Source organism: Apium graveolens, chromosome 10, assembly GCF_009905375.1.
Source record: "Apium graveolens cultivar Ventura chromosome 10, ASM990537v1, whole genome shotgun sequence".
Lineage (NCBI taxonomy): Eukaryota > Viridiplantae > Streptophyta > Magnoliopsida > Apiales > Apiaceae > Apium > Apium graveolens.
In genome coordinates this window covers 155,862,476-155,934,564 of record NC_133656.1, presented here as the reverse complement: position 1 = coordinate 155,934,564, position 72,089 = coordinate 155,862,476, and the positions used below count along the sequence as shown (strand labels likewise).

General features: G+C 35.0%; 2 protein-coding genes across 3 annotated transcripts; one reads left to right on the top strand and one right to left on the bottom strand.

The window, feature by feature from the left end:
• The first annotated feature begins 36,004 nt into the window (after positions 1-36,004).
• Positions 36,005-37,742, top strand: LOC141692702 (F-box protein SKIP8). 2 transcript variants are annotated; one of them, XM_074497620.1, is made up of 2 exons: positions 36,005-36,187; positions 36,971-37,742. In XM_074497620.1, exons 1-2 carry the CDS (start codon positions 36,153-36,155, stop codon positions 37,605-37,607), a joined length of 672 nt encoding a protein of 223 aa, XP_074353721.1. In that variant the 5' UTR covers positions 36,005-36,152; the 3' UTR covers positions 37,608-37,742. The 2 variants fall into 2 exon arrangements, with proteins under 2 accessions (XP_074353721.1, XP_074353720.1); XM_074497619.1 differs by having other exon boundaries at positions 36,031-36,187; positions 36,616-37,742.
• Positions 37,743-38,839: 1,097 nt separating this feature from the next.
• On the bottom strand, positions 38,840-43,256 carry LOC141692410 (uncharacterized). Its single transcript, XM_074497238.1, has 2 exons — positions 42,982-43,256; positions 38,840-40,887 (listed from the first exon to the last, which is right to left on the bottom strand). Exon 2 carries the CDS (start codon positions 40,879-40,881, stop codon positions 39,271-39,273), a length of 1,611 nt encoding a protein of 536 aa, XP_074353339.1. The 5' UTR covers positions 40,882-40,887; positions 42,982-43,256; the 3' UTR covers positions 38,840-39,270.
• Between the last annotated feature and the right edge of the window lie 28,833 nt (positions 43,257-72,089).

Below are 72,089 nucleotides of genomic sequence, written 5' to 3'. Positions count from 1 at the left end.
GTTCCCACTAACCTTCTTGTAAACACATGGTTCATCTTCATTTTGAATAAAACCAAACTCTTTGACCGTTTCATCAAAATGAATATTCATTCTCCTTGAGGCTTGCTTTAATCTATAAATAGATAGAAGCAACTTACAAACTACCTTAGCAAACTTTGGATCAATAAAACCCTCAGGTTGTATCATATATACATCTTGTTCAAGGCTCCCATTTAAGAAAGTAGTTTTGACATCCATTTGCCAAATCTCATAGTCAAAGTAAGCAACTATTGCTAACAAAATCCTGATAGACTTGACCATAGTAACCGATGAAAAAGTCTCATCATAGTCTATACCATGAATTTGTTTGAAACCTTTTTGCCACTAGTCGCATCTTATAAGTCTGTACTTTACCATCCATGTCAGTTTTCTTCTTGAAAACCCATTTGCACCCTATAGGTTTTACCCCTTTGAGTGGATCAACTAAAGTCAGTACTTTAATTTGATACATGGATTCCATCTCGGATTTCATGGCCTCTAGCCATCTCTTGGAGTCTGAACTGTTCATAGCATCTTGGTAGGTGAGAGGCTTATCATTATCCGTAAGCATCATATCACCATCTTGAGTCAAAAGAAATTCATAATTTCTCCCGGGCTCATGGTGAATCCTACTAGATCTACGAATAACATGTGTTTCTTGGACAGGATTAATTTTAACATTTTTGATGTACATCCTGATCTTATTCCAACTCTGGTTCAATATTATCATATGGTTCTCGATCTTCATCGAGATGTATTATCCTCCCATTGATTTTCTTAGAAAGTAGTTCTCCTCTAAGAAATACAGCGGCCCGAGCAACAAACACTTTGTTCCCGGAAGGATTATAAAAACTATACCCTAGTCTCACTTGGGTATCCCACAAAATAGCATCTATCTAATTTTGGTCCAAGCTTGTCAGAGGCTAAACGTTTTACAAACGCTTCACTTCCCCAAATTTTCATAAATGAAATGCTTTGACATTTATCACTCTATATCTCATATGGAGTATTTTGAACCGCTTTAGTCAGAACTTGGTTAAGTGTATATGCAGTCGTTTCTAGAGCATAACCCTAGAAACTGAATGAAAGATCCGCTTGACTCATCATCGATCGCACTATGTCCAACAAGGTACGATTTCTCCTCTAAGAATCTCTATTCTATTGAGGTGTTCCAGAAAGAGTAAGTTATGAAACACTATCACACTCATTCAAGAAACTCTTGAAGTTGAGGTTTAAGTATTCTCCTCCACGATCTGATCGTAAAACTTTTATACTTTTCCCTTGTTTTCTTTTCTACTTCGGCCTTATATTCTTTAAACATTTCAAAAGAATCAGATTTGTTCTTCATAAGAACCACATATCCATATCTACTGAAATCATCAGTAAATGTTATGAAGTAGTATAAGCCCCCTGCCATCATACGCATTCGACCATATACATCATTATGTATATGTCATAATCGTTTAGTGGCCCTTTCACCTGATCAGGTAAAAGAAGCTTTAGTAATTTTGCCAATGAGACAAAGTTCACATCTTCCGTATGATTCAAAATCAAACTTATCCAAGTATTCATCTATATGTAACTCAGAAATGCGTTTCTCATTAATATGGCTTAACGACAATGCTACAGGTAATGTCTGATTTGAGTCAACTTAGAACATATAAATTGTTAACTAATTGTGCAACATTATAAGTCTTATCATTGAAATAGAATAAACAACTATTGTTTATTTAATTAAAATGAAAACCTTTCTTGTCCTTACAAGAAATTGATTTAATGTATCCGCTAAAGGCAGGCACGTAATAACAATTTATCAAGTTCTCAATCTCGCCTTATGGGCAACATTAGGTATAGATTTCCTTCAACTAGAGCAACAACTTTTGCTCCAATTCTAACCCTATACCTGAAGCTTGACCATTGCTAGTCTTCTTCTTTAGATCTTCCAAATAAGCTCAACAAATTAACTTCCATTAATCCAGTTATTTTCACAGAAATGACAATCATCTCCTTTAGCTACACCACTATTAGGCTTCAAAGGCCCTTTGGGATTGGACTTTGTTTTGGCACCGAATAAGATCAAATCTTCACCTTTCCTGTCCACTTTCCTTTCCCATTTGTATTCCATGTGTACATCATCAATATGGACATAATTCATGCATTTACCGTGTTATTTTCAGCAGTTCTAAACATGCTTAACAACTCAGTGGGTGTTCTGTCTATCTCATTCCTTTTGTTCTTAACAAACTAAGAATAGAAGTTGTTCAAAGATTGTTTGATCAAATCAAACCGAGTCTCTAGACTATTCTTGAAACCCAAAATATCAAGGTACATATACCTATCATCTTTAGAACATGTGGTTCAACCGGATATCATTCTCCCATTAATGCAAAAGTATGGTGCCTTATTATTGTCAAATCTTTCTAACGAGCCTATCCTTCAAACATCCTTTGAAGGTGCTCAATCATATCATAAGCATCATTACGCTCTTGTTGCTTCTAAAGCTTAGCACTCATAATTACAAGCATGAGACATGAAACATCAGTTGCATAATCAATTTGCTTCTCGTAGGCATTTTGTTCAGTACATGTTTCATTCTCACCTAGAAGAAATAAGGGAGAGGTTTGAGTGACATCCTTGAACCTGAGGATAATCCTCAAGTTCTCATGTCAATTCTGGAAATTATTTAATGTCAGCTTGTCCTTCTCAAGGACTATTACATAGAGAAGTTATATGTGTTATTTGTCATTTGATATCTACAATATTAAAATGCATAAAATGACTTAGTCTAGAGATGATCATTAAATTATGTTCAAGTGATTATTCATATATATATATACACAATATATATCTCCCACTATTTTTATCAAATCAATAGCCCTAACTATTAATTCGGAAAGAACGTCTTCTATATCCTTTCTAGTGAGCCAAGATCCATATTTCACCATGCGTTAGGTCAGCTTTGACTTTTCTCCTAAAACATGATTATTTAGGTAGACAACATTTGTAAATTATATCAACAATATAACTCTTGGATAGCTTGGTAGAACAACATTTGTTCATATTTATCTAATAAATCTCGCCAAACTCTATGCCTCTAAGTTCACAATCCTATTGTGATAACTTAGTTAAGTCAAACCCAATAGTCAAAGAGTATCAATATACTTCAACACATCTCCCACGATAGATAGGAGTACTTCGCTTTGGCGAACCCACTCCTGGTCGATCTAGGGATTAACACATTGGACTCATTGGAAGGCATCTGATCAACTTAATATTAACTTTAGGGTTTTGTTAATTTTAAAATGATCATGATCCCATCATAAAGAGATTTCCAATTTTTCCTTGAATAAAATACTTCAAATCAATATTCTTCAATGGTTTGATTTCCAGGGAGTGAGGGAGTCACAACGGTCTCGCTTAAAACCCACAACCTTACAAGTTCAAAGAACTCGCTTTTGACAAAATCGCCCCATGTTAGAAATAAAGAAAAATTGTATTTTATTCCGTGTTTCATAAACACGAGAATCTCATAATTGTTTGTTCATTTTAAAATCTTGAGTCGTTACAGATTTTATCTTGTTTAGAAAGCATGGCATGGGTGTCGTATCTAATACATACATCCTCAATCTAATTAAGCATGCATCTTTATAAACTACTCTACACATACATTCATCATATGCTCATATATATGTAAAGTGCAATAAATAAACGTGGTTGGTTATGGCTTTATCCTATGTGATCTTCATCAAGCTAATGACAAAGATCTAGGTCAATCTAAGGTGAAAAATAAATACAAGCTAACTATTACATGTCTTCTTTCTTGTATTGCTTCCTTGGATGGCCTCCATGTGAGATTACCCTTGATCTTCAAATCTTCATGTCTTCATGTACATTACACGAATGAAAAATAAAAACTAATCTAATGTACTTACAATAAGAACTCGAGTTACATTCGAGATTTAATAATTACAAGATCAAACAACATGCAAGCCGTATTTAAAAAAACAAAACCATTAACCTAAGGTCATAAGCCATAACCATCCACCATGCTCAATTAACACATAAGAACATGTTAAAACACATTATATGATCTTAACATATCATACCCATCATGATATAATCATAAAAACCAAATATAGCAAAAATTAGAAAATTCGAAATTAAATCTGATAACATTAAATCGCAGATTACAGGGTCTAAACGACGTCAAACGTCTTACAGATCAGTCGATGATAGCTTTAGCTATCGGTTTTGTTCAGACGCTTGGTTCCATATAAAATAGCATATTCGTTCCCCAAAATCAGACACTAGACCCAGATTTCAGCAAATTCGCTACATCCGATTCAGAATCGTATCAAATATAATTCTTATAATAAGAACAAACACATAACATGTATATATCAGTATATATATAGATTATATAATCATCATATGATTATACAACTCTCATGAATATCATATATTCAAAATATATATATACATATGTATATATAAACATAACAACATGTAAAACATACAAAATCACATACATAACAGTCATGGAATATTGTATACATGTTATCATCATAAAACCGGTAAACACATAAATGAATTAAAAACTTTTCGCAAGTAGCTCTGATGCCATTGTTGGGTTTCGAGCACATAAACGCAACAGAAACAATAATTAAAAACGTAAAAAATAGAATTTTTGAAACCTGCCGCAGGATCCATGCGAAAAACATATATTTAATTCATAGATCAGATTGTTTACCTTAAGAAGCTTTACCAATTGGTTGACTAATGGTGATCCAAAGCTTGTTCAATCACCACGCATCCCGCTCTCGCGATCTACGCTCTATCGGTATCCACACGAATGCTTGAACTCAAGGATTGGATGTGTACTAGCACAAACTCGTTTCTTCTTGCTCTCTCCCTCTTCTCTCTTGGTGGCTAGGGTTTTAGTAAAAGTCTTTTTTTATACAAAAATTGGCCACACAAGAGATATTATATAGAGAGTAAAAAAACGAATTATAACTCTTAACTAATTAGGAGTTATTATTAATTCGAAATCCTATTTGTATTATAATTAAGTCTCACTTAATTATTTAACAAGTAAATTTCATAATTAATATTAGTAAATTCGAATATCAATATTTATCTAATTAATTAAGTCATACTTAATTAATATTATAAATAATTCGAATTACATTAATATAATTTAAATCCAATTTAAATTAAATAATCCTTCAAGCATTCTTAGTGAGTGACCCTATATGTTATTATTACGTTGGCAACAAATTTTAAATCTAATTTAAAATCGTAAACAATGATCGGCATCTAGTAAAACATCATTGCTACCCAAGTAATAATAATTGAATCGGTGATCAATTAAACCTTTTGTGAATAATGTACAATGTAATATAATCCCTTTAACCAAATATTATAGATTAAACTAGAGGCATGTAATGTCTCATGCTCATCATAGTTTAATCCAAGTTTCCTTGATCAATGAGTAGACTATCATATCAAATCAACATTTGAGCGTGACCACGCATTTCATAGTCTAGCTCACACAAGAGGCCAATAATATCACTCCTAAAATAGGAGGATTAAATCCCATCTAGATCATTCATATTTCTCATACGATTCATAATATACCCAATGTCCACTTTTATCATTACCCGGTCAAGGATAACTTTTAATGGAATCAATGTATATTAATTCTTATATAGAAATATAATGACTTCAGGTCTAAGGACCATTACATCATTATCACCGTGAGAATTACTTATGACATAACAGACATGTAGAATCTCACATTGGGCCTGTCCAACACCATGTACATATACATCTGCGTGTGTTTTTGACTTTAGTATCACTATACATATGACCAATGAGATGTGATCATCAATCAACAAACACACCTGTCTTAATGCATTATTATTATCCCTTAATAATAATACTCGACTAGGGACCTTTAGGAATATTGATACTATTCTCATAATCTCATTTCTAAGTCACGTACTTAGAGATATAGAATTGCATATCATATTCCAAGGACATTTATTAATCTAACATTTATATCACAGTAAATTAAGAATTAATAAATTATAAATAGAATAATCGATAGAACATAAACATTAATAATCCTAATGTCTTAAACTAAAACATCATAGTGTTGTCTCTAGGGCACAAACACTAATAGGATGTTGGTGTGGAGATTCCGATTTTGGACAAAGACAACTATCATCACTGGAAAGTGAAGATGCACCTTCATCTACTCTCTCAAAATTAAAGCTATGTCAAGTGCATAAAAAATGGACCTCATGTCCGTCGAAGGGTTGCAACAGATGTTGAAGATGCTACTGGAAATGAGCAGACTATTCCAAAGCCTAAATTAGAATGAACTAATGAAGATATTGAAGCAATCCACAAAAAAAGGCCATGAATATTCTGTTCAATGGGCTTGATCAAGTCATGTTTGACAATGTCAAAAATTGCAAAATTGCTAAGGATATTTGGGACACTGTTCAAGTGCTATGTGAGGGAACTGAGCATGTAAGAGAGAACAAGATGCAACTTCTCATACAATAATAAGAACACTTCAATTTTGAAGATGGTGAGTCACTGAATGACATTTTCAGTAGATTTCAAAAGATATTGAATGCTCTAAAATTGTATGGAAGAGTCTACCAAACTAAGGATTCCAATCTAAAATTTCTAAGGTCTTTACCCAAGAAATGAAAGCCAATGGCATTCTCTCTTAAAAATTCATAAGAGTACAAGGATTTTACTCTTGAAAGACTGTATGGAATTTTGAAGACCTATGAGCTTGAAATGGAACAAGATGAGCTGATAGAGAAAGGAAAGAAGAAAGGTGAATCTGTGGTATTGGTAGTTGAGCAAGAGAGAGTGGTGGAATTGAAGGTTGAAGCTGTTAAAAATGTACCAAATAATAATGTTTGTGAATGAAGGTCTGAGTTAGGCAAGGAAAAAGGGTTGATGGATGAAGATGAAGATGGTCCAAGCCAAGATGACATGGATGAAGTTGATGAGCATCTAGCCTTTCTGTCTAGAAGATTTGCAAAGCTCAAATTCAAGAAAGATTTTGGAGCTACAAAGTCCAATAAAAACATGGTTGAACAAAATCAAATTTAAATGTTTCAAGTGTGGGCTAAGTGGTCATTTTGCAAATGAGTGCAGAAAGTCAAGTCTTGAAAAGAAAAGGTTTGATCTTATAGACTATAAAACTAAATATTTTGAGTTGCTCAAACAAAAAGAGAAGGCCTTCATAACTCAAGAAAATGACTGGGTAGGTGATAGAGATGATGCAGATGAAGACATGAACTATGTCAACATTGCTCTCATAGCCAAGTCAGATGAAACAGAGGTTATCTCGTCTAGAAATCATGTAATCACTACTAATCTTTCACAACTTTCTAAGAATGAATGCAATGATGCTATTAATGATATATCTATTGAATTGTATCATTTGCGTGTCATATTTAAATCACTCACAACAAAAAAGAACACTAGAATTAAAGAGAATAATCAGTTTTTGAATGATAGAAATGTTGTGTTAGAAACTCAATTTATTGAGTTTGAGAAATTGAAAATTCAGTATAAAGTTGTTAAAGATGAGTTAACGGAAACTTTGAAGAAAGAGTAAATTATGAGAAAGCAGCTCGAATGAGAGCAATGAGTCATTAAAGCCTGAAAATCTTTTAGGGATGTTAGTGCATATATTACCAAAGTTCAAGGATTTGAATCATCTGTGAAGAATCCTGGAAGAAAGACAAGAAGAAACTGAACCAAGAGTTGGTTAATGGTATATCAACGAATGTTGAATCAACCGATGATGAAGCTTATCCGTTGAATGATAAAGCTCATATGCTGAATGTTGAAACTCATTCGTTGAAGGAGAAAAAGACTGTCAGAAAAGGAAAGCTAGCAAAACTTAATGAGAAATATGGTTCAGTTACCAAGAAATTTGTCTCAAGAGAATCAAGCAAAACCAATATATGGCATCTGTCAGTGAAGCAATTGAATGACAGACTTGAAATGATTGAGGTTAAAACAAAATCTAAAAGAAAAACCAAAAGAAATGGGAAAGTAGGGATTAAAAAATACAACTACACACCTGATAAGTATGCACCTAGAAAAATATGTGTGAAGTGTGGTAGTGTTAGTCATTTTTCTACTAATTACAAGTCGTTATGAATGCACCTATGTATGTACCTCCTTCTTTGCCTAACATGCATATGTTACCTATGCATGCCATGCCTGTTATTCCCCCACAGGCCATATGCAGGGAAACTTGCACGTATGGTTCTGATCGGGCTTTCCTCTCACGTACCGCTTTAATGGGCGAACAACCCAACCCTTGGAACATACTACAGCCCCAGGTGGCGAAGAGCCGACATCTTAATTCGAAAATCCATAATTTGAATTAATAAATGCATTGATTTTGAAGTATGTGTGATATTTAAAAGGAATTACTAAATAACTTAGTAGAATTGATGTGATTGTTATGGATGGTCCAATACTGAATAAATGAGTATCTCCTCTTGATGGAAGAAGATTCTCTTTGAAAAGTAATTTTGTACGGGCAGAAGAGGACTTGGATTATATTCACAAAACCAAGATAAAATGAAAAAACAATATAATCCACTTGCATATTTTGCTAATGTGTCATTTGCACAAAATCCTTATTATGCTGCATTTAATATGCCACAAATACCATATAACATGCATTTCTTGAATAACATGTTCGCACAACCTATGCCATATCATGTTAGTAATAATGTGCTTTGTTAGGTATATTTGTGATGTCATGGTTAATGATGATTTGTGTTTAGTTTTCAGATCTTAATTAACAGGACAAATCAGTACTTAACTGGAAATCAGTTCTTATACTGAAGTCAGGACTTAAGATATCAGGACTTAAGTTATCAGAACTTAAGTTATGAGAAGATATTCATCAGAAGATAATATCAGGACCTAAGGAGACTTTCAGATAAGGAAGGCGGCTGATTGAAAGGAAAGAAGATCGAGACTAAAACCTAAAGAAATATGCATGGAGAAGAATTCTATGAAGAATAGAATACTTGGAAGAAAAGATAACTGATTGATATATTTTAGGATACAGAATTATATTCTATATCAATTAGTACTTATCTTGTAACTGTGTGTCTATATAAACACAGCATAGAGTTTACACTATATGTGGTATCTTAATCGAAAATATTATTTTTTGTAACCCTAGCAGCTTTCGTGATAATTTTTTCATCACTGAGAGAGAACAGTTCTTTGTAACAAAGTTTGTTGTGTTGAATAAAATATGTGTTCTGTTACTTGAGTTCTTATATTCGATTTGATTGTAGTAAACACTGTATTCAACCCCCTTCTACAGTGTGTGTGTGTGACCTAACAAGTGGTATCAAAGCGGATCTGTTAACACACAAACAGTTTAAGATCCAAAAACAATCATGTCTGAAGAAGAAACTCCAACCAAGCCCACCAAAACTGTAGAAACTCCAAAAACCATAACCCACAGTCGATATGAGACTATTAGGGTTCCCATGCTGAAGCCTTCTGAGTATCTCATATGGAAAGTGAAGATGGCTATGTTTCTGGAAGCTACAGATCCAGAATATCTTGACAGGATTAATGAAGGACCACATATGCCAACCAAACTCTCTGTGGAAGTTGCAGGTCAGCCAGCAAAGTCTGTACCAAAGGAGAAAAGTGACTACATAGTTGAAGATATCTCATCGATTGCCAAGGATGCAAAGGTAAGACACTTGCTACATAGTGCCATTGATAATGTCATGTCAAACAGGGTAATCCAATGTAAGACTACAAAGGAGATATGGGATGCTTTGGAAACAAGGTGTCAGGGAATTGATGCAATCAAGAAGAACAGGAGGACTATACTCACTCAAGAGTATGAGCACTTTGACTCAAAGCCTGATGAGTCATTAACTGGTTTATATGACAGATTTGTGAAACTCTTGAATGACCTGTCACTGGTGGACAAGGAATATGATCTTGAAGATTCAAATCTTAAATTCCTGCTAGCTCTTCCTGATAGATGGGATTTGAAGGCCACAATAATAAGAGACAACTATGCTCTTGAGGAAACAACTCTTGATGAAATTTATGGGATGCTCAAGACTCATGAACTTGAGATGGAACAAAGAAGCAAGAGGAATGGGAGAAAGTCAAAGATAGTTGCTCTTAAGGCTGAGGAGGAAATCCCCAAAGTTGCTGCCTCAAGGAAAGGCAATGGAAAGGCTCTCATCACAAAGTCTGATACTGAGTCATCAAGTTCTGATAGTGATGATGACTCAGAAACTGAAAGTTTACCTGAGATGGACCCTGATGAAGAGATGATGAAGCTGTGTGCTCTAATGGTGAAAGGAATCACAAAGATTGCATACAGGAAATTCAGGAGAGGAAAGAAGTCTTCCAGGAAAGGTGCAAGTTCTGATAAGAAAGGTTTCAGAAAATCTGAAGGCAAAGGAGGAAAGTCTGACAGAGGAGATCACTCAAATGTCAAATACTACAACTGTGGAGATAAAGACCACATATCTCCTGATTGCAGAAAAGGGAAGAGTGACAAAGGCAAGGCTCTTGTCACAAAGAAGAAAATCCGGTCAGATGCTTCAGATTCTGAGGATGAGGAAAACTATGCCTTGATGGCAAATGCTAATAGCAGTCCTGATACTGTTGAGTTAAAGGTACCTCAAACTACTTATGCCTTTCATACTGATGATATTACTGAGTTGAGATTACATCTTAAAACCATGTTTTTTAGTTACAGAGATCAAAATTTAACATGTGAAAGATTAACTTCTAAAAATCTTACTTTTAAAAAGAGGAATGATTATTTAGAAAAAGAGTTAGTCAAGTTCCACCAAGCTCAGAAAGATAGAGATGATGCCTTTTATGTTAGGGATGAAGTGCTAAAAATGAATGAATCTCTAAAGACTGAGTTAGAAAAGGAAAGAGAGATTATCAGGACTTGGAATAACTCTGGTAGAGCAACTTAGGATATTCTTAATAGTGGAAACTGGAAAGAGGGCTTAGGTTATGGAGATGATAAGAACAGTAAGGGAACTGTAGAAATTGAGTCTATAGTTGTTAAACAAAAACCAAATGTAAATACTGTTAAGTTTGTAACTACATAGTCTGATATTGAGAAATCAGAAGTTAAGGAGAAATTAACTTCTGACAAACCAAAACAGGATAAGCCAACTGAAGTTAACATAGGCTTAATGACAAAGAAGCAGCTTAAGCATAAGCTGAAAGAAGTTAAAAATGTAAACAAGGTAGAACCACCTAAGAAAAATAGGAATGGAAAGGAAGGTGTGAATAAAAGTAACAATTATAAGCCTGTTACTAATGCTCCTAGAAAGAAATGTCATAACTGTGGAAATTCTAACCATCTGGCTTCTTTTTACAGGAAAAATAAGAATATAAACTCCTTACCTTCAAAATCAGGAGTTAAGAGTCAGTCTGTTAGATATAAGCCACAAAATCCTTATTTTCATTGTGGTAGTTTATGGCATTTCATTTATACTTATAAGGAATATCTTAGTTTGTACTATGATTATTATCAAATAAAACCTTCTTTGAAGAAAGTTAGAATTATTCCTTCTAGTGTAAGTTCTGATACAAAGTCTGATATTGTAAATTCTGATATGAGAAATGTTAACATAAACTCTGATGCTAAATCCGCTGCAAATGTTAACAAACTTAATAAGGCCAAAGGATCCAAGCAAGTCTGGGTCCTTAGAACTAATCATTAGTGGTCTTTGTGATTGCAGGGCAACAGGAAGAACATCCTAGTTTTGGACAGTGGATGTTCAGGACATATGACTGGAAATAAAGCCCTGCTATCAGACTTTGTGGAGAAAGCTGGCCCAGGTGTTTCTTATGGAGATGGCAACATGGCAAAGACTCTGAGATATGGCAATATCAATCTTGGGAATGTCATCATTGAAAAAGTAGCTCTAGTCTCAGGACTTAAACACAATCTGCTGAGTGTGAGTCAAATCTGTGACAGAGGTTATCATGTGGATTTCTTTGAAAAACATTGTGAAGTTGTAAGTAAATCTAAAGGCAAAATTGTTCTGAAGGGATACAAACATGGTAACATTTATGAAGCCAAGCTTTCAACAAGTTCTGATGGTTCTGCAATTTGTCTATTAAGTAGAGCATCAATTGAAGAAAGCTGGAATTGGCACAAGAAACTCTCTCATTTAAATTTTAATAATATAAATGAACTTGTCAAGAAAGATCTTGTGAGAGGACTGCCAAAATCAGTGTTTGCTCCTGATGGCCTTTGTGATTCATATCAAAAGGCAAAACAAAGAAAATCTTCATTCAAGAGCAAGACTGAATCTTCAATTCTTGAGCCTTATCACCTACTACATGTTGATCTATTTGATCCAGTGAATGTCATGTCTATTGCAAAGAAGAAAGATGCTATAGTCATAGTGGATGAGTTCACCAGATACACATGGGTGTATTTCTTGCACACAAAAAGTGAAACTTCATCTATCTTGATTGATCATGTTAAACAATTGGATAAATTGGTCAAAGATTCTGTGAAGATCATAAAAAGTGATAATGGCACTGAGTTCAAGAATTTGATCATGGAAGAGTTCTGCAAAGACCAAGGAATTAAGCATAATTTCTCTGCTCCTGGAACTCCACAACAAAATAGAGTTGTTGAAAGAAAGAATAGAACTTTTATTGAAGTTGCACGAACTATGCTTGATGAAGCAAAGTTACCAACCTATTTTTGGGCTGAAGCTGTGCAGACTGCTTATTTTACTCAGAATACAACACTTATCAACAAGCATGGAAACACACCATATGAGATGGTGAAGAAAAAGAAGCCAAATCTGAAGTACTTTCTTGTATTTGGATGCAAGTGTTTTGTTCTTAAGACTCATCCTGAACAGCTATCCAAATTTGATCTAAAAGCTGATGAAGGAATTTTTGTTGGATATCCACTGTCCACAAAAGCCCTCAGAGTCTACAATTTAAGAACAAGGGTTGTCATAGAATCTATCAATGTCTCTTTTAATGATAAGAAGATTACTGGACTTGAAAATTTCAATGATCATGAACATCTGAGATTTGAGAATGAAATTTTAAATTCTGATTCTTTAAATCCTGATACTGCAAACTCTAATAAGTTAAACTCTGATGGATTAAACTCTGATGTTATTGAAACTGTGGTGACTATGCCAAAGGAAAATGCACTGTTCAGGGGGGCATATTGAAGATCCAACCACATCTCAAGAAGCATCAGAACCTAGAACAGGCTCTTCAAGTTCTGATTCATCAAGTTCTGATAGGCCAAGTTCTGATATTTCTGGAAACTCAAATTCTGAAGGATCCAACTCAGAGAGCATAATTTCAGGGGGAGCATTAGAAAATTTTCATGGAGACATCATGGATCATGGGGGATCATCCAGTTCTAGAGATAATCTTCCAACTGCAAGGAAGTGGACTAAAGCACATACACCTGACTTGATTATTGGAGATCCTGAAGCAGGTATAAGAACTAGAACAACAACATCAAATGAATGTTTCTATCACTCTTTTCTTTCTCAGATTGAACCAAAGAAAGTGGAAGAAGCTCTTCAAGATGCTGATTGGGTGTAAGCAATGCAGGAAGAGTTAAATAAATTTGAAAGAAATAAAGTCTGGACCCTAGTGCCAAGACCAAATAATAGATCAGTTGTTGGTACAAAATGGGTGTTCAGAAACAAAACTGACAGTGATGGCATAATTACAAGGAATAAAGCAAGGCTGGTTGTAAAAGGATATTCTCAACAGGAGGGAATTGATTATGATAAAACATTTGCACCAGTTGCTAGATTGGAAGCCATAAGGATATTTTTGGCTTATGCTGCTCACAAAAAGTTTACAGTCTTTCAAATGGATGTAAAAAGTACTTTTCTTAATGAAGAATTGGAAGAAGAAGTATATATTGAACAACCTCCAGGTTTTGTAGATTCAAAATTTCCTAATCATGTCTACAGACTTGATAAAGCACTTTATGGCCTTAAGCAAGCTCCAAGAGCATGGTATGAGACCTTAGCTCAATTTCTTCTGGAAAGTGGATTTTACAGAGGGACTATTGACAAAACATTGTTTTATCTCAACCATGGAAAGGACTTACTTTTGGTGCAGATATATGTTGATGATATCATCTTTGGTTCTACAAATGACAGACTTTGTAAGAAGTTTTCCAAGTTAATGCAGTCAAGATATCAAATGAGTATGATGGGAGAACTCAGCTATTTTTTGGGCCTTCAAGTCAAGCAGAATGAAGAAGAAACTTTTATTTGTCAATCTAAGTACACCAGGAATTTGTTGAAGAAATTTGGAATGCAAGACTGTTCAAGTGCATCCACTCCCATGGCCACTGCAACAAAATTGGATAAGGATACTGGTATATCAGTAGATATTACTGATTACAGAGGTATGATTGGCTCATTACTTTATCTAACTGTAAGTAGACCTGATATCATGTATGCTACCTGTCTTTGTGCAAGATTTCAAGCAGATCCAAGAGAACCTCACTTAACAGCTGTGAAAAGAATTTTCAAGTACCTTAAGGTTACAACTGGTCTAGGATTGTGATATCCTAGGGAATCAGACTTTAAGCTAATAGGTTATTCAGATGCAGATTTTACAGGGTGCAAAATTGGCAAGAAAAGCACAAGTGGAAGCTACCAATTTCTAGGAGGCAGATTGGTTTTTTGGTTTAGCAAGAAATAGAAGTCAATTTCCATATCAACTGCAGAAGCAGAATACATTACTGCAGGAAGCTGTTGTGCACAGATTCTTTGGATGAAGAATCAGTTACTGGATTATGGGTTAACATATTCTAAAATCCCTATTTACTGTGATAATTAAAGTGCTATTGCTATGACAGGTAATCCAATTCAGCACTCAATGACAAAGCACATCAGCATTAGGTACCACTTCATAAGGGAACATGTGGATGAAGGTACAGTGGAATTGCATTTTGTTCCAACAGATCAACAACTAGCAGATATCTTCACAAAACCACTGTGTGAAGCTACTTTTACTAGATTGGTAAATGAACTTGGAATGGTTTCAGGTTCTTTCTCTAAATCTGCTTAGTTTATGTTCTGATACATCAGATTTTATAATCAGTATTTACAGATATTACTATCTTTGTGTATTTTGTGCTTTAATTGAAATTTTCCTAAGTGCTGATTGTTATCTGATGTGAATTTCTAAACTCTGATAGTGATATGAATGTTTCTGTGACTATTCAATCCAATGAGGATAACTGTGCTAAATACTGACCTAGTAGTCTCTAACATACTGATGATCCCATGTATGAAGTAATTGTTTATGTGGAAATCTTTTATCATAAGCAAATTCTGATATTGAGCTTGGTTAGGTTTACTTTTTGTATCTTATTACTAAGTCAAAAACTAGAATAGTGCTTCTTATCTGTTAAGTTCTGATGTTGGTAAATCTTATGAATGTACTAAGTGCTGATAAGCCTCACTTATCAAAAGAAAAAGTGAAGAAAAGTATTAAATGTCAGGTACTCCTTTGAGATCTAGAGTAAAAATGTGGAAGGGAAGACCCAAGTGCATTGCTGGTATTAAGTAATATGCATTAGAAAAGCAAAATTTTTCTTGGTGACTTTTCACGCTCTATGATTACTGGAGAAATACTTTGACAACAGCATAAGTTCTGATAAGTAGTTGTTACTCACCTACACTGAGAAGCCACTGTAAAAAGGAATTTCAAAAGATGCATAAAATGAGCACAAAACAGCTGAGAGGGACTCATGCATAAACTCATTCCATAGTAGACTTCAGCATAATAACAGATTTTGAGCACAGTTTTTAGTTATGGCTTATTTCTAAGATGTACTAAAGTGAATCAGACTTTACTCTTTGTCTGATATTTAGCTTAGAGCACACACTTACACTCCATATGAATGATAAAAATTACTGTGGTGATCAATGTTGTTTTAGATGAACAGTTTAAGTATTAATTGCACAAATTCTGAGGACAAGTTCTGATGGAAGTTCTGATGATTAAGTTTTGAAGAAACCATATAAGTATTTATGTGAAGAATTACAGAAATAAACATTCACTTTTTGAGTTAAAGAAGCCATATTCTGATGACCTTTAAATTCTGATAATAATGAAGTTCTGATGCTTACGTGGTAGTATTTATTTACTTGATTTATTTTTGGTCATTACTTAAACGATTATATTTTTCAGAATATTGGATTATGTGAGATAAAGCAGTAATAATCATTTGTTTAGTGTGAACATTTTTTTTCTGAAAAACTGAACGTGCAATGTAATCATTACTTATTTACCGTGCCCATTAACTTTTATCTTAACTGCTGCATGGCTGACAGGTGTAAAGGTCTGTTCCACTTCTCAATAACTGTTGTCACGTGGGATGTTTAAGTAAAAGAGATAAAAGATTTTCAAATCTTTTATTCACATTACTATTCTATTCACTCTCTCACTTTTCTTATTCTCTCACATTTTCTGACGGTTTTCTATACAGACATTTCATCAAACACCTTTCAGGCATCTAATTTCTCACTTATTTCTGATGGCGCCCAAGGATTTAATTATTGATGGAGCCAAGTTCGTGCCAAATAACTATTCTGCAATCCTAAACAAGGCTGAAGCTCCATCAGATTTGCACTTTGTGCAAAATTTCTTAGCCAATAGTGAGATTGGGTATGCTTTGACCCAATCTCAAACTTTTTCAAGCAAACAAGTGCTGATATTTTGGAGAACTGGGCTATTTGATAATGGTGGTGCTGCTGGTTCACCGAGCATCATTTTTACATCAGGAGATGTTGAGTATGTGGTTACCAGGTCAACTGTTCGCAAAGCTCTTCATTTACCTGAAGATTGTACATTCTCTATAGTGGAGGAGCCGATTTTACAACAGCTTATGTCAAGTTTGGGCTATGAGCAAAGCTTGGGAAAGCTAGGTCAACTGAAACGATCTTATATCAAAAAGGAATGGAGCTTTTTCTTTGATTGTATCACAAGGCATTCGCCTATAAATGCTCCAACTTTGATGCTATTCCCATAATGAGTCAGCAAATCGGGTATGCCCTTATCAATAAAACTCATTTTGATTATGCAAGTGCTGTGCGAGGTTTCATAGGGGATTGGATGACAGAAGATAGGAATGTAGTCTATTTTGCTAGATTCTGTCAGCTTATATATACTTTTTGTTGTGCTGATGAACCCCAACTAGCCAGTAATTTAATTTCACCCTTTAAGCTTGTAAAAAGGGCCTTTAATGACCTTTTAAACTCTGATACTAAGAAGAGAGTTTTGAGATCATTACAAATCCCTCAATCAGTAAAACAAATCTTGGTAAATGCTGATCCAGAAACTTATACATCTGTCTACTCTATTGTCTAACCCACAACCACATCATAGCCACCACAACAGCCATCAGAACATACCATCTCTCAACAAACTCAAACTCAACCACAACCATCAGCACATCCAGTGAAGCCTTCATCTTCTAAACCCAAGAGGACACAGACTGTGCCTCAGTTTCAGCAGAAGAGAAGGACAATCATTCTGAGAGATGAGTCAGATGATGAGGAACAGGTTCCCCTATCAGAACCTGTTATTGTAGAAGCTGAGAAGATATCTTCTCAGAAAGATACTGAAACTGGGAGTTCTAGGCCCCTCAAAAGGCTTAGAAAGCTAAACTCTGATGATGAAGCTCCCAAAGTCTCTACTTCAGCAATGAGACTTAAAAAGCAAAGATCCAGGAGGGCTGTAAGTGAATCATCTCACTCTGAGGAAGTCCTGGAGCAGCAGCTGAGGAAGGGGGTCAGGAATCTCTGATCCCAACAGAACCTATGGTAATTGAATTACTTCCCACTGCTGAATCAGCTCACAAGTCTCTTATTCAAGAATAAGAGGATATTCCAGAGCAAGTGCCTACACCTCCTGTGTCTCCTGTAATTGATCCAGTACATGCTGAAGACCCATGTACAAGTGCTGAAATAGACATTCATAATTTGGTTGTGCCTGAGGTTCTGTACTTGGAAGCTCCACCTACTCAAGTTACTCCACCAACAATACCAATTCTGGATGCTGATTTCATTGCAGAAATTCCCACAACACCTCTTTTAAATCTAGATGCTGCTGATCAGATATTAGGTGGGCATCAGAATTTGGATGTTGATCAAAACTTAGTTGCAAATCAGCACTTAGAAGATGATTTTGAAACCTCTATAGCCTCCCATACTGTTGTTCTATCAGAGGATGCTGATTCTGCAGGATCTATAAGTTATGATACTGCCAATGATGAAAATACTGGTAACGCTGCTATAAATGTAGATACTGATGTAGCTGGTCCCTCTGGACATGCACCTTAACAAGCTTTATCCAAAGCTGATCTAATCAAGAAGTTTATTAGAGAGGATGCCCCAGTACCTTGGAGTGAAACTCCTAGAGGAAAGGAGTGGACTAAGGAATGGAACAAAGTTGATTTTGTTCCTATTTCAAATATACTTGCTGAGCACCTGGCTAAGGCTGATGAAATGCTGATAAGTGATGATTTTAAGGCACAACTGAGAGTTACTGCACTGAGTACAAGGCACCTTCAGGGTCAACACTCATTAACTCAAGCCAAGGTGAACAAAATTCAAGAATCCATAATTCAGCAAGATATGAATACCAAGTTGGACAAGAAAAAGTTTTTCAAGCCTACCTTTGACAAAATTGATTGCATTGAGAAAGCTCAGGAGAAGCAACAAGATCAAATTTCTGAAATTCTAAAGAATCAAGCTTCTCAGCAATCTCAACTCAATGAGATCCAATCCTCAGTGTAATTGCTTGTCTCTCTTATTTTACCTGCTGATGCCAAAAAGGGGGAGAAAGTGATTAAGTCCAAATGCAAATCTATTCAACCACTGAAGGGTAAGGATGATGGAAATGATGACCAGGGAAACTCTGATAAGGGTAGAGGTCATGGTCAAGACAAAGGTTCTTCATCTAGGAAAACAGGAACTTTTACACAAAGATCAATCTCTGATGCTGATAGAAGAATAAGTTCTGGTAAACAAGTTCTGACTAGGCCTGATGTTCTAATACAGGATGAAAGTCAAGAATCACAGAAGTTTATGCAGACACTGAAGCTCAAGGGGAAGGAAACAACTATTTATTATCAAGAACCCAAGCTACAGAAGCTGGATGAAGAGATTTCAAAGAGATTATTTCTTAAAGACAATCCAGGTATGAACCTTGAAAGTCTGAAGGAAGAAGAAGCCAGACTTAAAGAAGAAAATGTCAAATCCAAGTCTAAAGCTTCTATTGCTGAAAAGAAAATTCCAAAGCCTAAGGGCATTATGATAAAAGAGAAGACAATTTCTGAGGCAACCAAGGCCAAATAACAAGTGGAGGTAGATCCAAGGTTCAAGGGCAAAGCTAAAATTGATGACTTTGTAAAAGTCTATCTGCCAATCATAGATGAGGAAATGATTGATGAAGAAGATACTAGTCTTACTCTGAAGAAAAAGAAGATTTCTCAATCAACCTCTGACATGGCTCAAGTTGTTTAGAGTCAAGATGTAGTAAGTTCTGATATTACAAAGAAGCAAGCAACCTCTGACATAGCTCAAGTTGGCTTGATATCAGAAGATAAGAAGAATGGTACATTAACCTCTGACAGTGCTCATGTTAAACCTACTATAAGTCTACTACCAGGATTCACCAAAGCTCAACAGACTCAACCTTTGAAGACTACATCAAGTGGTTTTAAAGCAAGAGTTGTTCAAGGAAAGGAAGCAAGAGACAAATCAGGATTGGGTAGTTCTGATGAAAGAAGAATACACAACACTACCAATGATCCAACTTCCTTAAGTGAACCAGGAGTAGGTGCAACTCCTGAGAGATTGAATCAACTTGAATCTATACAAATGGTTTACCATTCTGTGTTGAAAGAAGATGTCATGTTATACTTTATGACAGATGAGAGGGTATTCCAGATTAGGAAGAATGCTATTAGACTGAAGTATTTTGAAGAACTGGAACATGTTCTATTCCTACTTCAAGTAAATAACATATCAACAAATGGTGCTGCTAGTTATTTAAAATCTGATATTCAAAGACAGAAGAGACTTTATTCTGTAAAGTCTGACAGACCATTTTTCTAAGTACAGAGATCACAGTGGTGAAATAGTTGAAATGAAGCCTAATACCGTAAAAATCACTGCATATCTTGGTATTAAGGGTCTCGAGTTCAATCTAGAGTCTGATAAAGCCTATGTCATCAGACTGGATCAGGAGATGAGAAAATCTAATATAAATGATCTTAGAGCTGCTATCTTTCAAACTGGTGAAGATACAGTTGAACTCAAAGATGCAAGAAGGAGGATGATTAGTGAACTTGAACATGCTGAGAGAACACTTTTGAAGAACTATCTCAAAACAACTCCTGACATCAAAGAGATCATTCACTGAAGCCAAGTCAAAGATCTACAACTGCTTAAATTCTGAAGGATATACAGACTGAAGCTGAAATCAGACTTTAAGTATGGTAAAAGCTGCAAGGATTATAAGTTGTAGTTATCTAGTCAAATTCTCATGCATTTGTACTTAATGTTTTTAACATCATCAAATATCTGTTAAACTTGTATATTATGTAAATTTACAAGTTGGGGGAGATTGTTAGGTATATTTGTGATGTCATGGTTAATGATGATTTGTGTTTAGTTTTCAGATCTTAATTAACAGGACAAATCAGTACTTAACTGAAAATCAGTTCTTATACTGAAGTCAGGACTTAAGATATCAGGACTTAAGTTATCAGAAGATATTCATCAGAAAATAATATCAGGACTTAAGGAGACTTTCAGATAAGGAAGGCCGCTGATTGAAAGGAAAGAAGATCGAGACTAAAACAGAAAGAAATATGCATGGAGAAGAATTCTATGAAGAATAGAATACTTGGAAGAAAAGATAACTGATTGATATATTTTAGGATACAGAATTATATTCCATATCAATTAAAACTTATCTTGTAACTGTTTGTCTATATAAACACATCGTAGGGTTTACACTATATGTGTTATCTTAATCGAAAATATTATTTTTATAACCCTAGCAGCTCTCGTGATAATTTGTTCATCACTGAGAGAGAACAGTTTTTTGTAACAGAGTTTGTTGTGTTAAATAAAATCTGTGTTCTGTTACTTGAGTTCTTATATTCGATTTGATTGTAGTAAACACTGTATTCAACCCCCTTCTACAGTGTGTGTGACCTAACATGCTTGATGAATCTCAAAGTAATCATGGGTTTCAAAGGCCTACTCTAAAGATAAAGGTTGATCTTGAATCACCTAAGTCTAATGGCGGAAAGTCTAAGAAACTTAAAAAGAAAGCTAACAAGGCAGGACCCAAGAAAACTTGGGTACCGAAATTAACTTGATTTGGTTTTGATGTGTGCAGAGAAACAGACAGAATCTATGGTATTCGGATGGCGAATGCTCAAGGCATATGAATGGAGATTCTGCCCTGCTATTAGAGTTCAAGGAAAGAGCTCGCCCTAGCATTACCTTTGGAGATGACAACACATGATATACTATGGGATATGGCCTGATTTCAAAAGGAAATGTCATCATTGATGAAATTGCACTAGTTGATGGACTCAAACACAATCTATTGAGTGTCAGCCAACTATGTGATAAAGGCAACTCAGTTACCTTTAATTTTGAAGCCTGTGTTGTCACTTGCAAAAAGGACAACAAAGTAGTTTTTAATGGAGTAAGAAAAGGAAATGTGTACTTAGCTGACTTCAACTCTATAAATGCAGATTCAATTACTTATCTTTTCAGCAAAGCAAGTCAAGATGTAAGTTGGCTATGGCACAAGAAGCTATCTCATTTGAACTTTAAGATAATGAATGAATTGGCCAAGAAAGACCTTGTTAGAGGCATTCCTCAAGTTGAATTTTCAAAAGATGGATTGTGCGCTGCTTGTTAGAAAGGAAAGAAAATAAAGACATCATTTAAAAGGAAGCTTGAAATAATAATTGATGAACCATTACAACTACTACACATATATTTATTTGGACCAGTCAATGTATTGTCAATTTCCAATAAGAGGTATTGCCTAGTGATTGTGGATGATTTTTCTAAATTTTCATGGACATATTTTTTTGGATCAAAGGATGAAGCAAGTGAAATCACCATCAATCACCTTAGGCAAGTCAACAATCATCTTGATCTCAAAGTTAGAAGAATCAGGAGTGGCAATGGAACTGAGTTCAAGAACTCTACAATTAGGTTATTTTGTGAAGAAAATGGAATCATACATGAGTTTTCAGCTCCAAGGACACCACAACAAAATGGAGTGGTTGAGAGAAAGAACATGTCATTAATTGAAGCTGTAAGGACTATGCTAGAAGAATAAAAGTTACCAACTTATTTTTAGGCCGAGGCTGTCAACACTGCATGTTACACTCAGAATATTTCTTTAGTCAATCAAGCCAAAGGCATGCCTCCTTATCAATTATTCAAAAGAAGGAAGCCAACATTGAAATTTCTTCATGTTTTTGGATGCAAGTGCTATATTCTAAGGAATCAAGCTGATCAACATGGAAAGTTTGATGCAAAAGATGATGAAGGTATCTTTGTTGGATATGATGTTGGGAAAACATATAGAGTCTACAATCTGAGAACCAACATTGTTATGGAATACGTACATGTTGTGTTTGATGTTAAAAATATTGATGGACTTAGAGATGAAGGTTTTCACGAAAGCCTCAAATATGATAATGTTGAGATATATTATGATGATAGTGATGATGAAACTGATCAAGAAGGAATGGTAAAAGGATATTCAAATGAAGCAACAACATTTGATGCACAAAGTGTAGCATCCATTGAAAGACAAGGAACTGCATCCGTTGAAAGACAAAGTGTATCATCTATTGAAAGACAAAATACAACATTCGTTGATGATCATTCTTCAATAGGCACTGAAAGTCATTCTAGATCATTATTTTACAGAACCACATCTTCAAATCAAAGACCCGCCAACTCAGGGGGAGTGCCATCAAATCAACACTCAGTCGCACATCAAGACAACAACGAGGCCACTTCATCTAGAGCAAATCTACCACCTTAAAGAAAATGGACTAAGGATCATCCATTTGAACTAATCATTGGTGATGCAGCATCTAGAGTGCAAATAAGAAAAGCAACTCAAGATGAATGTCTGTATAGTAGCTTTCTATCACAGGAAGAACCAAAGAAGGTAAAATAGGCTATAATGGATCCAGATTAGGTTTTAGCTATGCAGGAAGATCTAAACAAATTTGAAAGAAACAAAGTGTGGAAGCTAGTATCCAAACCTAAAAATAAGAGTTTTATTGACACTAAGTGGGTATTCAGAAACAAGACGGATAAAAATGGTGTAGTCATAAGAAACAAAGCTAGATTGGTTGCCAGAGGGTACTCTCAGCAAGAGGGAATATATTTTGATGAGGCATTTGCTCCAATTGCAGGACTTGAAGCTATCAGAATTTTTCTAGCCTATACAGCCCATGCCAATTTCAAAGTCTATCACATGGATGTAAAAAGTACCTTTTTGAATGGAGAATTGGAGGAGGAAGTCTATGTCAGCCAACCTCCAGATTTTGAAGACCCCAACTTCCCAGATTATGTTTACTATATATTAATAGAACTTTATGGATTGAAGCAAGCACCTAGAGCCTGTTATAAAATCTTGTCAAAAAATCCTTTTAGATAATCACTTCACTGGAGGTACTGTCGACATAACTCTTTTCTTTATGTAAATGGCTCTAGTATACTTGTTCAAATTTATGTAGATGATATAATATTTGGATCTATATATGATAAACTTTGCAAAAAGTTTTCCAAATTGATGCAAAGCAAATATGAAATGAGCATGATGGGAGAACTAACCTACTTTCTTGGTTTACAAGTTAAACAAGTTAGTCATGGAATATTCATTAGTCAAACTAAATATATTCATGATCTTTTAAAAAAGTTTGACTTAATGGATTGCATATCTGCAAAAACTCCCATGACCACTGCCACTAAATTTGAATTGAACGCAACTAAAAGGTTTGTGGACATTTCAAGCTATAAAGGTATGGTAGACTCACTTTTATATTTGACAGCTAGTAGTCCAGATATAATATCTGTTACATGTCTTTGTGCTAGATTCAAAGCTGATCCTAGAGAATCTCATTTAGTAGCTATTAAGAGAATTTTCAGATATCTCAAGGGTACACCAAAACTTGGCATTTGGTACTCTAGAGATTCCGGTTTTGATCTAATTGGCTATTCAGATGCAGATTATGCAGGTATTGCAAGATTGACAGAAAAAGTACAACAGGAACATGTCAATTTCTAGGAAACAAGCTGGTGTCTTGGTTTAGTAAGAAATAATACTCAGTTTCTACTTCCAAAGCTGAGGCTAAATACATTACTGCTGGCAGCTATTGTGCACAGATTCTATGCATGAGAAATCAATTGTTGGGTTATGGTCTACAAATGGACAAGATTCCAATTTTTTGTGATAATACAAGTGCCATTGCCATTACTAAAAATCTTATGCAACATTCAAGGACAAAGCGCATTGACATCAAGTATCACTTCATAAAGGAACATGTTATGAATGGTACCGTGGAACTTCATTTTGTTCTAAGTGAGCAGCAACTTGCAGACATCTTTACCAAGCCACTTGATGAATCAACGTTTACTAGGTTGGTAAGTGAGTTAGGTATGCTAAACTACTCTTAATTTACTATTTTCGATGTCCATATAATTTTTAATGAAGCCAGAAATTAATTTGATTTTCTTGAGAAAGTGAAATTTTGGCTAAGTCAAAATTACTCCTTCAACGGATAATGCTTATCCGTTGAAAGTCAAATATATTTCTGGATATATTGTCCTTCAACGGATAATGGTGTATTCGATATCCGTTGATCAATCATAAATGTTGATTCCAAAACATCATCTATTGATATATGCTTACAGTCATGTATGTATACGTTGATGGGCAGTTTTAGAATTTTTATAGTTTACTTTATTTTTAAACGGTTATTTTTGGCAATTATCATTGGGTAATTTTTTTTATTTTTTTAATCATTTATGTGTCTTATTTTGGGAAAGTATAGAAACCAATTTCATTTTCAGATTTCACTTTTATCTTTCTTTAATTTCACAAGGAAAATTTTACTCTCTTTAGTCTCCAAAATCCTCTTTCTTTCTATAACTGCAAAACTAGCAAAAATGGCACCAGTTGTGAAAATCATGTCACAGACAGGGTTTGTATATGAGAAGAACAATTTCGTTGCACTGATGGATAATAGTGTTGCTCATTAAGACTATCATAAAATAATGGAGTTCATTAGCAACTGCAAGCTCAAGTATTTCATGATCGAAGCACCAGTCATCTATTTTGAAGTAGTAGAAGAAATTTGGACTACTGATATCTTTGATTCAAAGGACATGACTTTTACCTTTACTCTTAAAGGTAACAATAATTGTGTTAATTCAGATGTTGTCCAATCTTGTTTCAAATTAACTGAAAATAATACAACTGCTCCACATACTGACACTGTTGTGATTAACATGCTTAATTCCATGGGTTATTCTCTAGATACTGCTAGTCTAGGTAGTATTAAGAGAAAGGGACTTAGGAAAGAGTGGAGTAATTTGTGTGATGCTTTTATTAAAGTCTTTTCTGGTAAAATTAGCAACTTTGATGCTATTACTTATGTATTGCTCAACATGTTCTATATGCTCTTGTCTGATAAGTACTTTGATTTTAGAAACTATATCATGCTAGAAATAGGGTACAAACTAGGGAATATTCAAAAGAGATCTAAGAATGTGTACTATGCTAGATTTCTTATGATGCTAGCTAATTACGTTTCAAAAAATTTGTCTATTGAGAACCCAAAAAACAAGTTGGATTGTTGGGTTCAAGAAAAGAGAGTTCTTACAAATTTGATCAGGAACAATTTAAACAGTGAGGTGCCCCTCAACTATCTTCCCATCATTGAGGCACCTTAGGTAAGTGAGGTAAACACTTCTATTCCTATCTCTTCCCAACCTCAAACTTCTTTTCCTTCAACAGTGGCTATGGAATCCATGACAGTGTCCAAACAGATTCCTACGCAAGCCACTAAACCTAAAACTTCTAAATCCAAAGCAAAGAAACAAACCTCTGTTGTGCAAGACATGCTTGTACCTTAACAAGACTAAGTCAATTTGACAACCCTAAGTAAGTTGTATTGTAATCTCAGTTTGCATTTTTAATTATAACTTTTAAAGTCTATAAAAATGTCAAAGAGTATACTGGAGTCTTTTTCTTTAAACAGTATCAAGCCTAAGAATTCTATCTGGAAGAATATCAAGAAGATCATGCATCAGAAGAATTATGAAGAAGCTTGGAGTTGAATAAATCTGTTTTGAGAAAAATGTTCTAAGTCAAGATCTCTACAAGTCACAGATTTAGTGTTATAGAGAAGTCATTCGAGAACTCCAGAATGACTTATAGAGAACTCAGGAAAGCTACTAGAGAACTCAGAGATTTCGACAAGCCAAATTGAAGACATGAAGATTGGAGATATCGACAAGTCATTTCTTCACTAGAGAACTCATAGTTATCGATAAGTCAAAATTTACTAGAGAACTCTGAGTTATCGACAAGTCAAATTTTATTAGAGAACTCAGAGATATCGACAAGTCAAAAATCACTAGAGAACTTTGAGTTATCGACAAGTCAAATTTCACTAGTGTTGGGGTTAAACCCAATAGGTAGTATGGTCTTGGTGATAGAAAACATAATTGAATTGGGTAATAATTGTATGGGTAGACAATTATTATCATAATTGAGTTGGGTAATAATTGTATGTGTTGACAATTATTATTATAATGGGAATGGGTAATAATTGTATGGGTAGATAATTATTATTGTAATCAGATTAGGTATGTCTTGTTAGCTAAGTTTGTGATGGCTATATATACATAGTCATGTTATTGTTTTGATGTATGCTTGAGTATTGTTTGACTTAAGTATAGCTTGAGTGAATACCGTTTGGTATTATTGATAATTGTTTTGATTAATAATACAAGTTGGGATGTGGGTTTTTTCGCATCATATATTGAGTGTATGTTTTGCATTGTTTGTTTGGTTCTATACTTGTGTGTGTTGCCCCTAACAATTGGTATCAAGAGCCAAGGTTCATGATGGAGAAGGTTGGGGGATTTGAAATTGAATTGTTTAATGGAAGAAACAATTTTACCTTGTGGCAAAGTACGGTAAAAGATCTGTTAATTCAACGAGGGTTATATGCGACTCTCGGAGGTAAGAAGCCTACTGAAGTTGATGATACAAAGTGGGGAGACATGAAGTTACGTGCGGCATCAACGATCCGGTTGGTCCTTGCACCGGAAATCAAGTATGATGTTCTTGAAGAGGACAATCCCAAGAATTTGTGGGAGAAGTTAACGAAGACTTATCACTCAAAGTCTTTGGCCAACAAGGTGTTTCTCAAGAAAGATTTGTTTGGGCTCAAGATGGAAGAAGACGGAGATTTAAGAGATCATCTGAATCGTTTTAATGGCTTAATCAACCAGCTAAATAATTTGGATGAAAAATTAAAGGATGAGGACAAAGCTATTCTACTACTAGTGTCTCTACCGAAGAAGTATAATACTGTGATGACTTCTTTATTGGTTGGGAAAACGAAGTTAGATTTGGATGAGACTATTGTTGTTCTTCTGGAGGCCGAAAGATTGATGAAACAAGAATCGAGTGACACATCTGATGGAAGTGTATTTGTGGTACGTGCGCGTGACACGGAAAAGAAGTATGCTAAGAAATATAACCCTAATATCAGGTGTTTTTATTATGAGGAATTGGGTCATATACAATTTATGTGTCCAAAGGCAAGAGAAGACTTGAGAGAGTTGAAGAAAAATCGAGGGGGTAGTGTTTCTCTTGTAGAAGCTGATGAAGATGTTCTTTTGGTTCAAGAAGAGAAGGGATCAAAAGAAGAATGGGTGCTTGACTCGGGATGTTCTCATCACATATGTGGTAAGAGGGAGTGGTTCTCGTCCTATAAAAAGTGTGAGGGAAAGATTGTAACTTTACCGAACGGTAAAACGGTAAAGGTTGCTGGCATTGGTGAGGTAACAATGAAACGTCACAACGGTCGTGTTCAGAAGTTAACTCAAGTAAGATACATACCGGAGTTAAATCGAAATCTGATTTCGTTGGGTAAATTAGTTGATTTGGGATATACTGTTATGATGAAGAACAGTATGTTGAAAGTCACTAAAGGAGATTTAGAGATACTGAAAGGTCGAAAAGATAAGAGAAATCTTTTTGTACTAGAAGGAGGGGTTTTTGTTCGAGGGGAGGTATTGGGCGATCGACCTCAATGGCTTGATGGTGACCGTTAATTCGGTTGTGCATGAAATCATATTGGGTTGAAGGGGAGGATTGTTGGGGTTAAACCCAATAGGTAGTATGGTCTTGGTGATAGAAAACAGAATTAAATTGGGTAATAATTGTATGGGTAGACAATTATTATCATAATTGAGTTGGGTAATAATTGTATGTGTTGACAATTATTATTATAATGGGAATGGGTAATAATTGTATGGGTAGACAATTATTATTGTAATCAGATTAGGTATGTCTTGTTGGCTAAGTTTGTGATGGCTATATATACATAGTCATGTTATTGTTTTGATGTATGCATGAGTATTGTTTGACTTAAGTATAGCTTGAGTGAATACCGTTTGGTGAGATTGATTGTATTATTGATAATTGTTTTGATTAATAATACAAGTTGGGACGTGGGTTTTTCCGCATCATATATTGAGTGTGTGTTTTGCATTGTTTGTTTGGTTCTATACTTGTGTGTGTCCCCCCTAACAACTAGAGAACTCTGAGTTATCGACAAGTCAACAAGTCACTAGAGAACTCAGAGATATCGATAAGCTAAAGTTAAGATATGAAGATGAGAGATCTCGACAAGCTAAATTCTCTTATAGAGAATTCAGAGACCTCTACAAGTCAAATCAACTATGGAGTATTAGAGATCTCGATAAGTCAATATACTTATCGAGATGTCAAGTTCTCTATACTAGCATATAACCCGTGAGATGCACGAACGAATTATAACATTTGTAATTTTATTATTTTATATTAATAAATCATAAAAAATAATAATTGACATTAATAAAGTTAAAATATTTACGTATTATTTTGTATGTACATATTATTGAAGTGTTCAAAATTTTGATAGTTAAAATCTTAAAATGTCCTCATATTACAGTCAATAGGTCGCTTCGTTGTGTCGGTGGATAGCCGGGAGTTTTGAATAGCAGTGGTGTATGTGGATAATTTGGTATTGTTTTTTAGTATTATTTTTAATTTTTTCTTGATTTATTAATTATTCTGTTATACAATGATTTGAAATACTAAAATGAATTTTAGAAGTGTTTGGTTCCCTACAAAAGAGGTAAGAAAGAAGTTGAGTGTAATTAAAAATTAAGTTGGATAATTATTCATATAGTTTGTAGTTATATCATATACATGATTTAATTTTTTTAATTAAATTATATTTGTTTAAACTTTATTTTGGAAGGTGTTAGTATATTTTTCGGAAGGTGTTAACCGACCGACCAAATGAAACCATTTTTGCTTATAATAATATATATAAGTTTTGAATAGCAGTGGTGTATATGGATAATTTGATATTATTTTTAGATATTATTTTTAATTTTTTCTTAATTTATTAATTATTCTGTTATACAATAATGTGAAATACTAAAATAAATTTTATAAGTGTTTGGTTCCCTTCAAAAGAGGTAAGAAAGAAGTTTAGTGCAATTAAAAATTATGTTGGATAATTATTCATAGATTTTGTAGTTATATTAGGTACATGATTTAATTTTTTAATAAAATTATATTTGTTTAAACTTTATTTTGGATGGTGTTAGTATATTTTTAGGAATGTGTTAACCGACCGACCAAACAAAACCATTTTTCGCTTATAATAGTATAGTAAGTATGCCTAAATGGAGATCTCGAGGTAAAATCTCAAAGTACAAATTACAGACCGGTTCAATATCCAAGATTAACAATCAACAAACAATCCAACCAGTTGGATTGACAAGTCTACAAAAAGCAGCTTGAAGAGTGTGCAAGATCAAGGGTGAAAATTAACTGACAAAGGAAGATCAAAGTTAACACAATATGTAAAGATATGCTAAGCCATAAATGGAAGATATGTTTTTCCTAAAATGGAAATGATAAGTGACAGTTTATTAAAGTAAATATCATCTCTTATTATACAATGTGTAAACCAGTAGTTAACTATCTTATAAAGTTAACATCGGTCCTTTGTTAGAAGTAACATTTAAGATAAGAAAAATCTTGTATTCTCTCAAGATAGAAGCTAAGCTCTTTATCAACAAAGAGCCTAAAAATTTTGTAGCAAAATATTCTTAATTTTAATATAAAATTAAGTGAGTTTTGAAAGTTCTGTGTTATTCATTGTTGCATGTTTAATTTCTATTTTAACACATCTTACTACAAGATTTGATTTACTTTGTTTAAAACCAAAATATTTCAAAAAAAGCATAAAAAGTTAAAAACACATTCACCCCCCTCTGTGTGTAATTCATTACCTAACAACCTCTGGTGTCTCTCAAAAGAAACTAGTTGTAAAAACCACCAAAGCACTTGCAGGGAGTGAACAGGGTGGTGAGAAAGGTGAGGCAAGGGGTGAAAATCAAAGAAGCCCCAAGAATAAAGAGAGTGAGGCAAGTGTAACCCAAGCTAGCCACACCGCAGTCTCCCAAAAGACTGTAGTGATATAAAAGAAAATTAGCACATCCTTAGTTTCATCCTTCCAAAAGGATGCGACTATGGGAATAAGCTTCCAACCAAGAGCACAAAATAAAAGGGGTAGGGACACTAAAGACCTTGCTCAAACTTACATTAGAAAGAATAAATCTAAACCTATGCGGGAATCACAGGGTGCACATATAGTACAAACTCAAGTCAAAGACTTGGTATCTGCACCTTCTCAAATTCAGTTTGATGTGGCTCCAGTAAATGTTGAGTCACAGTCCCACTCTCTAACAATTGATACACCTCAATCACAAAACTCTCCAACCATCTCTCTATATGTAGACATGATTTCTACATCAATTCATGATTCTCCATCTCTTAAACTCATGGAGAAGCCCAATACTCAAACAAGTGATCATCATCTAATTGATAATTTATTGGATCACTTGTCATTTCTTTCTCTAACTGTTGAAGGGTCTGTGCACCAAAACTTAAAATCAATCTCCACAGACTCAACGACTATTACTTTTATTTATTCTTCATCAACGGATATCCATCATCCGTTGATAAGTGATTGTCCTTCAACGAATATACTTCACATTAGTTATCCATTGATAGTCACAACTACACCTTCAACGGCTATTTCACATCAGTTGACAGTCACTGCACAACTTTACGTTTCAAAATCTATTACAAGTGAAGATGACTTAGTAGTTGTCCAATCACTCTGGGATTGAGGGAAGTGAGTGAACTGATAGAGAGGCTGAGTTGCTCCTAGGAAAAAGGAGAGGTTGAGAGTTCTTTAATGCATACTATTTCTTTCAATGTGGTAAAAATGAGTGAGGGGAGTTCCACCTTAGTAGGTGAAGGTGAGGGTGTGAGGGTAGGGATGGAATAATAATCCGATCCAATGGATACCCGATCTGAAATTCAAAATTTTGGATTTACCGAACCCGATTTTTTGGATTTGAATTCGGATATGGATTTAATTTTTAAACCCGAAATTTTTTGAATTTGGATTTGGATATTAGGTAGTCCGAAACCAAAATCCGAAACTCTATCCGAACCCGATCCGAACCCAAAATCCAAAAAAACACGAATTATATATATATTATATATATTAGAATTTAATATATTGCATATTATGATATATATATAAATTATTTTATATAATATACATTATACACATCATTATATAATTTTTAGAACATATATTTTTATATTTATGTTAAAAATTAACTAATAATAAAGTTTAATGAAATATAATTATTCAATCATTTAAACGGGTGATAAGTTTATAAGGTTAACAAAATACCTTTTAGTAATAAATCTAAGAAATTGGGTATCAATTAAGTTGATATATTAAATATTAGATATAATTATAATAACATAATTAATGATGTGGTGGAGTGGTTGAAGATAACACGTTAAAACTCTTTCTACGCAAGTCGCGTGTTCGACCCTAAGCACTTGCAATATTAAAAATTATACAAATTTTTAGATATCGTGTTCGGGTATGAATATCCAATTTTAAAAAATTCATCCGAAATTCGATGGATCGGGTTCGGGTATTCATTTTCGGGTTCGGGTCGAGTCCGGGTATGGATAAAATTTTCAAGTTTGGATATGGATTCTGCAATACCCAACCTGATCCGACCCGATTGTCATAGCTATGTGAAGGTGGTGAGCCAGGGGAGCCCCTGATGCAAAAAAATAGAGGAAAAGAGAGAAATGCAGGTACATGAGGAATAAGGCTGGCAGCCATTTCTAGTGAATCAATGGATGTCAGTGATGCTGAAAAGAAAAGACTATTTCAGCAAGAATACAAAGCTGTTATAGATTATATATCCTTGGATGCTGAGACATTTTTTTATCCTGTTACAACCTATCAAACTTTGGCTGCTCAGGGCAATGAGGGGGCAGAAAGAACATTGAATTTAGTTCACACAACTGAATCAATGTAAAGGGCCAAATATGCCATATCCACACTGCCTCCTACAGCTGATGTTGATTCTGTATTGGAGCTGATGATGATGAGTTTGATGAAGATTTTGGTGAAGATGTTGGCATGAACTTAGGGGGAGATGCAGGACCTAGTTCTACGATAGATACTCCTGACTGGATGCTTAGCAAGGAATGCAGCTCTCACCACTTCGACTCCATACTTTTCAAGTTAATCAATCAAACTCAAACAGCTCTAGAAGCCACTACTAATGCTGGTACACGATCACTTCTTCTGGCCCATCTAGAGTCCCTACAACTGCATATAATTCAAAACCTCAAACATGATCTAGATTTGGATGATCTCAAATATTCAATTGATGAAGTAAATAAGGACATGTACACAAGGCTATATGAGAAACTTCATGTAGCCACAATGAGAGAAATTTAACAAAAGCTCGGGAAAAAGGTGACTTATCAAGAAAAGTTGAGGCCTTGAGTACAAGAATGTCTCATATTGAAGATTCAGTGGCCAAGATACTTCAGAATCAAGAAACTCTAACTCAATTGCTTCAACAACTGGTGGCTGCACAAACTTCAACTCCTACCCTTCAACTTGATGATAACAAAAAGGGGGAGAAGGATATGCATATTCAGGTTTCTAAAATAATAATTACATCTATTACTATGCTAAAGCCACTAGTAAAGGGGGAGCTGAACAACATAGACCTCATCAATCTAGCTGTAGCCGAGTTGAAGATTAAGGAACAGAAGAAGAAAAAATTTCTCAACTTTTTGGCTCAACTGCAAATCAAACAAAATTTGTGATGCACATCACACAGTTAAGGCACTTACCTTTAGGAGAAATGGAGATGGGGAATGGTGCAAAGGTAGAAACTTCAACATCAAATGAACTCAAGCCCATTGTGGTGCTCAAGCATAAACCTTCATCTTTTAGTTTTTCAAACAAGCACCCAATGCTGCTAGAATATTCACCTCCCATGCCTGATGAGAAGAAACTTATTGGAAAAATAATTGCTAGCTACAAGAAAACTAAGGATGCAGCCTTGAGGAGCAGGATTGCAAGAATCTACAGATATGGACAAATAACCCGTGTAATGAGTGGGCATCCTCAGTTTGTAGAAGCAAATAAAAAGGAAGACATGAGAATCAATCCATTGTCACAGTGAAATAAAAGGAAACAACAGGCTGCCAAGGAAGCTCAAAACGATAATGAGAAGCCTGCTACTACAATTGAAATGAAAATGACTGAAGAAGAAGGCTAAATGGAAAACAAGTAAAAGAAAAAAGATGAGACTTGGTAGATGGGCAAGCAGAATTTCAGAAAAAAAGGAAAGTGAACCATCTCAATCTATGCATAAAAGTCAACCAACTGTGCCCACTATGGAAACAACTGAAATCAAGGTCAATCCCGTGGTTAACTTTCATGGTGAACCTATAGTGCCAAAGGATGAACTTATATATTGAGATACTTTACCAATTCCTGATCTAAACATACCTCTACCAACCAAAAAGAGAACAAGAAGGAAGAGCAAGCCAACCCTACCTCCAACCAAAGTCATCTCAAGACCACAGAAGCCTACAGTCAACAAAGATGATCAACTTCACATTGTGACATCAAGGAATTTTCAGATATTGAACTTTATCTGAATGAATTGGATGAAGTGGGAGGAATTGATGCTACTCACAGACTTCCAGAAAAATTGGTGTTTAAATACAAGGGTGGTCATGAGATAATATGGCCTCACTATAGGATTCTTAATGAAAGCTACAATGTCTTAGTAAAGGTATTTTTTGTAATAAAGAAAGACTTTGAATTCACCAAGGTTGCCAAATCAGAAGTACTAAAAAAGATAAGCTAAATCAGACAAAGCTGTAGAGTACCTAGTGCACTACCAAAGGTTCTAACTATTCCAAACACTGGGAATAAAGTGCACATGAAACCCTACTGGATTATGGAGTTTAGAGATGAGAAGTATGTCATAAGATTTTTCATACTTGAAGACCAGTTTAAAATTTTAAGCAATGAAACTCTCAAGGAAATGCAGGAGATGCTGGATATCAATGAAGTAAATGAAGCTGAATTTTACAGACAACTCCAACTCTAGATTGAGGAAAATAATGAGAAATTGGGGAAGAAAAAAAGGGAAACAAGGAAAATCAAATCATCTGCTCAGTCTAGAGGAGCACCTTGATAATGGTATGTAAACTTCTTTTAACCTTCTTTGTATATTTCAAATTTACCAAAACACCTTAAGTAGATTTATTTAGTGTCTTTTGTAGCCTTCAATAGATAACCACAGTTATCTATCCGTTGAAGGAGTAGCTTATGTAAATAAGTATGTAGCACATTCTGTACTCTATAATAACTAAGGGGTTTGGGAGTTTTAGTAGTTTCTAAATCATGTTGACTACTAGCAAGGTATACAAAATATGTGGGTTAATTATAAATATAGAATGCCTTGTAATTTTGTATAAGTAAAAGAGTATCAACTGCTAATATGGAAAGCTTCATTGGATGACTCTACAAGTTTCAACGATGAATCAATATGCCTTCGACAGATAAGTCAAGCCTTCAACGGATATCAGTTAAAGCTGTCAACGGATGCTATCAAGAAAACTTCAATGGATGACACCAACGTAGTGTCAACGGATAAAATATTTCTTATAATGAAAATCAAAATTAAAATTATTAGCGTGCAAGGGTTGACTCAATTGGTTAAAGAGGGGATAACTATTCTCTTGGTCACGTGTTCGAATCCCACGAGAGGAGAATTTATGATTATGCCTCCTGAGCCATAGCCTGTCGATTAAATGCGATGGTTCACGTGATTTGCAGGCTATTGCGTGAGCCCGTAGGGTTTATCCAGTGCGCACCTGAAGGGTAGCGGCTGCGGGTTAACTACGATTAAAAAAATTAAAATTATTAGTACTATTTGAAAATTTTAAATTTCCTACTTTGTATCAAACTCCAATTTTAAATATTATTTAAAAAAATATAAAAATATATTTGAAGTATTTTTTTTGCTAAAATTCTGATTTAATCCCCGTCTAACTCAATAATTTAATGAAAATAGGTGTATAATAAATGTCAAGAAGTCACCAATGTCCGGTTAAATGTTTGATTAAGCCTGACCCGAGCCGGCCTATTGGGAGGTCACTTAAGTATCCCATTCCAACCCTAATTTCTATATGCGTACTTTATAAATTTAGAAAAATATTAATGCAATGTTTGGTTACCATTTAGTGTTGCTGTTGTTGCTATGATCAATCTTTCTTCCCCAATTTTAGCTATCAGGTATGTATGTTTATATCGTTCCCCATCCCCTTTGATTTTTGTATCTATATATTTTAATAATAATATTATATTGATTTACAACTCGTTCTTTAGAAATTAATGTTAATTACACAAGATTCTTTAAATTCTGCTTTTATATTTATTGGGTATGTGTTTGGATCAGATGGATTAATTTTAGTGCCCTTTATTGTTTATGCTACTTTTGGGCTTTCGTTTTCTTGATTCGTTGCTGGAAAATGTAATTTGAGTGGTACTGATAACACAATTGTGATGGATCAGTAAGCTTATTGTTGGTGTATGGTGATCAAGGTCTTTGCTAAATTTTACTAGTATATTTTTTTGCCCAGATAGAGAAATTAGGAGGGTGTTACTGGTATGGTGCAGTTTTGCAAAATCTTGTATACTAAGGGCAATATTGTATTTTTCAGGTATTTTTGGGGGCTCATTTTGCCCTTTGTTCTCTTTTAATATATAGAAAAAAAGGAGGAGATAAGGAATTATGTTTTTAAACCTAAGTACCGGAATCAAACCCTCTTTTATCATCTCTCTCTCAATCAAACAAATCTCTCCACAGTTGCAACGAAATCTCTCTAGATAAACTAGGTGTATTAGTCTCTCTCTCTCTCTCTCTCCCTCCCTCTCTCTCTCCCCCTCTCTCTCTCTCCCTCCCTCTCTCTCCCTCTCTCCATTGTGTTGAGCTATGGATATTTCAAATCTCTTGATCAAACCTCGATTCCCTCAATATTTTTTCTCCATTTCTTCTGGAATCAAATCCAATATCAGGGATCTGCCATGTTCAAGTACAAGTCATTTACGTTGCAGTTGGAAGGCGGAGCTTTTTCCGGTACCATTTGGGCAAGCTTCACGTTCACACTTACTGAAACCATGTCATGTTAAGAGTGAGGACTCAGAGGGGATTTTGACTGGTGAAAGCATTATAATGAATAAGCAGAGCTTAGAGCGCGAACTACAGAATGCTATTGAGGAGGAGAACTATGCACGAGCGGCGAAAATCAGGGACAGTCTCCGAAATCTACAGGAAGATAGCAAGGCTTCAGTACTGGCAGCCAATGCCCAGTTTTACAATTCATTCAGAAACGGTGATCTGGTTACAATGCAAGCCCTGTGGTCAAAAGGGGAAAATGTTTGTGTTGTACACCCTGGTGTGAGTGGCATTTCTGGATATGACCTTGTAATGGGAAGCTGGGAGTTTGTTTGGGCAGATTATGAGTTTCCACTGCAGATTGAGGTTAAAGATGTTCAGGTTAATGTCAGAGGTGATCTTGGCTATGTAACCTGCATTGAAATGGTCAAGACTAAGGGCAAAAGCTGGGGTAGGCAGTTTGCTACAAATGTGTTTGAGAAGATCAATGGTCAATGGTTTATGTGTATTCATCATGCTTCATATGTTGACTTATAAATTATGGTACTATTGAAAACATATTCTCCTTGTAGCACTTTATGTTGTATTCAATCCTTGTATGCTTGTTGTGATTTTAGATGTACACCAAACATTTTGATTAGCAAAAAATAATAAACTCTCTTTTATCATGCATATTAATGCATAGTTCTGTTGATCATTCTCATGGAATAAACAAAGTACTGAGATAAAAAAGATGGATAGCTCGGTATCTTGGCTTTGGTGTAAAGGTAAAACTTCTTTAGGACATATTATTAATCTTGTTAATATTTATGGTCCTCATGATCATGAAGAAAAGAAAATTTTCTGGGAAGAGTTTAGTAATATAGTTGTTACCATTGAAAAAGAACCTATTTGTCTAATGGGTGACTTTAGTAGCATCAGAAGTGAGGAAGATAGAATGGGATGTACTTATTATAAAAGAGATATGTCTGCTTTTAATTCTTTCATGGAAGATCACAGTTTAGAGTAGCTACATGGAGTTAAACTACAATTTTACTCGGTTTGGTCCAAGTAACAGGAAAAGCAAGTTAGATAGAGTTATAGTGAATGACACTTGGTTGAGAATGAGTAACTGGAATGCGTTAGGGGGTCACCGGAGGAATTCAGACCACATTCCAAATTCTCTGATTAGTGACATGACTGACTGGGGGGCAAAACCTTTCAAGGCTTTTGACTTCTGGAGAAAGGAAGATGCTGTGCAACATATTCTTAAAAAAAACAATTTTAGAAAATTCAAACAAGCACTGGTTTGGTTTGATGAAAGAAGTGAAGAATAGTCTCAAACAATGGAACAACAGCAGAGGAAATAATGTGAGAAACCTCATTCAAGATTTGGATAAGATGCAGGTTCTAACAATTTGCAGGAGAAGAGCAGGGTGTTTGATCAGCTTCAACAGGCATATCATAATGAGTTCTCTCAGTTGCAACAGAAGGCTAGATTAAAATGGGACTTGGAGGGTGAATACAATACTTCCAGTTAGCAAATCAGAGCAGAAGAAGCTAAAATCAAATCAATAAATTTCGAAGAGGTTAAAATCTGATACTTGATCCAAAAGAAAGTAAAGAAACCATTTTTCAAGATTTTAAGGATTTCTATTGCAGTAATCTGGGTTTTACTCCCTTCAATCTAGCTTCCCTAGAATGAAACATTTTGATTAGCAAAAATATAAAAAACTCTCTTTTATCATGCCTATTAATGCATAGTTCTGTTGATCATTACTAAAACATGATTAACAGTAAAAACTTAAAATAAATATAAAAATTTAAGGCATACAAATCAATTAAAGTTACATGGACTTGCAAGTCAGATGTGTCAAATAACCCTTAGTTATACAAAAAATTCATCGTGTTACACTTCGATGTCTTGTACATTTGAAATAGTTCAAAACCAAAAATCCACTACCATGGCTGCTGTCCAGTAGGCAGTAGATATGCAGGATCTACTGCAGGATATGTTCCGAGTAAATACTAAAAAAGCAATCAAATGAAGCCCAGAACAATGGGAGTCTAAAACAACTCGTGAACACTGCTACTATGGGCATGTTTACGAAGAAATCCGTATTCATGCATGAAACTCGAGGTCAGCTGTGACATACCATCAGAGGCCCTGGCAATTTATCACCACCTATTTCACAAGCAAACTATAAGGTTCAATAAAGTATTAAAAGAGCCACCACCTCCGGCTCTCTCTTTGGTTGTCAGGGCCAGATAGCTGATCCTGATTCAGATGTTCTACATGGCTATCTTGACGAATTGGTTCCCTTCCCTCTGCTAGAGGGCTGCCTAACCACATTACCAGGACTATACCCACAAGACCGATGATAGGAGCAGCAGCAGCAAAAAGCCATCTCCTACTCAAATTTTGCCTACTAGAACACTCCAATGCACGAGCTTCAGCCACCAGAACCCTCTGTTCTGCTGCACGATGAATAAATTCAGAATCTTCATCTGTTTCACTATTTATGTTAGATATGTCTGAGAAACCATCATCATTTATGCTGTTCTGTGAAATTTCCTGAACCACCAAACCTCCAAGGGTGCTCTGACTCTGAGCACAAATTTTGTCATCAGTTGGAAGTTCAAATCGACAAATTGGGCATGTGCTTCGAGCACTTAACCATGGTAAAATACAGAAATTATGATAAAGGTGAGAACAAGGAAGTTGGTTAACAACAGTGCCAGCAGTAAGAGAATCTTTGCAGATTGCACAGACCAAACCATCCTGCTTCTCTTGGTCATCGCTTATGACCAGACTTGGGAGACTTTTTACATAAGAGACAGCTGCAGGAGGTGCGCCTCGTCCTGAACCATCAGCATCAGCAAGATTCTCAATCAGTTCTTCAAAGCCCATGGCATCGAGAAAGTTGCTGGGATTCCCATCATAATAATGCAACTCTGATTCCTCCAAATTTGGGAATGTTCTGGGAATGTCTGTCCGTCTTCTCTCTCTGATTCGCAGCTCAGATTCAGGAGAACGAAATGGCCTGTGCCAACGTGACGGTAAAGGAAGGTGAAGTCTTACTCCTAAAGAGTGTGCTGTATTTCCCCCAGGATCACCTTCTTCCCATTCGTTGTCATTATCATCTTCACCTTCTTCATCCTGGTCATCTGAGTCCCAGTGGTGAACCCCAGCATGCATAGGGTCAATATCAGTATCATTGTCAAGATAATTTCCGGCACCAGAATGGAAAAAAAAGTCACTGTCCATAATACTGTGACCATCTGCAGAAGCATCAGATTCTTCTCCATAACCACTCATCGAAATAAACCCGTTAAAGCTGACATTTGATTCAGTCTCCCCATACAGAGAATCAACACCATCACTTTCTGTATCAGAAAGTACCCTCCTCCATCTACCAGATCCAATTGGAGTAGTCCGAGAACTTGTACGCTGCATTGATCTCCCTCCAGCAGTATCAACAGATTGAGTGTCATGCTCACGAGTATTCTGCTGTTGCCTTGACAAATTAATCATACTTGAGAATTGTTGCGAGAACAGAGTCTCTACAGACTCCGAACTATTGTACCTTGCCCTTCTAGCTCTGGTTGTCCGCCTCCGACGATTATCTCGTATGGGTGTTCCAAATGTCTCTAGCAACAAAACCTTACAGTCACCACATACATTCATATCTTCAAAATCACCTGCTGCATTATTTAAAGAAACAACCCTTTGGCACCATGCACATGCATCTAGTATAGAGGTTCCATCAGTTGAGTCGACCTGAGTGGATCGAGGTGATTCTCGACGACCACTGTTCAAGTCTGCTTCCATCTAAGACTGCAACAAAGATAAAGACGACAAACTATGTAGTGAACAACAGCACATAAAAAAACCAACTGATTGTAATATGCAGAACAAACTACTCCATATTCAGTCAAGGCGTAGAGCAATGATATAAACCCCACACACATAAGTACCCCAAGCATAATATAGGCATCACTAGATCCTCAACTCACAGTATAGATATTAAGAGCCATACACGGGAGATCCCACATTAGCAAATAAAGGGGTAATATGTGATATATGCTTAAGAATGTGTTTGATTTCAACAACACTTAGGTAGGAGATCAATAGAGTTCTTAAACTTTGGGGAAATGATACTGGCAGAATTGAAGTAGAAGGGAAAAATACAGGAGGCAACTGGTAAAATATAATACATGAACCTATTAAATCTTCATAGCTTATATCTTACATGGACTACATGTTTTCCTTAAACTACCACCTCGCAAATTGTTAAATGCACTGTAAAGTGATATAAAACTGCTCTCACATGGAACCTGAGGTCATATTTGATGTGCAACCGCACTAAGAGAGTCATTTTAGTATGACTTGGACAGTATAGGCCTAATCTGGCTTTTACTTAATAAATTTATGCCTATTAGATCCAAACCAGATACTGGATTTTTCCTTCTGGAATTTTTCCAATAACTATTTCTTCCTCTTCCCACATATTATTTGCAGGCTGCTGCTCATCCTTGCTTAAACTCTTTCGATTTTCTCTTCTATACTATCTAGTTCTCTTCTCTTTTGCATATGTTCCACAAGTTAAAAATTATAACATTATCCCCTAGTGGTAGACTGAGTTTCTGAGGTGTTAACCGCTAATGTACATTTTTCTGATAGGTGGCGTTGGAAAAGCATTCTGCTACAATCACCAAGTTACCGTGTCTTGCAGGCTGTTGCTCATGTACCTCAGATACATGCATTAGTTGGCACTTTCGGCTTAGCCACTCAACTCTGCGCTCAGTATGCAAAAATCTAGGATGATTTGGTTTCTAATAAGGACAAATAAATTCTGCATTTGTTACCCACAAATTTCTATAGAGGACAAAAACTGTACACCTATTTTGTGGCCAATGATAAGAAAAGAAAGAACTAGCGATTTTCCTGATATAGGGCAAGTGAGAGAAAAGGTGTAAGTATCTATTTTGCGATGGCCTAAAATTCTATCATGTACTTGCAGCATAAAAGTGCTCAAGAACTATTTTACCTTATCTTGCATAACAAGTCCTATATGTAATTAGTCTTGGAAGTTGGGACGTGTCACGTGTGATATATCTGAAGTTCTTTCTCTTTCTAACATGATTTGACTTCGTTCTTCTTGTACCTATCGTATTTACTTGATTTGTAATCTTACTATTTTCACTGCATTCTTGTTCAGAAAAACAGATCCATGTGCTGATTTACTGGATTGCTTCAGAGATTTCGAAAAGTGTTAACAATATCTTACACACAACAGTCTCCAAAGCTTTTGTGAAGACCAAAGTCTGAAGGAGATAAATGATCCATTTGTGTTGAATTAGAGACTCTGTACCCGAAATCTCAAGTATTTAATTTGGGCGTTGTCAAGAAATTTGAAGACAATCGCAAAGGTTGAAGCTTCTAATAATCTTTCAATTCAGCATTTTTTAATCTTAAAATTCGCTGATGCTTTACAAACTGTGATATAAAGCCAAAAATTTAACCTATAACTAGCATTTTTCCACATAAGGTCACGAATAACCTATAACTAAATTCTGGATTTAATGTTCAATTTCTTTTAACTACTTGATATGGTACCTATCGATTTTACATCAAGTAGGCAACAACAAAATCTCATAAAAGTTTTACAACTAAATAAACACAAATCTTTCAGATTCACAAAACTAATCCGAAGCTCACAAGTACACAAACACAGACAAAGATCAAAACTTTAAATAAATCCATAATAAAAACACAAAAAGAATTACACACAAATAGGCATTGAGCACTAAAGATATAATCTCAACAACTTTTAAGTGATGGGTCATCATCAAGAACACAAAATTTAACAGTAAACAAAACAAATCAAGAAACTAAAAAAGACAGTATCAAGAAAAAGCTGTGTAATACCTGAGAAATGAATAAATTGATCAGAAAGAATCAAGCTTGAGAAGATGATGAAGATGATATGAATTGAAGATATAGTGGGTGAGCACTCGGTAGAGCTAGGGTTTGGTTGATTTGAAATGTTAGGCAGCATATATATGTATATTCTACAAAATCCTCACCAGATCTTTGAAAAAATCTGGCAACTTTATGTACATACATATACTGTATGCATTTATTTACAAATTGCAGCTCAGAGTCTCAAAGACAATTCAGTCAAATCTGCATATCTCAATGATGATCAATTTTTAATTAAAATTTAAGTATTAGAAAAAGAGTTTTGCTATTTTTAAGTTTTAACACTAAGAAGAGTAAAAAACAAATATCCAATAAATATCTTAAAAACTCAAGATTTTATCTAAAATAAAAATAATAAATTTTATAACTTTTCATTTGACTTGCAAAAAAAGAAGTTAAATTCAATAGAAGACTATACTGGTCTATGTTTATGAAATTTCATTTTTATCGATTAAAACTAGACCCGACAATTTTGGACACGATACGAGACTTACAGGACACAAAATGACACGAAAATTTAGTGTTTCTGTTTACCATTTTAGTAAACGACATGAAAATACACGAGCACGAAATTACATGACCAAGATTTAATGTCGATTTTGTGTTTTTCTTCAAGTACACGACACGACACGAAGTATATGTATAAATAAATATTATAATTAAAAATTAATATTTATAATGAATATTTGTATATTTATAATAAATATATGCATACAGTTAAATCTCGATAAATTAATACTCGATAAATTAATAACCTCGTTAAATTAATAATTTTTTGTAATCCCGAGCCGTACCTTTTATGCTAAATTAATAATTCGCTAAATTTATAAGATAATATTTTTTTTAATAATATATATAAGTCCCATATAATATATAAATTAATAATTACATATTACATCAAAATTATAGATTTCTAGGATGCACTTTTTTAGTAAACCTCAATTGTAACATGCTTTTTTTTAAAATTGATGTCGCCTCGTACTTTATCTTTAATCTTTTTTAATGCATTATCCACCTCTGGCGTACTATGTTCATATTACAAGAGAAAATTACGTAATATAATTGTTGCTTTAAGGACATCTTTTCGTGAGACCGGCTCTAACTGTGTACTTAGTTAAATAAGGTCCATTTTATTGTTGTGGTAAATAGGATCAAGGCTGGTTTAGAAAAGATAGGACCCTGGGTTAAACCATTTTGAGAACTTCAGGACATTATGTAATCTAATTAAATAAGTGAATCTTTTCAATTTTCTTAAATTCATAAATATTTCTTAATGTTATTTTAAGTATTCAATAGATGAAAATAAATTATTATTCTGAGAATTGTATATGTTATAAAATTTTAAATAATATATCTCGATAAATTAATAAATTATTAATATATCGATAAATTAATAAATTATTAATTTATCTATATATTAATATTTTGATTAATTAATAATTTTTCATGGTTCCAAAGGTATTAATTTATCGAGGTTTTACTGTATCATTTTTAAAATAGTTACTTAATTTTATAATATGTATATAAATGTGATATATATATATATATATTTAATATATTTCATAAAAAAATAAATAAAAATATAAAAGAAATAAATAAAAATCTTTTATTTTTATTTATTTATTTATTTTAATTAATATTAATATTCGATTTTACACAAAAAATACGACACGAAATGAAAGTATACGAACAATAAAGCACACGAACCCTAAATATGTTAGTTTTGTGTTTGAGTTTCAAGTAGACGAAATACAAAAATATACGACACGAATGAATTGTCAGACCTAATTAAAACTCAATTAATTGCGTATTAGATACGTGACCGATTAGATTTTTAAAATCTGCTTGATCGTTATAATTTTTTGTAATTAGTATATTATAAATAAATTATTTGACATAAAATAAATATTAATTAAATTTAAATTATTATAAAATAAAAACTATGCAACTATATATTAATTTTAAAATAATTAATAAAATAAGAGTATTGCATTAAATGTAGTTAAAATATTAAAATACAGAATTTATCAATCCTGAATTGTCTTTACTCTAACTTTTACTACATCACTACCCAAACACGCATACCTAAGTACATTACAGCAAGTGACTTCTATGGAAAATGATTATAATCATCGTTATAATTTGATATTAAAAAAAAAAATTGGGCTAAAATAATGTTTACATTCTAATGTTAGTTTTATTATACAATCAAGAAATTTAATATTTAACTAATGTTTTATTCAACTCATTCACTTTATTTTAAACTGGATCTCTTTACACACTATTATTAGTTATTAGCTTCACAACCCGTGTGTTGCATGAGTCTTCATTTTTATATTACTTAAAATTATAATAAATTTCTTTTTGAATCATGTGTTTATTAGTATATTTATAAATATGTTACATATATTTGAGATGTCATGTCTAATATGTTTCATATTTAGTTTTCAGATCTTGGCTAACAGGAAATATCAGGACTTACTGAAATCAGGACTTACTGGAAGTCAGAACTTAATATCAGAACTTAAGGTCATATCAGAACTTAAGTGCGGGAGGACTTACAGTTACGGAAGTAAGCTGATTTGTTGTAGAAGATCGAGACTAAAACAAAAAAAGATATGCATGGAAAGAGTTAGAGGACTGAAATACTTGTAGAAGATATCTGATTGATATATTTTAGAAGACAGAATTATATTTCATATCAATTAAAATATATCTTTCAACTGTGTAGTATATAAACACAACTTAGGGTTTACACTATAAGTGTTATCATTATCGAGAAGATTATACATTGTAACCTAGCAGCTCTTAGTGATATTTGTTCATCACTGAGAGATAACAGTTCCATTGTAACATAGTTTATTATTTTGAATATATTTGTTTACTGTTACTTGTGTTTAAGATTGATTTGATTGTAATAACACTATATTCAACCCCCTTCTACAGTGTTGTGTGACCTAATAGGAATGGTAATGAAGGTGTGAATAAAAAAAATAATTATATGCCTGTTCCTAATGCTCCTAGAAAGAGATGTTAAAACTGTGGAAACTCTAACCATCTTGCTTCTTTTTGCAAGAAGAATAAAAATATAAACTCTTTACCTCCTAAATCAGGATTTAAGAGTCAGTCTGTTAGGTTTAAGCCACAAAATCCTTGTTTTCATTGTGGTAGTTTATGGCATTCCATTTATACTTGTAAGGAATATCATAGTTTGTACTATGATTATTATCAAATAAAACCTTCTTTAAAGAAATTTAGCATTATTCCTTCTAGTGTAAGTTCTGATGCAAAGTCTGATACTGTAAAGCCTGATAAACAACATGTTAGCATAAACTCTGAAATTAAATCCGCTGCAAATGCTAACAAACTTAATAAAGCCAAAGGATCCAAGCAAGTTTGGGTCCTTAAAACTGACCAATAGTGGTCTTTGTGATTGCAGGGCAACATGAAAAACATCCTAGTTCTTGACAGTGGATGTTCAGGACATATGACTGGAAATAAAACCCTGCTATCAGACTTTGCGGAGAAAGCTGACCCAGGAGTTTCTTATGGAGATGGCAACATGGGAAAAACTCTATGACAATATCAATCTTGGGAATGTCATCATTAAAATAGTAGCTCTTGTCTCAGGACTTAAACACAATCTGCTAAGTGTGAGTCAAATCTGTGACAGAGGTTATCATGTGGATTTCTTTGAAAAACACTGTGAAGTTGTAAGTAGTTCTACAGGCAAAGTGGTTCTGAAAGGTTACAGGCATGGTAACATTTATGAAGCTAGACTTTCAACAAACTCTGATGGTTCTGCAATCTGTCTATTGAGTAGAGCATCAATTGAAGAAAGCTGGAATTGGCATAAGAAACTCTCTCATTTAAATTTCAACAACACAAATGAGCTTGTAAAGAAAAATCTTGTGAGAGGACTGCCAAAATCAGTATTTTCTCCTGATGGCCTTTGTGATTCATGTCAAAAGGCAAAACAAAGAAAATCTTCATTCAAGAGCAAAACTGAATCCTCAATTCTTGAGCCTTATCACCCACTGTATGTTGATCTATTTGGTCCAGTCAATGTCATGTCTATTGCAAAGAAGAAATATGCTATGGTTATAGTGGATGAGTTCACAAGATACACTTGGGTGTATTTCTTGCACAAGAAAACTGAAACTGCATCTACTCTTACTGATCATGTCAAACAGCTGGATAAATTGGTCAAAGATTCTATTAAAATCATAAGGAGTGATAATGACACTGAGTTCAAGAATTCAATCATGGAAGAATTCTGCAAAGAGCATGGAATTAAACAGAAATTTTCTGTACCTGGAACTCCACAGCAAAATGGAGTTGTAGAAAGAAAGAACATGATTCTCATTGAAGCTGTACGAACTATGCTTGATGAAGAAAAGCTACCAACCTACTTTTGGGCTGAAGCTGTGCAGACTGCTTGTTTTACACAGAATGATACACTGATCAACAAGCATGGAAAAACACCATATGAGATGGTGAAGGAAAAGAAGCCAAATCTGAAAATTTTTTAATGTATTTGGATGCAAGTGTTTTGTTCTTAAGACTCATCCTGAACAGCTGTCAAAATTTGATTTAAAAGCTGATGAAGGAATTTTTGTTGGATATCCACTTTCCACAAAAGCCTTCAGAGTCTACAATTTAAGAACAAGAGTTGTCATGGAATCTATCAATGTGTCTTTTGATGATAAAAAGATTACTGGACTTGAAGATTTCAATGATCATGATCAGCTGAGATTTGAAAATGAAGATTTAAATTCTGATTCTGCAAGTTATGATGACTTAAATCCTGATCCTGTAAGTTCTGACGGGTTAAAGTCTGATATCATTGAAACTGTGGTAACTACTCCAAGGGAAAATGCACATGTTTAGGGGGAGCAAGCTGAAGATCCTACCACAACACAAGACTCTCAAGAAGCATCAGAACCTGTCACTGGCTCTTTAAGTTCTGATTCATCAAGCTCTGATGAGTCAAATTCTGATAATTCTGGAAACTCTGATTCTTCAAATCCTGATGGATCCAACTCAAATTCTGAAGTCTCAGAGAGCATAACTACAGGAAGAGCATCAGAAAATGCTGATGGAGACAGCATGGATCATGGGGGAGGATCCAGTTCTAGAGAACAACTTCCATCTGCAAGGAAGTGGACTAAGACACATACACCTGACTTAATAATTAGAAATCCTGAAGCAGGTGTCAGAACTAGAACTGCAACATCAAATAAATGTCTCTATCATTCCTTTCTATCTCAGTATGAACCAAAGAAAGTGGATGAAGCTCTTCAAGATGCTGATTGGGTGCAAGCAATGTAGGAAGAGTTAAATGAATTTGAAAGAAATAAAGTCTGGACCTTAGTGCCAATACCAAAGAACAGATCTATTGTTGGTACTAAATGGGTGTTCAGAAACAAAACTGGCAGTGATGGCATAATTACAAGGAATAAAGCAAGGCTGGTTAATAAAGGCTACTCTCAACAGGAGGATATTGATTATGATGAAATATTTGCACCATTTGCTAGATTGGAAGCCATAAGAATCTTTTTGGCTTATGCTGCTCACAAAAAGTTCAAAGTCTTTCAAATGGATGTAAAAAGTGCTTTTCTCAATGGAGAATTGAAAGAAGAGGTGTATGTTGAACAACCTCCGGGCTTTGTAGATTCAAAATTTCCAAATCATGTCTACAGGCTTGACAAAGCACTTTATGGCCTTAAGCAAGCTCCAAGAGCATGGTATGAGACTTTAGCTCAATTCCTTCTGGAAAGTGGATTTAACAGAGGCACAATTGACAAGACTTTATTCTACCTCAACCATGGAAAAGACTTACTTCTGGTACAGATATATGTTGATGATATCATTTTTGGTTCTACAAATACAAAGCTCTGTGAAAGATTTTCCAAGCTAATGCAGTCAAGATATCAAATGAGTATGATGGGAGAGTTGAGTTATTTGCTGGGACTTCATGTCAAACAAACTGAAGATGGTACTTTCATTAGTCAATCCAAGTACACCAGAAATCTATTCAAGAAATTTGGAATGCAAGATAGTTCTACTGCTTCAACCAAGTTAGATAAAGATACTGGTTCATCAGTAGATATTACTAACTACAGAGGTATGATTGGCTCTTTACTCTATTTAACTGTAAGTAGACCTGATATCATGTATGCTACCTGTCTTTGTGCAAAATTTCAGGCTGATCCAAGAGAACCTCATCTAATAGTTGTGAAAAGAATTTTCAAGTACCTTAAGGGTACAGCTAATCTAGGGTTGTGGTATCCTAGAGAATCAGATTTTAAGCTAATAGGTTACTCAGATGCAAATTTTGCAGGATGCAAAATAGACAGGAAAAGCACTAGTGGAAGCTGCCAATTTCTTGGAGGCAGATTAATTTCTTGGTTTAACAAGAAACATAAGTCAATTTCCACATCAACTGCAGAAGCAGAATATATTATTGTAGGAAGTTGTTGTGCACAGATTCTTTGGATAAAGAATCAATTACTGGACTATGGGTTAGAATTTTCTAAAATACCTATTTACTGCGATAATCAAAGTGCTATTGCTATGACAGGTAATCTAGTTCAACACTCAATGACAAAGCACATCAGCATTAGGTACCATTTCATAAGGGAACATGTAATGGAAGGTACAGTGGAAATGCATTTTGTTCCAACAGATCAACAACTAGCAGATATCTTCACAAAACCACTCTGTGAAGCTACTTTTACAAGACTGGTAAATGAACTTGGAATGGTTTCAGGTTCTTTCTCTAAATCTGCTTAGTTTTTGTTCTCATGCATCAGACTTTATGATCAGTGTTTACATATTATCTTATCTTCATGAAATCTATGCTTAAATTGTAATATATTAAATGCTGATTGTTATCTAATGTGGATCTATATACTTTGATAGTATTTTGAATGTTCTGTGACTATTCAATCCAATGAGGATAACTGTGCAAGATGCTGACCTAGTAGTCTTTAACATACTAGAAATCCCATGTTTGAATTAGTTGTTTATGTGGAAACTCATTAACACAAGCAAATTCTGATTTTGAGCTTAGTCAAATTTACTTTGTGTATCTTATTACTGTCACAAACTAGATTCTTGCTTCTCATCTGTCAAATTCTGATATCAGTAAATCTTAAGGATGAACCACATACTTGATAAGACTCACTTATCTGAAGAAAAGAAAAAAAAAGAAAAAAAATTGATGTCAGGTACTCCTTTGAGATCTAGAGTAAATATGTGGAAGGGAAGACCTAAGTGCATTGCTGGTATTAAGTAAAATGTATTAGAAAAGCAAATAAATTTTTCTTGGTGACTTTTCACATTCTCTGATTACTGGAGAAATACTTTGATAATAGCATAAATTCTGATAAGCAGTTGTGACTCACTTATACTGCGAAGCCACTGTAAAAAGGAATTTCAAAAGATGCATAAAATGAGCACAAATAGTTGAGGTGGACTCTTGTATAAATTTATTCTATAGTAGACTTCATTATTAATGACAGATTTTAAACACCTTTCTTAGTTATGCCTTATTTCTAAGATATACTTAAGTTTATCAGACTTTAATCTTTATCTGATATTTTTCTAAATGCACACACACTCTCACTCCATATGAATGATGAAAATTACGGTGGTGATTAAGTTATTTTAGATAAACAGTTAAGTGTTACATGCATAAATTCTGAGGACAAGTTCTGATGGAAGTTCTGATGATTAAACTCTGAAGAAAACAAGTCAGTATTTGTATGAAGAATCACAGATACAAACATTCACTTTTTGAGTAAAGAAGCCATGTTCTGATGACTGTTAAGATCTGATAATAGTCAAGTTCTGATATTAAATCCTGATGGAAACTCTGATGCTTACGTGGCATTATTTGTTACTTGACTTATTTGTGATAAATACCGAAACGGTCATATTTAATTAGAATATAATTAGGTGAGATAAAATAGTCATAACCATTTGGGTTAGTGGTAAACGTGTTTGTCTTAAAAAACTGCATGTGCACGGTAATTATTCCTTATTTCTCGTGCCCACTAATTCCTGCTTTAACTTTTTACTGACTGTTCACACGTTGTCAGGTGTAAATTGTATGCCATGCTTTAAAAATATAACTGTTGAGTGGAGAGAGTATATATATGGGAGTTAAAATATTTTCTAATCTTTTACCTACTTTTCTATCCTTAATCTTTCTTATTCTCTCTCTCTAATATTCTCTGAAGCTCCTTTTCTTATAGGACTTTTATCAAACACCTTGCAAACACTCTCTTTCTCACTTAATTTCTTTCAGAAATGGCACCAAAAGATTTGATTTTCAATGGAGCTAAGTTTGTTCCTAACAATTAATTGGCCATTCTTAGCAAGGATGAAGCTCCATCGGAACTTCACTTTATTCAAGACTTCCTTGCTAACTCCGATATTGGGTATGCTTTGACCCAACCTGAAGTAATCTCTGGAACTCAAGTGCTGAAGTTTTGGAAAAGTGGCGCATATGATGATGGTGGTGCTCATGGGTCCCCAAGTATCATCTTTTCAACAGGGGATGATGAGCATATAGTGACTGTGGCTACAGTACGCCAAGCACTGCAGTTGCCTGATAATTGCACTTATACAACTGTTGATGAGCCAGTTTTTCAATAGCTAATGGCCAGTCTGGGGTATGAAAAGACATTGGCAAAGCTGGGTCAATGGAAGAGATCTCACATAAGGAGGGAATGGAGTTTCTTCTTCGACTGCATCACAAAGGCTTTTGCAAACAAATGTTCTAATTTTGATGCAATCCCAATCCTCAATCAACAAATCGGGTATGCTCTCATTAATCAAACTAATTTTGATTATGCAAGTGCTATTTTAGGCTTTATTGGGGATAGGATGACAGAAGATAGGAATACCGTTTACTTTGCTAGATTCTGTCAACTTATTTATAGACTAGCTAAAAGAGCTTTTAATGACATATTATCTACTGATAATAAGAAGGTTGTGTTGAGACCCCTCCAAATTCCCATATCTGTCAAACAAGCCTTAATAAACTATGATCCAGTTACATATACTGCACTATATCCTGATGTCCAACCATCTGAACCTCAACCATCAGCACCTACCACCACTACAGAATCACCTCAAACTTCACAACCACAACCACAACCAACCATCAAGACATACTTCAAACCAACACAATCATCTCAACCTCAACCATCAACACATACTATCAGACCTTCATCTTCCGGGCCTAAGAGGGCAAAGTCTGTCCCTCAACCTCCACAAAAGAGAAGGAAGAGGATTCTCAGGGATGAATCTGATAGTGAAGAGGAGTCTGTACAGGTTCCTGCATCAGAACCTGTGACTATTGAAGCTGAGAATGTTACTTCTCAGAAAGAAACTGCACCTCAAAGTTCTGATACTTTGAAGAGGAAATATGTAAGTTCTGATGTTGCAATAGCAACTCCTTCATTGGTAAGGAGATTGAAGAAAATGAGGGCAAAGCGGTATAATGCAAAATCTCCATCTGAAGATAGTGCAGAAGCTGAGGAAGGGGATCAGGAATCTCTGATCTCAAAAGAGCCAATTATAATTGAATCTCCACCACCTTCAGCTAAAGACCAAGATATTGTTCCTGATACAGTGCTAACACCTACTGTCTCTCCTATTGAAGCTACAGATGATGCTGAAGAACAAGTTACAAATTCTGAAATAGATATTCATAATCTGAATATACCCAATGTTCTTTATCTGGAAGCTCCACCAACAGAAGCTCAACAATCTACAGTTCAATCTCCAGTTCAATCTCCAATCTTAAATGCTGAAATTCCAACAGTAGATGAGGTTATTCTTGAATCTCCAGTAGCCTCACACACTGTTGTTCTATCAGAACATAATCTTCTTCAAGTTTTGAAGACAGTGTTGAGACTCCAGCTCCCATTCTGGGAAAGGAAGCATTGGTAAAGAAGTTTATTGAACAGGATGCACCTATACCTTGGGAGGATACTCGCAGGGGAGTTGAGTGGACCAAGAAGTGGAATAATTCTGAATTCATTCCAAGCTCTAACATTCTGACAGAGCATGTATCAAAAGCTGATGAGTTATTGTCAAATTCTGAGTTCAAGACACAGCTTAAGATCACTGCTCTCTCTACCAAGCATCTTCAAGGTCTTCACTCTCAAACTCAGGAAAAGGTTGACAAACTTCTGGAAAAGGCTGAAAAGCTAGATATGGAAGCCAAGCTTGATAAAAAGAGGTTTATCGGACCGATTTCTGAGAAAGTTGAAGCAATTGAGAAAGCTCAAGAGAAGCAACATGCCCAAATTTCCGAGGTCCTACAAAATCAAGCTTCTCAGCAAAGTCAGTTGAATGAAATTCAATCTTCAGTAGAACTTCTTCTCTCACTCCTACTACCTGATGATGCCAAAAAGGGGGAGAAGATAGTTAAGTCCAAATGCTCAAATGATCAATTACTGAAGAAGAAAGATGATGAAATTGATGATCAGGGAAACCCTAGCAAGGGTAGAGGTCAAGTTCAAGCTAAAGGGCAAAACATCAAAGTGAAGCTAAATGCTGATGCTAGCAAATCTTCTAATCAAAAGAAGACAAGTTCTGAAGCTGCTCAAACTCAAAATCTGATAGCAAGTACTGAAATTCAAAATCTGATATCAAGTTCTGATGAGCAAAGTCTGACAAAGCCTGATGTTCTGGTACAAGGTGGAAGTCGAGATTCTCAAAAGTTCATGCAAACTCTGAAGCTCAAGGGGAAGCAGACTACAGTCTACTACAAAGATCCCAAGATTCAGACACTTGATGAGGAAATTGCTAGAAGATTATTTCTGAAACATAATCCTGGAATGGATTTGGAAATACTCAAGGAGGAAGAAGCTAGATTTAAAGCTGAAAAGAAAAATCTAAAGCCAAAAGCTTCTATTGTAAAGAAACCTCCAAGGCCTAAATAGAAAGGCATTGTGATCAAGGAGAAGTCAAATTCTGAGGCTTCAAAGCCCATGACAAGATCACAGATTGATCCCAAAGACAAAGGGAAAGGAAAAGTTGATGAACCTATAAAGCCAGAAGAGATGAAAATTTCTCAAATCCCGATAAAACCTGTGTGCAAACTGGTTCAAGTTACTGATGATATTCTTGCTGAAGATGAAGATGTTCAAACTCTGAAAAGAAAGAAGATTTCTGAAGAATCAAAGACAACCTCTGACAAAGCTCAAGTTGTTCAGAGTAAAGAACAGCAAGCTACAGTAGAAGCAGCAAGTTCTGATAAAGTCATAAAGAAATCAACCTCTGACAGTGCTCAATTTGATTTAGATAAAATGGAAGTAGCTGATAAAAAGAAACTTCTGTGGAAAAATGTCAAACCATCAGATCCAAAGAAAAGCCAATTGCTGTCTACTTTCATGACTATTGGGTTAAATGCTATAGAACCAAGAGATAGGGCTGGACTAGGTTCTGATGAAGCTAAAATCAAGACAGGAGTTAAAGTTGCTACTAGAGATCCATTTCTATTGACTGATAGACCTCTTGAAGATGTTACATAGAAACATATTGACAAGGTTATCTCTGTTCAAGTGGTTCTAGATGTTCATGACAAGCACAATGTCAAAGAAAATCTGATTCTTTTTCTTGAAGATGGAAGGACATATCAAATGTCAGAATCAGATGTGCTAAACAAAACACTGAAAGAACTTCAATTCTTTCATTACCTTTTAGAGGTAAAGTCTGATATTACCAGGAGATGGTCAAATTTCATATTGAAGACCATTAGAGATAAAGCAAGAATTTCTGGTTCAAGAATTACAGAATTCATTCCTAACATAGTTGAAAATGATGGAAGTGAGATTCCAATGAAGAAGGATTCTGCTATGCTTGAAGTGATACTGAATGAGAAATGTCTGTGCTACAATAAAGATTCTTCTAATCCTAATGTAATAAGACTGAATGATGGTTTATAAAGAAACCATATCTCTGCTTTAAGGACTGCAATCTATCAGATTGGAAGTCAGAATGAAGAGATGAAGCAAGTCAAGACTACACTCTCTCAGGTCTGAGGATTAAAAAAGAAAAGCTGATATCAAACTTTGTCAAGAATCATTTTGGATTCAGATTGACTCAGTGAGATTGGTAAAAGCTACTAGGACTGTAAGTTGTAGTTAGTTATTCAGTTAAACTCTTAATGCATTTGTACTTAAATGTTTTTGACATCATCAAATCTATTAACTTGTATATTTTGCATAATTTACAAGTTGGGGGAGATTGTTAGATATATTTGAGATGTCATGTCTAATATGTTTCATGTTTAGTTTTCAGATCTTGACTAACAGGAAATATCAGGACTTACTGAAATCAGGAATTACTGGAAGTCAGAACTTAATATCAGAACTTAAGGTCATATCAGAACTTAAGTGCGGGAGGACTTACAGTTAAGGAAGGAAGCTGATTTGCAGTAGAAGATCGAGACTAAAATAAAAGAAGATATGCATGGAAAGAGTTAGAGGACTGAAAGACTTATTGAAGATATCTGATTGATATATTTTAGGAGATAGAATTATATTCCATATCAATTAGAATATATCTTGTAACTGTATAGTATATAAACACAACTTAGGGTGTACACTATAAGTGTTATCATTATCGAGAAGATTATACATTGTAACCTAGCAGCTCTTAGTGATATTTGTTCATCACTGAGAGAGAACATTTCCATTGTAAAAGAGTTTATTATATTGAATATATCTGTTTACTGTTACTTGTATTCAAGATCGATTTAATTGTAATAACACTGTATTCAACCCCCTTCTACAGTGTTGTGTGACCTAATAAAATAATAATATAATTTTTTTTGTTGGTGGGATTCGAACATAATCTTCAATAGTGTATAAATAATAATATAAATATTTGGTATTGGTGGAGTTTGAACCTGAGAGCTTTAGTAGTGTATAAATAATAACTAGCATAATAACCCGTGCGAGTTTCTAGATTTTTTTTGTACACCATAAAATTATATTAGTAAAATTCTTGATCATTTTCTTATTGATAAATATTGTATAACGTCTAAAACATATCAAATACAAGTTGAGTATCTATCAATGTGTATGATTTTTATGTAAAACATTAATAACGTTCATAACATTTTTAATATATCTCATTAATCATAATATATATTTTCTTATTTGTGTCGTGTAATTTTTACGTGTAAAAGGAAAAAGATTGAAGTTAATCCATCAAATATTGTCAATATGTTTATAAAAAGAAACTAAAAATTAACATATATGTATATTGCAGAGTGTTAAGTGGCATTTATATCCACTTATAACCCTTCGTAAAGGCTCAAATTGGTGTTTTGTACTCGAGTTATTTGTATTTTTGATGTGTTTTTGTAGTGTTTTGCATTTCAGGGCATAATCAGGAGAATGAATGGTCGTACAATGTTTTTATGCTTGGAAGAGTGTAGGGAAGGAGCCTCAGATGATTGCGCGAAGAAACCAGCAAAAGAAAGCAAGAAAATCAATTTTGAAAGAAGGACAGCGCGGTCGCGCCCATGTTCAGAGCGGCCGCGCCAGTTTAGCAGAATGTCAGGGCGGCCACGCCGCTTCACAGAGCGGCCGCACCGGGTCGAAATCCTGGAATCCTGATTTGATTAGAAGGCTGATTCTTTGGACTCCTGATCAGATGGGCTGCTATTTAAAGACATCTAAAAGACGTTTTTTCACAACGGAGACTAATGAGAAGACGGCGAGAAGACCTAGGAGCACAAATACAACAAAGGAGAAGAAGAACTTGTTTTACTTGTGATTCTTTGATTGAGTTGTAATCTTGGATGCTTGTTTTCTTGTTTGTTGAACCTATTACTCTTGATTATGTACTTTAATTATTTATTCAGTTTATAAAGACTTGATTTATTATACCATGCTTTCATCGGAACCCACGGTGATGATGAGTTCGGTTATGAACTAATCGTTATCGTGGGATTTTCACGGATTTACTTATGGATTTCAATAGTTAATTTGTTTCGATATCTTAGTGTGTGGTGATTGTATGATATCCTAGTATTGGTTGTGCTTATTCATCTTATGAGCGTCGCGAACTTATAAGATAGCGTGTTAATCTCTATTGAAGCGAAAATAAATATATGGGTTTAGAACTTGCCATGCTAGCATAGGTTCATGTATTTGTTATGCATGATTTGTAGGTAATCTTAACCATCTTACTTGCCCTATGTAATCACGATAGATAACTTGTGCATTAAACCGTTATGTTGTCAAATTCTATAGACATATAGGGTCTCAATATAATTGGTGTCTATTCAGCTTCTATCTCTTTTGTGGATGTCTGATAGTAGGGTATTCGTGCAACGAAAGGTAGCGTTTACTAGTTTCGTGTTATCAGATTAGTTGTCATCACCATTGCATGCTAAGATTAAGAACAATGACTTTGAATGAAGTAGTAATGAAGTTAGAATCCCATGTTTGTCTAATATAAGTAATTCAATCTCAATTCTCTTAGTTAAAGTTAGTTAGTATAATCTCTTAGTTTAATCAAAACCCAAATTGTTATTTGTCTTAGAATTGAATGTTGTGTAACCTAAAAAGTGGTATCAGAGCTTATCTATTAACACACATACAGTAAAGATCTAAAACAATCATGTCTGAAGAAGCAGAAAATCCAACCAAGCCCGCTAAAACTAAAGAAACTCCAAAGACTCAAACCCATGGTCGATATGAGACTATCAGGGTTCCCATGCTGAGACCGCCTAAGTATCTGTAACACCCCCAAATCCGGGGTCGGGGATCCGGGTTGTCACGAGTTCCATTTCCCTTAACAACACCCAATCTTAATAAATAATCAACTACTCTGTACTGTGACCCCACAATAAACACACACACCACAAGTTATAGTCTCAGAGATGAATATCCAAAAATAATCACAAGTCGTTTTATTCCACAATTATATGCCAATACACCTTAAACAAGTTTCTGAATAAATTTACATTTCTTTGCCATTATTACAATTCATAAATATACATAATCTGATACATCAAAAGTTGAAAGCCTAGCCTATTGGTAGTTCCTACCTCAGCTATGGCGGCATCAGTGCTTCTAGAAAACTGCGGAACGTCTCCTAACCTCTTGCGAATCGGGAGCTTGGTCCGGTTCATCTTGTCTATCTGATGTTGTGTGATGAAAGAAGAAAGCAAGGGTGAGCAGCAAGCCCACCAAAATAATATGTATAATGATTAACAATATATGAGCCTTCTCATAGTACTCATGAAAGTCTTGGTCAAAAGAAATGAACCAAGTTGATATCTTAATGCGATGAAGTCGCAAAATATTCAGTATATATATATACATATATACTTTTCAAAATATTGGAAGTCCTCTTCCATGCACAATATACACAAAGTCCCAGTGTATAACTGTATAAAAAAAATATCGTTGCAAGGTGATCTCATATATCTAACCTTGTCTCAACGTTTTTCTGAAAATCTTTGTCATGCATAAGATAATCATTTACTAGATATAAGTTTAAAGGATGAAGTTACAAGATACCCCAATATACTTATATCTTTCCCAAATACTACTTGAACTACCACCGTTCAAGTTATAATTAGCTTCAAAAGTTCATCACATAGATGAGACTATAAGGCAAGATTTGAATAGATTAAATCTTTAAAATATTATCAAAATAAAATGAAGTTACGAGATACTTCATTTGATGTAAACATCATTTTGAAAACTTGACCCTGCCAACACTCAACAATCGCCCAACCGTAGCCTTTCTATCGAAGTGCTCTGGGTAGTATTGCAGAAATTATCCAATTGGATGATGAACTCATTACGGGAGTTTGCCGCGCCAGGAAGACCACTTACGATGATCAGTCGTAGTAGTACAACCCCACCATTTTCTACATGTAGAGGAGAACCTGTCGGATTTACTTGTCAACCGAACACTGAACTCCTAAGGAATGGACCGCCTTAGCGGAACTTCTAGGCCATTTGGGCCAATATAATAAGGCTGGGCCGGCGCTACTCGGCCACTTACGCCACTCCTAGTTCAGATGAAATCCATGACTCTGAAACGTAAAGCTTGTCCCCACTTTCCCCAAGTAGAAACTTGTTGATACGGCTCCACCAAGAAGTCGTATCTATTTGGAAAGGAGAACTCACCGATATTTCCCAGGCGATGCCTGTTAATGGATTAACTTGTTCCAAGAATTTTACTTCCCGAGTGTTGGGTAAGTAATCAATTCATTTATCAAAACAGCAACCTTGTTGCGAATATAAAACACACCACAGAGCCGGATTCCCCAGGTTTTGAGCGAGTATTTAAATCCCCTTAAAAAGGAAGATCTTAAATATAAAAATGAGTTTTGGGATCCGCTCTAACTTTTAAAAATCATTTTGAAGACTCGAAAACACTTTATAGAGTGTTTGGAGTAAAGCTGATTTAATGAAGTAAATCAGTCCCCAGAATATTTAGAAAATGACTGAATATTATTATTTAAATAATATTCCCATAAAGAATAATCTTTATAAAATAATTGAAGTAGAAGTCTTAAAACTTATACTTGAAATGAATAGCAAATAATCAAAGATATACTTATACGAAAGTAATATCTTTATTTGAATAATCAAAAGTAAGTTTGATTATCGACACCTTATTCTTTAATACAATAAAGAATATTATTAAGTAATAAGCGGAGTCATAATACCTCGAATGAATACTATAAATAATATTCATAAAATAAAGGACTCATACATCCTCAAATGAATATCCAAGTAATATTCAATAATAATATAAACTGAGTCATAAGCCCTCGAATGAATATTCAAATAATATTCAAATAATAAAATAAACTGAGTCATAAGCCCTCGAATGAATACTCAAATTAATATTCAATTAAGTAAAATAAAGGTATCGAATAAACCTTATTCGATCCATAGTTTTAAAAACTATATCCATATATATATATAAATATATATATATATAATATACTCGGGAACATCGACTCCCGGTTTAGAAATATGTTCACCTTTTATCCCCTATACTAAGGGTATACGCAGCTACTTGCTTATTTCTAGCATATGTATTATGCAACTATAAGCATTGAAATCAACAGATAGATAACCAGATTACGAAACAGACATGCATATATACCATATCCGCATGCTCCAATATATCGCAAAATTTGCTAATAACAATCATGCACTATCACAAGATAATGCATATACATATATTTACATCACAACAACAGTATATTGGGTAGAAAACTTGCCTGAGCGACTGGGGGTTACGAATGGCTCGGGACGAGTCTGGTAACCTATAAACAACAAGTAAGTTGGAATTAAACCAAAGTCACTTGTAAATCTATACTCTAACCAACTCAGACTCTAACGCTCGTTTTGCGCTTACTGATTCTCTTAAGTCACTCGAGTACCCTCGGCTCCACCATTTTTAATAATTTAACCTTTACGAGTTTTAAGGCGATTCCTTCACGAGTGTCTTACCAACTGCCTAACACACTTACCATAAATGTTTCATACATTAATTAACCCTTTTTGGTCTTTAACCTATGTTTCAAAGTAAGGCGAGGGGAAAAGTTTCGTTCGCGAAACGCCGTTACTTGAAACGGTCGTTTCTCCTAAACCGTGCATCGGAATCGAACGAACTACATATCAAAACAAAGCTCGTAACATGAGCTATCTAAACATGGCAGTGGTCATAATCTAGCAGGGGGTTCTCGAGTCCTAATGTTATGCACAAAAACAGTCCAAAGAAAATCGGACGTTACGACGGCTATGTTTACGCGATTACCAATGTTTAAACCATTCAAACCCATTCCAAATCAACCTCAAATCCAACCTCAAATCCATCATACAACAAACATCCATCCTTATCACATCATAACAACCCCAACAAATCCTCATTAACCATTTATACTTATTCCTCACATGAACTAAAAGCTTTACTTAGGTTCTTTAACTAATTACCAAGATTTACAACTCCAACAATGCAACAAAACCAACTAATCTCTACAAACTCAACCAAACTTCAACCATTCAAGCATCATGCTTCACATATGCTATATCAAACACATTCAATCCTAATTACTCAAAACTAAAGCTAGGGTTTGTAGTTTATACCTTCCTTGGAGAGTGGAGAATCAAGAGAATGGCTTGGAATCACCTTTAAAGCCCTTATCCAAGCTTAATCTAAACAAAACTTCAAGAACACAAATTTTAGTTCTTGAAAACACTATTCACCATCTTCTTTCATGATTTATAGAAAAAGATTGGCTTGGAATTAGAAGCTTAAACTTATAGGAAGTATGTAACTATCCATGGGGAAGCTTAGATAATTACCTTGCTAAATAGTAAGTGGAGGAGCTTGGACTTTCATTTTTTAAGAAAACCACCCGAGAGCTTCATGAACAAAGCCTTGGTTGCTTTTGATTTTTGATGAAAATGATTTTTGCTTGGCTTGGTTGCTTGGTTTTTGTGCTTGCTTTAGTCAATTACCTTCTTGCCCTTGAATTTGTGTGGTTCTCATTCAACCACACCTCCTTCCTTCCCATGTCATGCTTATATCATCCTCATGATGTCATCCTCCCTTCCTTGTCCTCTTTCTATTGGTTGGATGACATCATTCCCACTAATCCCTTTGATTAACTTCCTAATCGTTTGCCTAATGACCGCTGATCTGTTATACGGTTCGCTTAACTTTCGTTCTCGTTTATCGTTTGAAGGATCATACCTGAGATCTTATTACTTAGGTTCCCTTAACCTTTCTCAATACATTATATTCCTTTTTATGATCCTCTATTATAATCCTTTAATTTAAATCCTTTTTATCCTGTTACCTTATACTCAATTCTCTCCGTATCTTGTGGATTTCCGGGAAAAACCAAAGTGTTCGGAATTGGATTCTGACGATCTTTACATACACTTATATACTTCATAGAGTACTAATAATATCCCAGAATATCCATAACAGAACCCCTACATAGTGTGGCATGAAAAGTTTTCTCATTCAACAAAAACACTATTCATAAGGGTTTCAAAAATTTTCCAAAAATTGGGGTTATTACAGTCTCCCCTCCTTAAAAGGATTCCGTCCCGGAATCAGATAGAAAATGAATAGGGATACTTTCTTAGCATTACACTTTCTAACTCTCAAGTAAATTTTCCCACATTGTGGTTCTACCATCAAACTCTTACTAGTTTGATAACCCTTCCCTTAAGCACTCGTTCCTTCTTAATCTATACCCTTCCTGGTTGCTCCATATAGGTTACGTCTGGTTGCATGTCTATGTGCTTCTATGCCCCTATTTATCTGGCATCCGAATTACACTTTCTTAACATTGATACGTGAAACACGATATGACTTGCTACATGTTCTGGGGTAAGGCTAGCTCATATGCTAACTTCCTAATACTTCTTAATATATCCAAGGGTCCAACAATTGGTGGACTTAGCTTTCCTTTCTTTCTGAATCTCATTAATTCTTTTTAAGGGAATACTTTTAACAATACAAGGTTGCCTCCTTCCTATTCTTTGTCCTTTCGTGTCAAATCGACATACTTCTTATGTCCGTCCTGGCTACTATCAGTCGTCCTCTGATTAGATCTATTATATCCCTGGTCCTTTGGACTACTGCGGGTCCGAGCATCTTGCGCTCTACAACTTCATCGTAACATAAGGGAGATCGACATTGTCTTCCCTCAAGGATCTCATAAGGCGATACCTCAATACTGACATATGATCTATTGTCGTAAGATAACTTAATCCGCGTTAAGTGATCATTCCAAATTTTTTCAAGTCTATTACACAGACTCTCATCATAGCTTCTAATCATTATAGCTTTTGCTTCTCAATACCCATTCTTTTCCAATTCGTAATCGCTACTACCTTCCGTTCCTAATATTATACTGGTTATACTTTTGCTCGTTAGCGTTCTATAACCTTTTAATAACCACGTCAACCTTAGTATCACGAATGTGTTCCCATTCCGCATACTACCACCACTTTATTACTCCTTTTTCAGTTGTTTCTATTTTCCAAAATTTGATCAATCAAATAGAAGTAAAGGAATTTGTTGAGAGATCACTATGATCATGAACACTTGTTATATCGCATAGTTAGTACAGAAGGTGGCCAGCCTTTGGTACTTGACAAGCAATTAAACAATAGCTGGTATCCTACTAGGCTTCTATCACACAGATAGATAATCATTCGGCAATACCTCCCCTTTCTGGAAGGATTGTTCTTCTCAGCTTACATGAAATGAAAAGAAGAGAAAAGAACGAATTGAAGAGAATTGTATATATGAAAAAAATATACTGCCACAAAATATCTGGCTTGGAACCTACCTCTGAACTATAGAGGTTTGTCATAGGAGAACAAATCATATATGTATATAAATCAACATTAAGCATTATAGCCTCGTATTTCCCATGACTAAATATTTTCGCTATCCCGTCCATCATTCTATGGACCCACACTCTTCCTCGAGCTTATACACAATCACCTTTGAAACTCCCTCGACATCGAAAATCGAATCAGGGATCTCATTCTATACATCATCGTTACTAGAATTCTATGCTTGCACCGCAACCTTCCTCGTATAATAATACGACTCTCTATTGATAAGAAAGAATAATTATTCACCAGGTAGATACTCTACTTAATTAGTCTATCAATGATAACTTATACACTACCACGACCCGATTAGTGGTACTCAATCTCAACACCCATTCCAATACAACTCTCACGGTTGTATTCAGCTCAATACTCGCAGAATCATTGCTGCCTTATTATGGTCCACCACTGACCTACTGTAGTCATTCATTTTCCTTGAAGTCTTAATAGCTAACCATACGGAGTCCATACATATCGTATCGAATTCTTCTAAGGAGGTAACATAATCACCATTCATGATTCATGAAGAACACTCCTGATCCTGACATACATACATGACATGAACCAAATAAAATTGCAGAAGAGTTTCGCTCAAAGCAACGATAGCAGGTTAATACCATTCGTAATCATATGCCTTCAATAGAAGACTTAACTCAAAGGTTTGTCTAGTCCTTTTTGAAACATGGTCCTGGCTTATCTCAAGATAGGACCTTCTAAGATAGATAGCCCGTTCATGGCGATTACACGAATTAAACCTTTACCAACTACTATTACGGTTGGGTATTGCACAGTCATCAGAAGGAATGTCAATCTTCCAAACCATAATACAACCTTCACAGTTTAAACCATCATCACTGTATTCTTTTGGCACACGCGCCTATAATTATCCACTTACCTTTAAAGTGTCGGCCACCTCTTTGGCCTTTCCTGATAGTAAAATTTCCTTACAGTCAATGTCATTTTAACCACCTCCAAATAAATTTTCTACCTTATTTCCGATCACTGCTTGAGTGAAGATGTTTTCCTTAAAATCAGATGGGAAAGAAAAGAAAAAAAAAATCACCATTTTTCCATAAGTTATTGCCTCAATCTTTAGAGGCTAATCACTGTCAAGACTGACTCTCAATCATACTTAGAACATCTTTTATCTTAAGTCCTAATTGCCCTAAACAATTTCGACCATTACTGGTTCGATCCATACCTTCTCGTGGTTTAACACGTGCCTCACTTGGCATCAATATAATTACGTCATATTTCCTTTATCAACATTTCTATTCTTGAAAATTTTGAATATTACCTTTCTCCTTGTAAAACCTCTAGGGTTATCCTTCAATCGTTCCTCGTGTATTCCTTAGATACAGGGCATATCAAAATACCATTTACTACTACTAGAACCATTGTCTATATACTTCTGAAAAATTTCTCCACTGATTCTTAAAGGTTGTTATTACCTTAATCCTTTCCAATTCATCCTGTCAAAACTCACACTGTCCCTATTAAGGGTGAAATGCCAACCTTTATGCATTCCCCTAGGATTCATTTTAAGTTACCGATGTTCTATTCTTAATTCCACCTTTAAAAAGGTACATGCATCCTTCCATGGATAAATCAAGTCATATATCCTTGATAGATTATCTTATTCATCATTCCCACCTCGATAGTCTATACCTAACTTCATAATAACATCCTTATTCAAATTGAGGTCAATCCATATGGCCTCCAAAAGATAACAATGGTCATCCGCTTTTCTTTCCTGATTTGGTAATGATAACATGGATGTTCTGGAAGATATTGGTCATGTTCAACGTGAACCTCTTCTTAATAATTCCTTATTTACTTTTGTTGTTTATCTCAACATTCATCTTAATGTTGGGATATCTCTCATACCTGGCATCTCCCTTTCTGGGTATCGAGCCACCGGTCTTACATTTCACATTATTGAAGGTCACTTCCTTCATCCAATTTTTCCTGATTTCTTACTTTCTTGTCTCCTCAGTCTATCCGTGTCTCAATATTTATCCTTCGAACTATCTCAAGGTTTCCTCGAATCCTCCCAACTTAAAGGGGGTACAATATATATATCTCTTATGCCTTCAACCATCAATTTTAACTCATGGTGGATCATCATCATCCTGACGATTACATACTTTTCTATTTCTATTGCTATGAGTCTTTAGGGTTTCCTCATACCCAACTCCCTTATCATTCCTCAAACTCTATTGCCTTTATATTCCTTTCCACTTCAGTTTCTTTTTATTTTCCTTTCTCTTATCATTATTTCACAAACCAATCACAATATAAGCATTGATTTCAAACATCCCGTCATTCTGGATTCGTGTCCTCAGAACGAATCTTGACAACTTTTACAACTTAGATTCATAATTTATCATACTTGTCTGCCTTTGTTCTGGCTCTAAAGCTTTTACACTATCTCCTTATCTTTGGGAATTACTTTCCCGAAAACAATTGACTGGACTTAAATCAGTTTATTGTAATCTCTTGCTCCGTGCCTTTCTTGGTCTTTCACCAGCGGGTGGTCTTTCTCTTAGGAGGGTAAGTGAAAAAAACAGTCCTTTTGAGATTCGTCAATCATTTAGAATCTCAAATGATTCCTATATTTCCTTTAGCCAGGCTCTTGCCTCGATTGGGTCAACCTGTTCCTTGGAACTCTGAGAGCTTAGAGACTTACAGGTCCTGAAAGAATTTCCTATCGCATTGTTTCCTCAAGGTGGTGGTTGGGGATAATAGTCTAAGTTCTCTTTAGACAGGTCCATGAATTGCCGTATAGGGGTACCATCTCGGGTCTCCTTTCCTTACTCGACTTTTGATTCCTCAGTCTAAATATTTCTTCCTACTCCCCATAATTGGAGTCATCTTTTAATTAAAATCCTCATTTTCCACTCCATTATGTCATGGGTTCCTTCTATCTTGATGGCGACCTCCCTGACTATCACGTTCAGGGTTTGCTCTAAATCTTATTCCTCCAACTATGGCTCTCATCTAAGTTCTCATCCTTACGCTCTTGAACTTTTGGAACCCAAATTCTGTAGGAATACCTCATTATTCCCTTCTCATCTTTCTCGGTATTAACCTCTTATCTATTTGTTGGCTCTCTGCCTTCATTCATAACTTTTTCTGGCACAATATGATCTTTTCCAATAATTCGGGCTGTATTGCTATCTCAAACAGCTTTTCGGTACCGGCTCCGGTTACCTTCACTACTATTTCCATTTTCTCAAAATCTCTTATAAACTCTCCCAAAGACATTATCATCTTGAGTCTCTCCTTTTTACTAAGGGCATCAGCCACCACATTGGCTTTCCCCGAATGATAAAGAATCTCCCAATCATAATTCTTGATTAGCTCTAACCGCCTCCTCTGGCGTATGTTGAGCTCTTTCTACGTAAGAATGTACTAGAGCTCCTATGGTTTGTGAATCTCACACTTCTCTCCATACAAGTAGTGCCTCCAATCTTTAGGGTAAAACTATTGCCACGAGCCTAAGCTCATGGGCGGGGATATCGAATTTCATATTACCTTAATTGTCTTGACGCAGACGCGATTATCTTGATGTGCTAAGAAGCACCCTAATTCCTTATGCGAAGCGTCACTTACAAATCACAAAATCTCCTTTTTCCATCCGACAACGCCAACATAGGGGCCGTCACCAACCTTTGCTTCAGTTCTTAAAAGCTGTTCTCGCATTTCTCTGTCTATTCGAACTTCTCAGTCTTATGAGTAAGCCGCGTTAAAGGGGCTACTATCTTTACAACTTAAACGAACCTCCGGTAGTGACCGACCAATCCTACCTCTGGTAGTCGACCTAACCATGGTCATTAATTCATCAGTGGTCCTTTTATTCATTCTTGTCAGGATCCTCCATGGGATCCTCCTCAGCAACTATCCCTTCTAGGACAACATCCTCAACCGCTACATCCTCAATATCAACATCATCCGGTCCTGCATTAGGACACTCTATCGGATCCACAATCCGATCTCCAATTACTAATAAAACATCATCGCGTTGTTGCTCCTCAACCTCAGGGTTTGGAGTTCCGCTACCATATACGATAACGAACTACGCTCCTATCACGATATTTATAAGGGTTCCCATAAGGGTTTTAACTGTCAGTACTACGTTAGGTAGCCCGACTATGAACTTGGCAAGAGTTCTTATTATCTTGGTTAACTTATTATCTTAACGTCACATCATCTCTGAGGTTTATAACGCTTAGCTCTGATACCACTTCTGTAACACCCCCAAATCCGGGGTCGGGGATCCGGGTTGTCACGAGTTCCATTTCCCTTAACAACACCCAATCTTAATAAATAATCAACTACTCTGTACTGTGACCCCACAATAAACACACACACCACAAGTTATAGTCTCAGAGATGAATATCCAAAAATAATCACAAGTCGTTTTATTCCACAATTATATGCCAATACACCTTAAACAAGTTTCTGAATAAATTTACATTTCTTTGCCATTATTACAATTCATAAATATACATAATCTGATACATCAAAAGTTGAAAGCCTAGCCTATTGGTAGTTCCTACCTCAGCTATGGCGGCATCAGTGCTTCTAGAAAACTGCGGAACGTCTCCTAACCTCTTGCGAATCGGGAGCTTGGTCCGGTTCATCTTGTCTATCTGATGTTGTGTGATGAAAGAAGAAAGCAAGGGTGAGCAGCAAGCCCACCAAAATAATATGTATAATGATTAACAATATATGAGCCTTCTCATAGTACTCATGAAAGTCTTGGTCAAAAGAAATGAACCAAGTTGATATCTTAATGCGATGAAGTCGCAAAATATTCAGTATATATATATATACATATATACTTTTCAAAATATTGGAAGTCCTCTTCCATGCACAATATACACAAAGTCCCAGTGTATAACTGTATAAAAAAAATATCGTTGCAAGGTGATCTCATATATCTAACCTTGTCTCAACGTTTTTCTGAAAATCTTTGTCATGCATAAGATAATCATTTACTAGATATAAGTTTAAAAGATGAAGTTACAAGATACCCCAATATACTTATATCTTTCCCAAATACTACTTGAACTACCACCGTTCAAGTTATAATTAGCTTCAAAAGTTCATCACATAGATGAGACTATAAGGCAAGATTTGAATAGATTAAATCTTTAAAATATTATCAAAATAAAATGAAGTTACGAGATACTTCATTTGATGTAAACATCATTTTGAAAACTTGACCCTGCCAACACTCAACAATCGCCCAACCGTAGCCTTTCTATCGAAGTGCTCTGGGTAGTATTGCAGAAATTATCCAATTGGATGATGAACTCATTACGGGAGTTTGCCGCGCCAGGAAGACCACTTACGATGATCAGTCGTAGTAGTACAACCCCACCATTTTCTACATGTAGAGGAGAACCTGTCGGATTTACTTGTCAACCGAACACTGAACTCCTAAGGAATGGACCGCCTTAGCGGAACTTCCAGGCCATTTGGGCCAATATAATAAGGCTGGGCCGGCGCTACTCGGCCACTTACGCCACTCCTAGTTCAGATGAAATCCATGACTCTGAAACGTAAAGCTTGTCCCCACTTTCCCCAAGTAGAAACTTGTTGATACGGCTCCACCAAGAAGTCGTATCTATTTGGAAAGGAGAACTCACCGATATTTCCCAGGCGATGCCTGTTAATGGATTAACTTGTTCCAAGAATTTTACATCCCGAGTGTTGGGTAAGTAATCAATTCATTTATCAAAACAGCAACCTTGTTGCGAATATAAAACACACCACAGAGCCGGATTCCCCAGGTTTTGAGCGAGTATTTAAATCCCCTTAAAAAGGAAGATCTTAAATATAAAAATGAGTTTTGGGATCCGCTCTAACTTTTAAAAATCATTTTGAAGACTCGAAAACACTTTATAGAGTGTTTGGAGTAAAGCTGATTTAATGAAGTAAATCAGTCCCCAGAATATTTAGAAAATGACTGAATATTATTATTTAAATAATATTCCCATAAAGAATAATCTTTATAAAATAATTGAAGTAGAAGTCTTAAAACTTATACTTGAAATGAATAGCAAATAATCAAAGATATACTTATACGAAAGTAATATCTTTATTTGAATAATCAAAAGTAAGTTTGATTATCGACACCTTATTCTTTAATACAATAAAGAATATTATTAAGTAATAAGCGGAGTCATAATACCTCGAATGAATACTATAAATAATATTCATAAAATAAAGGACTCATACATCCTCAAATGAATATCCAAGTAATATTCAATAATAATATAAACTGAGTCATAAGCCCTCGAATGAATATTCAAATAATATTCAAATAATAAAATAAACTGAGTCATAAGCCCTCGAATGAATACTCAAATTAATATTCAATTAAGTAAAATAAAGGTATCGAATAAACCTTATTCGATCCATAGTTTTAAAAACTATATCCATATATATATATAAATATATATATATATAATATACTCGGGAACATCGACTCCCGGTTTAGAAATATGTTCACCTTTTATCCCCTATACTAAGGGTATACGCAGCTACTTGCTTATTTCTAGCATATGTATTATGCAACTATAAGCATTGAAATCAACAGATAGATAACCAGATTACGAAACAGACATGCATATATACCATATCCGCATGCTCCAATATATCGCAAAATTTGCTAATAACAATCATGCACTATCACAAGATAATGCATATACATATATTTACATCACAACAACAGTATATTGGGTAGAAAACTTGCCTGAGCGACTGGGGGTTACGAATGGCTCGGGACGAGTCTGGTAACCTATAAACAACAAGTAAGTTGGAATTAAACCAAAGTCACTTGTAAATCTATACTCTAACCAACTCAGACTCTAACGCTCGTTTTGCGCTTACTGATTCTCTTAAGTCACTCGAGTACCCTCGGCTCCACCATTTTTAATAATTTAACCTTTACGAGTTTTAAGGCGATTCCTTCACGAGTGTCTTACCAACTGCCTAACACACTTACCATAAATGTTTCATACATTAATTAACCCTTTTTGGTCTTTAACCTATGTTTCAAAGTAAGGCGAGGGGAAAAGTTTCGTTCGCGAAACGCCGTTACTTGAAACGGTCGTTTCTCCTAAACCGTGCATCGGAATCGAACGAACTACATATCAAAACAAAGCTCGTAACATGAGCTATCTAAACATGGCAGTGGTCATAATCTAGCAGGGGGTTCTCGAGTCCTAATGTTATGCACAAAAACAGTCCAAAGAAAATCGGACGTTACGACGGCTATGTTTACGCGATTACCAATGTTTAAACCATTCAAACCCATTCCAAATCAACCTCAAATCCAACCTCAAATCCATCATACAACAAACATCCATCCTTATCACATCATAACAACCCCAACAAATCCTCATTAACCATTTATACTTATTCCTCACATGAACTAAAAGCTTTACTTAGGTTCTTTAACTAATTACCAAGATTTACAACTCCAACAATGCAACAAAACCAACTAATCTCTACAAACTCAACCAAACTTCAACCATTCAAGCATCATGCTTCACATATGCTATATCAAACACATTCAATCCTAATTACTCAAAACTAAAGCTAGGGTTTGTAGTTTATACCTTCCTTGGAGAGTGGAGAATCAAGAGAATGGCTTGGAATCACCTTTAAAGCCCTTATCCAAGCTTAATCTAAACAAAACTTCAAGAACACAAATTTTAGTTCTTGAAAACACTATTCACCATCTTCTTTCATGATTTATAGAAAAAGATTGGCTTGGAATTAGAAGCTTAAACTTATAGGAAGTATGTAACTATCCATGGGGAAGCTTAGATAATTACCTTGCTAAATAGTAAGTGGAGGAGCTTGGACTTTCATTTTTTAAGAAAACCACCCGAGAGCTTCATGAACAAAGCCTTGGTTGCTTTTGATTTTTGATGAAAATGATTTTTTCTTGGCTTGGTTGCTTGGTTTTTGTGCTTGCTTTAGTCAATTACCTTCTTGCCCTTGAATTTGTGTGGTTCTCATTCAACCACACCTCCTTCCTTCCCATGTCATGCTTATATCATCCTCATGATGTCATCCTCCCTTCCTTGTCCTCTTTCTATTGGTTGGATGACATCATTCCCACTAATCCCTTTGATTAACTTCCTAATCGTTTGCCTAATGACCGCTGATCTGTTATACGGTTCGCTTAACTTTCGTTCTCGTTTATCGTTTGAAGGATCATACCCGGGATCTTATTACTTAGGTTCCCTTAACCTTTCTCAATACATTATATTCCTTTTTATGATCCTCTATTATAATCCTTTAATTTAAATCCTTTTTATCCTGTTACCTTATACTCAATTCTCTCCGTATCTTGTGGATTTCCGGGAAAAACCAAAGTGTTCGGAATTGGATTCTGACGATCTTTACATACACTTATATACTTCATAGAGTACTAATAATATCCCAGAATATCCATAACAGAACCCCTACATAGTGTGGCATGAAAAGTTTTCTCATTCAACAAAAACACTATTCATAAGGGTTTCAAAAATTTTCCAAAAATTGGGGTTATTACAGTATCCTATATGGAAAGTGAAGATGGCTATGTTTCTGGAAGCT

Bases quoted from the DNA above. Each gene is read 5' to 3' on its own strand.
- LOC141692410 (XM_074497238.1), bottom strand. From the start codon at position 40,881: ATGGAAGCAGACTTGAACAGTGGTCGTCGAGAATCACCTCGATCCACT.
- LOC141692702 (XM_074497619.1), top strand. From the start codon at position 36,888: ATGGATATTTCAAATCTCTTGATCAAACCTCGATTCCCTCAATATTTT.